Below are 56,857 nucleotides of genomic sequence, written 5' to 3'. Positions count from 1 at the left end.
TGATTCTTTGACGGAATGACCAAGAACCTGCCAAAAAAGAGAAAAAACAAAACAAAACAAAACAAAAAAAAACAAGCTCAGATTTGGGATTCAAAACAAACTGATTAACTCCTCATTCCACCACTGATTAATTTTGGTCACGTCCATGTCTCAGTTTCTTTGCCTTTAAAATGGGGTTTTAGGAGTTCCGTAGAGACACAGTGGAAATGAATCCGATTAGGAACCATGAGGTTTCGGGTTCAATCCCTGGCCTTGCTCAGAGGGTTAAGGATCCAGCGTTGCTGTGAGCTGTGGTTAGGTTGCAGACACGGCTCGGATCTGGCATTGCTCTGGCTGTGGCACAGGCTGGTGGCTACAGCTCCAATTGGACCTCTAGCCTGGGAACCTCCTATGCTGCGTGTGTGGCCCTAAAAAGGCAAAAAGACAAAAAAAAAAGGTATTAAAAATAAATAAATAAATAAATAAATAAATAAATAAATAAAATGGGGTTTTAGGGGTTGTTGTTTAGGATTCTTTGAGCCCATATGAAGTACCAGGTTTTCTCTGGCTGCTAAGAGTACAGACATAAGCATAATTCCTGTCTAAAAGGAGTCCTTGGGTGTGTGCTTTGTAGCACCTATGGTAAGTTAGGAGATTGCTGCTGTTGAGCACGGCAGGGCAAGGCCTTGTCTTCCACCCTCAGGAGAATCTGTATCCTTTATCTGACTCGTGTTTTTCTAGCGTGGTAGACATGAAATGCAGAGTTTTCCTCCACCCCAGGATTGCCTTACAAACTTCCCTTCATCTCTTGCTGCTCTGGCATACCAAGGGGAGCAATGAATGTGACGGCACCTGTTCTACTGCTGTGTAACAGGCATGCAGTCAACGCATGCAATGAATAAAAGCAAGCCATAACAGCAACTTACTTACATGTGCCGTGTACCCTGTGTGTTAGACACTGCCAAGCTGTCCACATGCATGATTTCATTTCTTCCCCTTAAAACCTTGAACTATGTATTCCTACTTTATAAGGAAACTGAGGCTCAGAAAGTTTAGATAAGCAGTTCAAAGTCAAACTGCATTTCACCCAGTTCCAAGGCACTGGCTCTTAAATACGCTTCCTCCCCCCGCCTTTTTTTGGTCTTTTGTCTTTTTAGGGCCACACCTGTGGCATATGGAGGGTCCCAGGCTAGGGGTTGAATCTGAGCTGGCCTACGCCACAGCCACAGCAACACAGGATCTGAGCTGCCACATCTGCAACCCACACCACAGCTGACAGCCATGCAGGATCCTTAACCCATTGAGCGCGGCCAGGGACTGAACCTGTGTCTTCATGGATACTAGTCGGGTTTGTTAACCACTGGGCCATGATGGGCACTCCCTCTTCCTTCCCTTTCGAAAAGAACAACAACAGTGACTGTTAGGACAACCAAACAATAGCACTTCTGTTGTCTCTTCACATCCACTCAAAATTGAATTCTTCATTTTTTTTCACATACAAATGCCGCGGGTCTGTGTTGGGAGGAGAGTGCAATTAGTTGTCTGCAACTTCAGAGAAAAACACTTCACAGCTTCTTTAAAACATTATTCTGGCAAAAAGGGAAAATTTATCCATGCAATAACAAAAACTCAGGGTGATTTTTGTAGATGATTTTTAAACTATCATTTTAATTGAGATGGAATGCAATGCATTATGTTTATGAACAAGGGTGGTGCCAGGTCCTGAGAAAATTGGTGTGGAAGGAACATCCAAGAATTCAGCCGCCGGTAGACCACTGAGATACTGAGAATGGCTGGGAAGAGATGGGCACCGTGTCGCAAGATGTGCCCTTGTGTACCAGGTAAACTTAGAGCTGACCTTCACTGATTTGGAAATTGAATATTTCCCAATCACTGTAGGTTTATCAATCCCTTTTCGTTTAACCTTACAGGGATACAGTTGAGTTAATCATAATCTCTGAGTTCACGGTAAATAATCAAAACTTCAAGGACCCTCTCTTGTTTTATTTATTCCTTCCCTACTGCCAGTCCCTTCCCCCAAAGGCCACATCCTTAGTGTGCTTTAAGATTTAGCCTTGGATTTATTCAATGCAGGGAAATATTGGGGTATGTATTTTTCATGGATAGGAGTGATATCATAGTGTACATTCACAATAGCATGTAAATGTTCTACAGATTCCGTAGCTGCTTTTTCCTTTCTGCTGTGTTCTTTGGTTGTAGCCATGCTGCTGAACATTCTTGTTCTTTGCTCTTTGAACTGGTGCAGACTATCCCACAGTGTGTATCCACCACATTTCTCCGTTCCCCTGGGCTAGCTCTGATTTTCCACCACTCCAAACGACACTGTGATAAGCATCCTCCTTGTTGCTTCATATACCGAAGTGAGAATTTTTCTGGGATAGATGGATGGGATCCTGAATCACAAGGAACATGCATTCTTAATTTCACAAAGTACTGCCAGGATGCCCCCTCTGAATGCCTTGTACTAGTCCACACTCTCACCAGCAGGGCAAAAGAGTTCCCGTTGCTGGGCAGCCTCGATAGTTGGCATTTTCCAAGTGTCCAATTCTTTGCAGTCTGTTCAGTGAGACAAGGCATGTTCTTGCTGTTTTTAATTCACACCCCTCTTCTGACAAGGGAGTTTGAGCATCTCTTTCTACATTGGGTCAGTTAAGACTTCCCAGGCTGTGAAGAGTTCGTTATCAAACACTTTGCCTATTTTTCTGTTAGGATTCCTATTTTTTGTGTGGATTTGCAGGAATAATTTGTATGATTTAGGTATCAGCCCTGTGCCTTTCTCAAGCCACTGATGATACCATCTCCTAATCCGTCACTCTCAGTTGACTGTCAACTGATGTTTTTCCTTGAGAAAAAAATACATAATTCCAATACAATAAAAATTCATCCTAAAATTTTTTTTCTGGTTTATGCTCTTGGGGCCTTTTTAAAAGAAATCCTTTCTCATCCCTAAGTTACTAAGATATCCTCTTCTTTCTTCTGTCTTTCTTATAGTTTTATCTTTCACATTTAGACCATTAATCTTTCTGTATCTCTTGTATATGGAACATGGTAATAACCCAGTGTTTTTCTTCTCTCTTTGTCCATATCTGAGTCCGTTTTTCAATAATATGTGCAAAGACTTTTCCCTACTTTTTTGCCAGAGTTTTTTGAGTGGATGAAAGAATCTCTTCTCAGAGAGGAGTAGCAGAGACATGCCTTTGACTTCTGGGACCACACGAACAGTTTTTTTACATTGCCATTTATAAGCCCAAACCCAGTCTTTCTCTGAAGCGTAATTTTATTCCATTGGTTTATTCCATAATGTCTCCTCTGGTGTCATTATTATCCTACATTCATTATTGCAACATGGTTCGGTAGTATATCTTAATATCTGGGTTGTCAAGTCTTGCTTTTATTTTTGCCCGAAGTTTCTCTATTCACGCACAACTTATTCTTCCATTTTCCAGCTGAAACTTTGATTGGTTTAACTCTGAATGTATTGGATCATCCGAGGACAGTTGTGTTAAACAATAGTAGTGAGTAGACATGCATCCTAGGTCCCAATTTGCTATGAATGCAGACAAAGTTTATCCGTCAATAACATGCTTGAGGAGTTCCCGTTGTGGTGCAGCGGAAGCAAATCCAACTAGTATCCATGAGGAGGTGGGTTCAATCCTTGGCCTCGCTCAATGGGTTAAGGATCCAGCGTTGCCGTGAGCTGGGGTGTAGGTTGCAGTTGCGGCTCAGATCTGGCATTGCTGTGGCTGTGGCATAGGCCAGGAGTGACAGCTCAGATTTGACCCCTAGCCTGGGAACTTGCATATGCCATGGGTGTCGCCCTAAAAAGCAAATACACACACACACACACAGAGAGAGAGAGAGAGAGAAGAGTGAGCTTGATATAGGTTTTTGATGTTATAGGAATCATCAGATTTATGAAATCCTCTCTGCCCCTTGTGTGCTGAAACTTGTTTTTATTTTAAATAGTTCAATTTAACAAATGCTTCTTCTGCATCTACTGAGAAAATTATGTGACGTATTCCTTTAAGTCTATTAATGTGGTGAATCACATTGGTAGATCTTTGTAGACATTACACTCTTCTTACATACTAGGGAAACCTTCTTTTTTGATAATATATTAATTTTTACACACTATTAGATATGGTTAACTTATATTTTATGTAACGTGTTCCCATCTCTGTTTGTTAGTGAAATGGAACTGCAATTTTATGACTTGTACCACTACTATCTTATTTTGAAATCAGTATTATAGTAGCCTTGGAGTTGCTGTTATGGCTCAGTGCTAACAAACCCCACTAGTATCCATGAGGATGCAGGTTCGATCCTTGGCCTAGCTCATTGAGTTAAGGATCCGGCACTACTGTGAGCTGCAGTGTAGGCTGTAGACAAGGCTCAGATCTCACGTTGCTGTGGCTCTGGCGAGCAGCTACAGCTCTGATTTGACACCCTGGCCTGGGAACTTCCCTATGCCATGGGTACAGCCCTAAAAAATAAAACAAAACAAAACAAAACACAAAGATTATAGTGGCCTTACATAAGGAGTTGTACAACTTTCCCTGTTTTTATCATTTCTGGAACAATCTATAGAAAATGGAAATTATTTGTTTCTTGAAGATTTGGTAGAACCTCCTATAAATATACTGGCCCTGAAATTTTTGGAGGCAAGAAAAGTAGGAGACTATATTTTAATTTATTTAACTATTATTGGCATATTTATGTTTTCTCCTTATTTTATATTTTTCCAGAAATTAATTCATTCTGTCAAGGTCTCAACAAAATTAACCTATTACTGTTCATAATATTCTTTTCTTATTTTTTGAAGTTCTATTGTGTCTATGTTTATGTTTCCTTTATCAGTTTGTATTTTGTTTTTTTGAGGCTTCTCTCATCCTGCCAGATGTTTATCCATTAAGAGTCAGCATTTCATAAGACTGCTCTTCCCTAATGTTTGGGTTGTTGTCTATTTTATTGCTTCTCCCCACTTTTCTTATTACGTCTTTGTTTAAGCTTGCTTTGTTGGCCTTTTCCCAACTTCTGGAGTAGAACACTTAGCTCATTTGTCTTCAACCTTCTTTGTTTCCTGATAAATGCGTTTTAAATGAAGTATCTCTTGAGTACTGCTGTAGTTGGGTCTCATTAATACAATAGTGTTTTTAATTATTGTTTGGTTCTAAGCTTTGAATATAATTTTCTCAATAATCCAAGAGTTATTAGTAGTCTGTTATTTAAATTCAAGGTATTTGAGATATTTTTAGCTTTCCTTCTTTTTATTGTCTTTTGTCTTTTTTTTTTTTTAGGGCCGCACCTGCGGCATATGGAGGTTCCCAGGCTAGGGGTCGAATCAGAGCTATAGCTGCCAGCCTACACCACAGCCACAGCAATGCAGGATGCGAGCCACGTCTGTGACCTACGCCACAGCTCAGGGCAACGCCAGATCCTTAACCCACTGAGCAAGGCCAGGGATCGAACCCGCAATCTCATGGTTCCTAGTCGGATTCGTTTCCGCCGCACCACGATGGGAATTCCTAGCTTTCCTTTTTTTTAAATGTTTAACTGTTACATAGTGGTTAGAGAACCCAGTATTTATGATTCTGATTCTTTGGAGTTTATTGATGCTTTTTTGGTGGCCTAGCACATGTGGTCAATTTTTGTAAATGTTTAAGCATGCTAGCAAAGAATAGGTATTCTTTATTTCTTGGCTATAGATGGATAGATATAGATATTTTAACATTCTCATTTCAGAAATTAATAGATCAGACCAAAAAAAGAGAACATAAACATACATTCAAACATTTATATATAAATGACATGCATGTGCACATCCCTATTTTGTACTTTGATCACTTCTGCCTTCTTGTTAGTCAGTTTAACTCACTTATACTTATTAAAACAGCTTTTACGTTCAGACCTATTTCTGCCATTTTATTTCATATTTTCCATTTCTCATACTTTCTACTTATTTCCTTTTCTCCTTTTATACCTTTCAGTGGAAGAACAGCTCCAGGTTTCTTCTTATGATTAAAAAGTTATCCCTTCTTTTTTTATTTCTTGGCTGGTTTGCTGTGGCCCGATATGTTTGTGTCCCCTGCCCCATAATCCATAGGTTGAAGCCTAATCCCCAGTGGGATGGTATTTGGAACTGAGGGCTTTGGGAGGTAATTAGGTCCTAAGCATGGAGCCCTTATGAGTGCGGTTAGTGCCTTTACAAAAAGAGACACAAAAGCGCTTGCTTCTTGTCTCTCTCTTTTCCACTGTGTGTGATACAACAAGAGATGGCCATCTGAAAGCCAGGAAGGGGGCGCTCACCCAACAGTGGACCTGCGGGCACCTTGATCTTGGACTTCCCAGCCTCCAAAACTGAGAGGAAAAAAAAAGTTTGCTCTTTTAGCCACCAGGTCTATGGTATATATGTTTATAGCAGCCCAAATGGACTAAGATACTGGTTATCTCTAAGCTGCTATTGATTTTTTTCCAGTTAGCTGTAATTTCTAATTTCAGTTATCACTCGTGTAGATGAAACATCCAAAAGCACAAGCATAGATACTGAAAATTCTCCCACACGTCCATATTCTTCAGGCACCTGAGTCTCTTCCCCAGACAACCAATGTTACTATTCTCTTCCAGAGACTTTGCAGCAAATGTGAGTTTGTGTTTGTGTGTGTGTGTGTGTGTGTGTGTGTGTGTGTGTGTGTATTCCTTTTTGTCCTTTCAAACAGCCCAGCGTGCATGGTTCTGCACCTTGCCATTCTGAACTTTTAACTTAATAATGCATCTTTTTTTTTTTTTTTTTTTTTTTTTTGCTATTTCTTGGGCCGCTCCCTCGGCATATGGAGGTTCCCAGGCTAGGGGTCGAATCGGAGCTGTAGCCATCAGCCTACGCCAGAGCCATAGCAACTCGGGATCCGAGCTTCGCCTGCAACCTGAACCACAGCTCACGGCAGCACCGGATCCTTAACCCACTGAGCAAGAGCAGGGACCGATCCCGCAACCTCATGGTTCCTAGTCGGATTCGTTAACCACTGTGCCACGACGGGAACTCCCAATAATGTATCTTAAGAACACACTGTACTACCTGAATCTTCTTCATTCTTTTGTTTGTTTGTTTGGTCTTTCTTTTTTTGGATTCGCCTGCAGCATGGGGGAGTTCCTGGGCCAGATTAGAACCTGCAGCACAGCACTGACAATGCCAGATCCTTAATCACTAGGCCACCAGGGAACTCCCCTCATTCTTCTTTCTTAAAATACTTTTCCTGTTGTACTTCTTTGTCTGGATTATCATAATTTAATTAGTCCTCATTAGTTAGTAAACATTGTTACTCTTTGCGATCTTTTGCTATTACAAATAATGCCGGGATGAATAACCGTGTTTGTGCATCATTTCACACCTATGTTAGACTATGTCTGTACGGGCGTTCCCATTGTGGCTCAGCAGATTAAGAAACTGACATCGTGTCTGTGCAGATGCATGTTTGATCCCTGGCCTTGCTCAGTAATCGCAAGCGAGTGATCCAGTGAGTTAATGATCCGGTGTTGCTGCAAGCTGAGGGGTAGGTCCCAGATGCAGCTCAGATCTGGTGTTGCTGTGGCTGTGGTGTAGGCCTATAACTGCAGCCTTCATTTGACCCCTAGCCAGGGAACTTCCATATGCTGCAGGTACAGATGTTAAAAAAAATATATATGTGTGTGTGTGTGTGTGTGTGTATGAAAAAATACTGTAAGTGGAATTTCTGGCTCAAAGGATATGGACATTTGTCATTTCAATAGACACTGACAAATTATCCTCCAAAGAGGTGACCATATCATTTACCATCCAAACTGGAAGATTTTATAATGAAAAGAGTGCTAGTGATAATTACATTGACACAAGTATAAATTGGGACTATCCCAGGCAGATTGTTGCGTGTAGTTTTGCAATCCAAATGGCTTCTACCAATTGCTACACAACCAGGAAAATGTGAGTGTCTATTTCCCTATAATTTTTTCAACCCACTCTGAGGTTTGCTTACCTCAGTCCTGACAAATACTGACAAGTGGGTTCAGATGCACAGAAAGACCAGTGATCCCCTGAGTAAATCAAACAAATCTGCTGAGTTGGGATTCACAGCAGAAAGGTCATCCTTGTTATCTGGGGACAAGTGGGCTATAACCCTCAGCAAGCGTACACACACGTGCATGGTAACAGCTGAGTGAAGGAAAGCTCCACCAGGCCTTATGGAAGCTCAGCACTTCCCCCTTCACACCCTCATGACCAGGAGACTGAAGCAGGTCTGGACAGAGCCCTGCCTGGATCGAACCGAACTCATTAACCTCAACCATGCATTGCATAAGCTGATGAAGGATGCAGCATGAAACCTAGAACCAACTTCCCACTTACCAATCTCGTCACGTGACTATAAACCACTGGAGCCAAGAACATTTATGAATTTATTGCTCTGAGAGCAGAACCAATGTTAGAGGCCCAGACATGTAGCTTTTAGACCAGCCCTGAGGCCTCCTCGGCCCTTATCAAATTTTAAAATCCTTGCCAATCTGGAGGGAAAAACCCACCTCATTATAGTTTTAATTGGAATATCTCTTATCTTGAGCAAGGTTCCTGTTTACTCTTCTGTGAATTATTGATGCCTTGGGTTAGCCCACTGCGCTTTATGTTTTAAACCCCCAGGCAGGTCAAAGGCCTGGGCTTTATCCCTAAACCCTGCCCCCAGCCACAGACACACTGCACCATGGATGATACCTGTTCTTCATGGAAGCATCTATAGTTATAAACTGGTATTGCTGTTCTCTGGTACAAACATAAATTGTCCGATTTCTGTTATCTCTCTAATGGGGAATTTTATATTTCGCTTGGAGATTTCCCACTGGGGGCTTTTTTTTTTCCTTTTTAGGACCATATCTGTGGGATATTGAAGTTCCCAGGCGAGACGTGGAATTGGAGTTGCAGCAGTCAGCATAGACCACAGCCACCACAACACCAGATTGGAGCCACAGCTTCAATTTACGATCCTTAACCCACTGAGTAAGGCCAGGGATTGAACCAGCATCCTCACAGACACTATGTCAGGTTGTTAACCCTCTGAGCCACAACGGGAACTCCCAACCACTGGGGTCCAGCGGATAGCCTCTGACTTAGAGAGGTTCATCCTGCAATATACTGTCTCTTTGGAGTCATCTCACCATGCAGCCTCGTTAAGAAAAAAGCATATCTTTGTCCTGCCAATGGTGTAGTCCAATTTGCTTTTCCTATGGTCATCCATCCATGTTCAACATTCGGATAAGCTAGATAGTTTCTTGCCTTTTTTTTTTTTTTTTTTTTGTCTTTTTTGCCATTTCTTGGGCTGCTCCCGCAGCATATGGAGGTTCCCAGGCTAGGGGTCGAATTGGAGCTATAGCTCCTGGCCTATACCAGAGCCACAGCAACACGGGATCCGAGCCGCGTCTGCAACCTACACCACAGCTCACGGCAACGCCGGATCCTTAACCCACTGAGCAAGGCCAGGGATCGAACCTACAACCTCATGGTTCCTAGTCGGATTCGTTAACCACTGAGCCACAAACGGGAACTCCCAGTTTCTTGCCTTTTATACAAGACTTAGGCACAGTGCCTGCACCCCCCAAGTTCCAGAGGACACAGGCCAAGCTCTCTGATAGTTCTTTTCACCTCCCTCACTTCATATAAGGTGAAGGGGAAAGGTGTCTGGAAAGAAAGGAGAAATATGACAGCACACTAAGCAACGGAAAGAAACATGTCACAGCATACTGCCATCTCTCTCTGATAGAATTCTCTAGTCCAGCCATTTGTGTTAAGTCTCCCAGACTCCCCTTATAAAGCCTTGAAATAAATTTTGAGCTGAAGGCTGCAAAATGTGCTTCATCATCTCTTAGAAGATCCTTATAGAGCCTCAGACCCCAAACAACTATCACAAAACAATCCCTTTTAACATACAACTAGAGTAGTAACAAAACCTATGAGTTTCAAAAAAAATTGAGATATTCCTTTATTTATTTGTTTATCTATTTATTCATTTTTAGGGCTGCACCCACTGCAAATGGAAGTTTCCAGGCTAGGGGTTGAATTAGAGCTACAGCTGCCAGCCCCAATATAGCCACAGCAACTCCAGATCCGAGCCGCATCTGCGACCCACACCACAGCTCACCGCAACGCCAGATCCTTAACCCACTGAGTGAGGTCGAGGATCGAACCCACATCCTCATAGATACTCGTCAGATTCATTTCCGCTGCCCCACAATGGGAACTCCGAAATAGTCCTTTAAATGTGAAAGCAGGGCCATGCATTTATGGAGAACTTAGAGAAGGGAATGTTGGGAGGTAATTTCCCTGGTGTTTCTGCATGTCTTGGACTAGCTTTCCAAGGGTATTTACACAGCCAACAACCTTGGAGGGGAGCGAGCATCTTCCTCCGGGTCAAAGGGCATATTTGTTCCCTGATCAGCATAACAGTTAGAGAACCTCTCTGTCCCCAAAGACATCCCATGATAATAAAGTCCATCTCCTTTTCCTAGAGAAAATTTTCTTATGTTCCAGGGTAAAGATAATGCTTCTCTTTGGAGATGAGGATGGGAACACTGTCATCAACCCCTAAATAAGATCAGAGATTCCTAAGCTCAGTGTCCCTCAGCTGTGATACAGACCCAGGGCGTGCTCAGTATCCCCCCAGACTCACTCTGCATTGATGCCCACGGACCTGAGGGACAAGGGGAGCCACTGTAAACATGAAACTCAAGTTGCCTATTGTGCTTTGAGCAACTAACTGCCTACATTCATTTGGGCTGTTATTTCCTTATGGGCTAATTTCTTGGCGGTTTGGCCTGTCAGCCTAGTAGCTACACTGATATCTGGGAACTGCTTAACCCACTTGATGGAGGAGAAACAAAGATGTGCTACGTATGGCCAGTTGCCCCATTTCCTTTCTCTATCAGGAAATAAATGTCCTGATGTTAGCCCATTGCTTCTCAGAAGAAAAGCTGCATTTCCGAGACTTCCTTATTGCTAGATGTAACTATAGGTCTAATATTGAACCAAGGAAATGCAAAGAGAAGTAGTGTGTGCCAACATCTAAGAGTTAAAAGAAGCACGCATGCCCTTCTCCTTTTTTTTTTTTTTTTTTTTTTTTTTTTTGTCTTTTTGTCTTTTTAGGGCTGCACTCATGGCATATGGAGGTTCCCAGGCTAGGGTGTGAATCAGAGCTCTAGCTGCCAGCCTACACCACAGCCACAGCAACACCAGATCTGAGCCGCATTTGCGACCTACACCACAGCTCACGGCAATGCGGGATCCTTAACCCACTGAGTGAGGCCAGGGATCGAACCCGCAACCTCATGGTTCCTTGTTGGATTCATTTCTGCTGCTCCATGACAGGAACTCCACTTCTCCTTTTATTTTCTCCTTCTTGCAGGTTGGAATGAAGAAATTCTAGCTGGAGATGGAGCAGCTGTATTGGATTATGAGGCAAAGGTAGGAATGGGAGCCATGCTTTTCAGAGCAAATAGAGAAGGATCAGAGTTCCTGCTTCAGTGCAGTGGGCTAAGGATACAGCATTGTCCATTTTGATCCCTGGCCTGGGAACTTCCATATGCTGCAGGCATGGCCAAAAAAAGAAAAGAAAAGAAAGAGAGAGAGAAAGATCAAAGGATCAAGACAGAAAAGAGCCTGGTTCTTGACACCATGGACCATCATGCCAGCACCTTGGACTGATGACTTAAGACTTTGATATAAGAAAAAAATTAACTTCTTATTTTGTTTAAACCCATGTTATTTTGAAATTTCTGCCACTCACAGCCAAATCTACTTCTAACAACCTAAGCGATGTGGGAATGATATTTAATATGGATTTATCTGTCCAAGAACTACTCTTTTCTCATCAGAATTTAAAGAACAGTGATGGGTATTGTTGGAAAAATTTAGGAACCCCCCCACCCGCGCCCTGCAGTCAGCTAACCGTGAACCTGTTAAGAACCTCATTTGGGGGGGGGGGGGCAGCCTTTTTTAGTGTAATTTCTCCCATACAGACAACCTAGAAATCTGACAATCACTATCAGTCAGTGACATAAACTATGATTAATGCATAAAGTGGTTTTCATCAAAATAAAATTTAAAGCAGGCTATTCCAGGAATTCTTTTTTTTTTTCCCCTTGTCTTTTTGCCATTTCTTGGGCCGCTCCCGCGGCATATGGAGGTTCCCAGGCTAGGGGTCCAGTCAGAGCTGTAGCTGCCGGCCTACGCCAGAGCCACAGCAACTCGGGATCCGAGCCATGTCTGCAACCTACACCACAGCTCACGGCAACGCGGCAATGCCAGATCGTTAACCCACTGAGCAAGGGCAGGGACCGAACCTGCAACCTCATGGTTCCTAGTCAGATTCGTTAACCACTGTGCCACGACGGGAACTCCTATTCTGGGAATTCTAACAGAACTTAGGCATTCCTTTGGGTTATAATAAAATCAATTGGTAAACCAAGTGCACTTGATCAAAAGTTTATTAAATAAGTATATTTAATATGTATGTGCTATATATATAACAATATATAAATATATGTTCATGTTTATATATTATATACAACATGTATATCATGGAGCCATTACATTCGCATCCCTTCTTGGCAACATCAGAGTAAAGTCACCAAGTGTTGGAGTTCCCTTCGTGGCGCAGCAGTTAAGGAACCTGACTAGGATCCATGATGATGTGTGTTCGATTCCTGGCCTTGCTCAGTGGGTTAAGGATCCAGTGTTGCCGTGGGTTGTGGTGTAGGTCGCAGACTTGGCTCAGATCCCGAGTTGCTGTGGCTGTGGTGTAGGCCGGGGGGGCTATAGCTCCTATTCGACCCTTAGCCTGGGAACTTCCATATGCTGTGGGTGTGGCCCTAAAAAAATAGGTCACCAAGGATTGTCATTCATATGCTCATTCATTAAACTAATATTTGTTGAGTATATCCTATGTGTCAGGCACTGTTCTAGACCCTGATGAGCAGGACAGTGAATGTTTTCATTGATTTTACATTCTGTCAGGGGACATGACTGGTAAACAGGTAGGAATAAGACAAAGCAAGATATACTCTGTATTGATAAAGGCCAAGATGAAATAAAGTGTTTGAAAAAAGGTATCATAAAGGAGGTAAACTATTTTGAAGAGGCTAACTTAAGCTGGATGCACAAGGGAGACCTATTCAACAAGGTCCTATCTGAACTGAGAACTGGATTATGAGAAGGTTCCACGCCAAATGCGAAGATCTGAGAGAAGAGGGTTCCCACTGGAGGGCATATCTGCACAAGATCTCTAGAATAATGAGCATGTGGCCTTTTTTGAAGAACAGACAGAGAGGCCAGTCGTGGCTGAAGTAGAGAGTGGGCAGGAGCAGTTCATGTGCTTATAACCAGTAAAGTACTAATGCCAGTTCATACTTGGACTTGAGAGAGACGATTGTTCAGTTTTGTGAGTCTTCTGCCAAACACATCCCTGATTAAAAACTAAATTGTAGGACTTCCCGTCGTGGCTCGGCGGTAACGAACCCAACTAGTATCCATGAGGACTCGGGTTCGATCTCTAGCCTCCCTCAGCGGGTTGAAGATCTGGCGTTGCTGTGGCTGTGGCATAGGTCAGCAGCTATAGCTCTGATTCGACCCCTAGCCTGGGAACTTCCATATGTCATGGGTGTGGCCCTAAAAAGACAAATAAAAAAAAAAAAGAAAGAAATTATGTAAACTTCAAATTACATAAATTATCAAAACAAAGGTAACAGATCCTCAAGATTTCATTATTTCACAATTATTTTACCAAATAATGTATTATTTACACTGTTAAGGTTATTTATGACCATTTTACCTGCGTGGTAGAAATTCTACATAATTACATAGGCAACTGCACATCTCACCTTCATGATCACACCGGTAGCTTGAAATCTACCATAGTGGAAATATGGCAAACACCATGAAAATCAGCATGCACTACAAATCAGGGGCAAAGTCAGTGGGTCGTTAAACATTTACCACCATCCTACTGAGTAATAGCCATGGCAGCAAGCCGCAGGGAGGGCAGGATCCAAGTCAGACGCCTCAGAGGCAGGACACCAGTGTCACTCAGGCGTTGACACTTTGGGGACAGAGTAGGCTCAGCTACTGGTCAACAGAGCAATGACATCAAATCCAAGCAGATTAGCGTAAGATTCAGTCTGGGAAAAATCCAAGGTCAAAGCCAGGGGAAGCTCGCAACAGTGAGGCTTCTAAGTAAGGGTTGGTTTTCAATTGGTCAACCCAAAAGCCTTCTCTGACGCATGCCCTCCTGTTGGGAATGGGCACCCCTCCTTGGCTCAGAGAGCATCTTGACCTTTCTTCCATGACTAAACTAATCATCTCTCTTATTGTCTTGTTGTCACTATTCTGTCTCCTTCTTCTAGATTAAAAGCTCTCAGACTAGGGACCAAAAGGAAGAGTGGGAAGAAACAGAGCTTAGGAAAGGAGGTTGCAGAGAGGCGCAGCAGAGGAGTTGGGGGGAGGATGGAAAGCTTAGATCCAAGGTGGAGCTGTTCTGGGTGCAGACAAGACTCAAGATGTAGCCTCAAAAGGGGCAAGCCAAAGGGGAGTGGAGGTTAAATTGCTGGAGTCTCAAAAGTCAAGGAAGCAAGAGGCTCTGTGCTGAGTAGGTTGTTCTCATGGCCCTTTTCTTCCCATTACAAATTTCTCACAATTCTTCAGGGCCAGCATCAAAGACTGTCTCTGAAAGAATTTAACAGTCCTCTCCACCCCCTTCAGAAATCAGTAGGACCCCTCTTTACCCAAATAAAATATACTTATGGGACCAGGGTAACTTCTTTATCAGCAGAGATTAATTCTCCATAGCTCTGAAAAAATGTAGGCAGTGTCTTATCACCTGGAATACATCTAGAATGCTAGTTAGTACAAAAGGACTATTCCAAAGCTTCTTAAAAAGGCCAACTGGCCAGATTAGGACTTGGTGGGTCTGGGATGAAGCTTCATAACCTAAACATTAACAGGCACCTCATTTATTTCTAATGGGGGTATTGTGTGGATGTGATCCAGACAGCAGTGGTGCTCTGTGTGGTTGAACTGAATTGTATGAGGTAGAACTAGCGGTATCAACTTGTAATGAATGGATTGCAATGCAAGATTTTCACTCAATCCTTTCTGTAGTTCAAGAAATGGCCAGCAGGTGGCAAGCGACTCACACAACCCATCCAGGAGGGACTTGAAGCTTCCCTGGACCCCAAATCCCAGATCAAAACCTGCTCAGGCAGTCAAGGAGGAACCTGCTTCCCAAGCAAAGCCGCCTATAGCCAGAGTGGTGAGTTTCTTCTTTCTGTATGTGAATCCCGATGAGCCAGTTGCCCATCTCTTACTCTGGTCCCCAGGGCTGCAGTTATGCTGACCCCATCATTCAGTCTTCCGGCTACTAGGAGCCATAATCCTGGCACTAGATGGACTGGTCTCCAACATGAAGCTGTGAGTGAGGTCATGTACCTGCCAAAGGCTCTTGCAGTAAAGATCTGCAAAAGATGTTTGGTCAAAGAGGGAAGCCCTGGCCAACAGGGAGTCCTGTGGACATGCCTATGTTGCCGGTGTAGTCAGAACTGAAGGGAAGGCATTTTATTTAGTTCTCTCATTTTGTAGATGGACAATAGTCTTAGAAGAGAGTGAGCAATTTTCCCAAAGGCACAGAACAAGGAAGTTCCAGAACCTGAAGTCTGTCATGACTGCAAATGGCTCGCCTTTTCACTGCACTTTACACTATAGGAGTTAAAGGTGTACGTGTGTGTTTACTTCACTAGTGTCCGCTCATGAACTGTCACACGGGAGAAGCTGGGGGTGGACCATCTGCTAGAGGAAGAGGGGCTGGATGTGTTGGCATCAGTAAGTCCACTTTTTTACCTAGATTGTATATTTCTTTAGATAAGGGAGCGTGGGAGTCCACACTAACGGAGCATGAGGGAAAAGGATTCTCCATTGTCGGGGTGGGGGGGTTTGTTTTGGGTTTTGTTTGTTTGTTTGTTTGTTTGCATTTTAGGCCCACACCCACAGCATATGGAAGTTCCCAGGCTAGGGGTTGAATCAGAGCTGCAGCTGCGGCCTATGCCACAGCAACTGAAGATCCAAACAGCATCTGCAACCTACACCACAGCTCGCTGCAAGGTGGGATCCTTAATCCACTGAGTGGAGCCAGGGATCGAACCCAAATCCTCATGGATGCTAATTGGGTTTGTAACTGCTGAGCCATAACGGGAACTCCTGTTTTTTGGTTTTGGGGTTTGTTTGGTTGGTTGGTTTTTTTTTTTTTTTACTGTGTTTTAATTTAAGAGCTTCTTGTCCTATACCCGTCCTTTTGTGTTTACTAAACTAGAAGCTCATTGAAGGCAAACTGTTCTATTTCTCTCTGATTATGTTCAGTAGTTATTTGATGAATCAGTGAGCATATCAACCTGGATCATTTTGGAGGATCGAAGTAGTATTTTCTAACATCTTAGATAATAGCACATACCTCCTGTGATGTATTTCAGGATGCTTAGGTTTATTTAACAAACCCATATACAGTGTTTGTTACATGCAGTGAGTGCCTGGCACTGTTCTCAGCATTTTGCAAGTACTAATTCATTTAATTGTGGGTTTTGTTGCTGTTTATTTAAGGTTCCCCACCAATAAATAACCCTACATCAGAAATCACCCTCTCCCTCCCCTTCCTCCCCTCAAAGAGAGCAAATACTAGGTCTAGGGAAAGTGGTGGAGGAAAGGGTTTACGGACTAACCACGACGTTCCCAGTTTCCCAGGTAGACTCTGGACCCCGGCAGCGGTTGCTTCCTTGCTAACCTGGTGCAGAGCAAACTTTCCCCTCGGCGGCGGGCGCAGCCAGCGGCCAGGTCCACGCAGAAGTGCAGACGGCTAGCAGCCGCCGGCTGATTTACAGGCCAGAGCATTCCCGGGCCGCGCCGCAAGGAGTCGGGCTGAGCTCGGACTTCGGGGAGGTGATGATGGACACAGGACACGTGGCCACACAATGGGGACACACGACTGACCTCAGTCACTTCGGCAAACTGCCCCTGTTTTCTGGAGGCAGCGGGAGCGTTTCAGGAGCTCCAGCTCCAGGGCCCCGGGCGCCTGAGTTCCTCGCCCCAGCAGGTAGCGCCCCTCGCCCGCCGGTTGAGCGCAGAAGGCACCCAGGGGCGTGCTGGGCCCCGGGAACTCTCAGGGACCTCTGACCCCGAGTCTCAAAGTCCTTTCCCGAGGAATGGAGCCATGGTGCGTTCCATCCTTTGTAAAGAAAGACACACGAACCGTCTCCGCTGGGCGCTGAGACTGGCCGGCTCGCACTGGGAGTGAACTTGCCCGGCAGGTCAGACGCAGGCACCCGCGGATTTTGCGATGTCACCCAGCGGCCGGGAGGGGTGAAGACAGAGGAAGGGTCAAAGCGGGTGGAGTGCGTGTGTGCTGTGTGTGGGGTGGAAGGTGGGGGGATGTGAGGAGCGGGAATCCGGGGAACGGGGGCCTGGAGATGCCTGAATTTGAGAAGCAGCAGCCAAGTTAGGGAAAAAATAAACCGGGCTTTTTTCCCCCCTTCCCCGCTATATGCAAACTGTCACTTCGGGTTAGAGAGAGCCCTTATCTGGCTCATTAGCATGAGCTGTGGCTAACGCGCTTAAACCCTCTAATTATTTATTATGCCGTCACGGAGCGGGTCGCCACCCCGGGGCGGACTTGGGCACCCGGACGCAGCGCGCAGTCAGGCTGTGCGCTCCCGAGGACGCACCTTCCGCGCCAGGGCCCCGCGGGGCGCTGCTCCACGAGGCCGCGTTGCAGCGTCCTTGGGGTGCATCAGAAACGTCCTCTCCCCAAAACTCACCCGCAGGGAGGTGGTGGGGCCCTCAGCTCTCGTCTACTCTCCTGTCCGATCCTCTCTCTAGCCTACCGAAGGTGGAGCCACGGGGCACAGGATTTTTGCAAAAATGCAAGATGAACAAGGAGCTGGGAACTTGGGCTGGGTGGTGTGTCTGGTCGGGTGCACCTTTTAGAAGGACCTGGGGGAGACTCCAAAGGTTGTGGGAGTCCTTCTTCCAACTCTCCTCCCTACCCTCGCCTCCCAACGCCCCACTCCCCGCGGAGTTTGAAAAGAGTTCAGAAAGTTGGGGGAGAACGGGGCGCTGGGCTGACAGCCGGCCCCTCACAACCGTGATCCTATTCAGAAAACAGTTTCAAAATAAGTTAACCTCTGTAGGGTGTTTTTTTTTTTTTTCCCTCCCCTCTAATTGTGCCCCCTTCCCCCTCCCTCTCTCCATTCGCGTCTGTTTTATGTTCCTCTGCGTTGTGCCAACTATTTTATCTTTATTCCTTCTCTTTCTCTCTGGCCATTCATTCCTTTTGTTGTGTGTGTGGCTTCTCGGGCTGATGTGCAGCTCGTTACCACCCACTGCACGCTGGCTCCTGTAGCTGAGGTGTTTCTATACAAACTGGAGCGTCCAGTTGTCATATTAATTATTACACCGAGTAATGACTGAAATGGTCAAAATAAGGGGAGAGTCGAGAGCGCTTTCTCTTGCTGCTCAAAGATTCAGCAAAGAAGCCTTGCGACAAAGCACTAATTGGTCCCCAGAAACACTCCGACAAGGCATGGAAGATAGGTTTCATAGAACCCAGCGACTGTGAAGGGGGAAAGCGCTGAATGGACCCCACGCTCCTTTTCTAAACTCTCTTGCTGAGCAAAAAATGGACCTCTGTTTGAATACTGCCCTGAGCCTTGAATACTATACCCAGCAGAGAAAAAAATGCGCCATTTATTGTAAGTTGTTTTTTTTTTCTTCTCCAGCTATTCATAGGTTCTCTGTGAAGAATCAGCTGGTTTTGTTTACCCTGAAAGACCTTTACTTTATTTCCTTTCTTGGAGGAGGTGGGGAAGGGGGGGAGGGAAGGAGAGCCCTGTGCCTAGACGGAGAGGAGCTGGCCTACTGTAACAAAATAGGGTGTAACAAATCCTACAGAAGTTTAGAATGTATTGGTTCTTTGGAGCGCTATATAGATTAACGACTTTCTTTATGCTGCCCCGAGGAAGGTATTTAATCATAATGTAAATGGGGCTTTAGAAAAAATAAAGACTTAGCAGCAGTTACTTCTCCTTATTTGAAGAACTTCAAAAGGATTTTGTGAGGGTGGCTGCAAATGACCCCCTCCCCCTCTCCCTCCCCTCCCCTCCCTAACCAAAAAGCCACAAGAAAATAATAGTTTGTGCTTTTTTTGTTTTGTTTTGTTTTTCCAGCTCCCCCCACCCCACCCCACCCCACCCCCCGCCTTTGTAAAGCGTATTGAAAAAGCAAATAGATTGGTTTGAAGCCTGGATTCCTTAATGCAGGTGCAGGCCTGGCTGCTGGGACTGAGGAGCACAGCCAAATCCCCCCACCCCAACAGCCCATCCCTGGCTGGTCAGATCAACCCAGGCTGGGCAGCAGCCCTTCTGAAGTTAGCTGGGGAAGGGTGTACTTGGAGACAGCAGAGGTCACAGCAATGAACTCCTTTTCCCCGGGTAGGGCAGCGTCAAGCGTAGGCTTGGAGCAGTAGACGCACTGGGACAGGGACCCTGTGTTATAGCTCCTGGACATGTGGTATCTGCGGTGAATTCCCTGCACACTCGTTTTTCTCGAACCTCCGCTTTATGGGGCTTAGCGCTCACCAACACTGAAGGTTGTACCCAGAAATCGGGTCAAGCCAACTCGAAGGCCTGTGTTCCCCTTTGTGCTCTCTGTACCCCTTATTCAGCATCCGCTATAAATAAAATTTTGTAAAGGGATTCATTCCATAGGAAACCTAGTTTTGCTTTTAATATGAAAGCCCCTCCCTCTGAAGAAAAAGCACGGAGGCACTTTTATAAAGAGACGAGGCCCATCTCCTTGCCACACGAGAAGGTGCATAGTTACAGAGCATGAGGGGAGTGTGGGAGCAGAGGGGGCCTGGCCTTCAACTCTGAGTAGAGAGAAATGGCAGGAGACCGGGTCACCAGTGCTTCAGATCTTCGGGGCGGCTGCTTCCTCTCCATCACTAGGAAAGGCAGGTCCCCACGAAGATCCTAGTGTTGAATGCAGATAAGTTTTAAACTAAGGTGTGGTCCAGCTCCAGGAGTCTCTAACATAGAGGCGGGGTCCAAAGGCAGAAATTAAGGCCTTTTTTGTATTGGAGGAGAAAGAGGAACCTCGCCATTTTCTGGGATGTCTCTATTCTGGGTATACACACTGGGGCGGGGGGGGGGGGCGGTGGTCAGTGTCCTGTCTCCCCATCAGAGGAATGGCAATCTCTGATATGTGTGGAGGGATTTGCAAAGTGAATTCACAAACAGTATCAGATTTAATTCTCCTGACAGTCTTGACAGAGAAGCAAAGGGACTGTCACTGCTCCCGACATGGAGGAAAGTACTGAACACGCCTTTTGTAAGGTGTTTTCTTCGTCCTCCACTTGTAGAGAAATGGGACCTTGAATGTCCCAGTCAGGTAAGGCCTGGTCAGGTCAATGTGCTCAGAGGCAGGTCCACTGGGTGTCAAGGAAGCCACAGAGAGCTGGAGGTCAGAGCCACTGGCTCTGCTAGAGACCTTTTCCATGCCAGCCATGAACTTGTCTGTATCTGATCTGACTTGGTACTATTTATGTTAAAAACAACAACAACAACCATTCCTCAAGAAGGGCAGGGATTACCCTCTCCTGGCTGCTCGGACAGTGGGACAGGGTGGCTTTGGATCAACAATGGCTGGAGCAATTAGCACAGTGTGGTTCTAGAAAGAGAGCTATGCAGCCTCTTCCCATAAACACCTTCCCAGATGGGCTGTGTGGGCAGTGCCTTCTTCCTTGTTTCAGAAAGGCTATTCCTATTCCTCTCCGTCTATGTGACCTAGCTCTGAGGTCTAGAATCACATGCATTTCTTTGAACTTGGAAGACCCTGGGCAGTAGGTGCTATAATCACAGGCATGCTGTTGAGGAAACCAAGTGCAGCGTGTAGGCTATTTGCTCAGCATCACAGCTCTTCGGTCACAAAGTCTGAGTACCAAATCAGGTCCATCTGCTTTACCCCCACCCCCACCCCCCAGTCTGGGAGAGTATGTGGCAGCTCTCTTAGGTGTATAATGGCATGTGTTGGGGGGGGAGGTCAAATCTAGGTCACAGAATTGAGGCTCTTGATCCTCCGTCCTTTACTCCAAATTGGTGAAACGTCCAGAAAGGCAACTTTAGCGGAAGAGCATCTTAAACTTTCCATGATAGTGAGTGCACAGTCCCTAAGGGCAGAGGCCAAGCCCCTTAAAAAAAGATTCTAGACTGTTCTACCTTAGAGGTGGAGAAGGTGGAGAGGATGGTGATGGGCAGGGAGGATCCTTTGTGTTTACTTGAGCCAGAGGGAGCGAAAGCGTTGGTTCTTGGAGAGTCTGCAAAGCATGTAAGGAAGGAAGCAGGCTGAGGATGTGGCAGTGGGGAGGGTGAGGACGGGATTTTGGCTCAGGGCTGGCACGGGAAGAATAGGGACAAATGTTCCCTGGCTTGGGCCGGAAGGATCCCAGCGCCCGCTGTCTTTTCTCCTGGGCGGAGGCCAATGCACAGGGCCACGACAATGCACAGCCTCACTAGTTGGCGCTTCTATTGGAGTGCCCATGGCATGGCGTGTGTGTGTGTGTGTGTGTGTGTGTGTGTGTGTGTGTGTGTGTGTGTGGTTGTGTGGTTGGGAGTATGCTTTGGCCTTGAAGTCGCTGATAATGAGGATCTCTGTGCCCCCCCGAGAAGCAAACCAAGGACATACGCGGGCTATGGGCAGATTTTCCCCGCACCTAGTTACGCCTTGAAATGAGCAGGAGGATGCTTGTCCCATGGTTGGGAAACTGAGGGCTGCAGCCGTTAAGGTTAATGCAAAATGAATGGTGGTAGAGCCAGAAGTGTGGGCCTTGTCAGGTGTGGAATAAGATCGAGTCTGAATTGGAAAGAAGCTCAGGGCACATGATACAACCTGATGTGAAAGAAAAGGCACTTAGATGTGTCCATACTGGCCGCCTGCCCTGTGCCCCCTCCCCCAGCCTCTGACTGTTTTGCTAAAGACACCTCGGTTGGGCCAGAGGAGGCCTTTCCTAGATGCCTCCTAGCTGCCTGGAACCCAGGGCTCACAGCAGCGGCAAGTGGGTGGCAGGATGGGCCTGAACGGCCCTCCTCTTCTGCCAGGTGCTCCAAGGCTTCCTTCTGTTGGAAAGTGCATGGTGCTCCCCCACTGGTTTAGGCCTCAAGGCCTCCTATATTTCCTGGAAGAGGAGACAGATCTAATCTGGGGCTGCTCAGCTCCTCCCTGGGGTGGGGGTGGGAGGAGAGACCAGAGGTGTACATCCCAAGGAGTTCAGCCCTGTCCTGTGGGGTTGGCAGGCCGCAGGTCACGTGGGGAAGGGGGCTGTGTGCTTAGGGAGGTTTACAGAACTGATCTCGGTTGGCACCCTTCAGTCCTATGCTTGCCAAAACCACCTGTTTTCAAAGAAGATACTGAGGCAGAGAAGAGGGGAGATTTGCCTGGGGAGCCCCCTCTTACTGCTATCACCAGCACCACTGCACTCAGAGTCAGTCACATATACCAAAGGGGGCTCCCTGGGTCACCCCAGCAATCTTTTAGAAAGTCCTCTCTCCCCAGAGGGAAGTTGAATGAGAAGCAATTAGCCTGATAATTTCCCGCAGGCATCCTTGCACCCAGGTCTCTCACCAAAACTGCTTATTTCTAGTGGACACACCAACCGGACGGTAACCCTCTGCTTCTATCTATGCAGACTCGAGATGCGATGTGCGCCAGCCTTCTTCCTCTGCCTCCGCCAGAGCCGTACAGAGGTGGGACCGGCTGCTCCGTCCTTCTCCCCCACAGCACCGCGTCCCAAGGAGAGTCCGAAGCTGGACCAGGCTCGGCCAGAGAGCGCCAGGGCCCAGGGCCCAGGGCCCAGGAAGGGCGCCTGGGTGGGCGCTGTCCAAGAGGCCGAGCGAAGGCTGCAAGCGCCTCCTCCTCCCTCGCGGCGCCAGCACGCGGCCCCGCCGGGCTCGGCTCCCAGTCGCCTGCCATCGGCCTGCCGGGCACACGCCTGGGGCGGGATGGAGGCTGCGCCAAGGCCGCCGAGGTGCCTGCGGCGGTGTCTAACAACCCGCACCCCCCAAAGCTCCACCACCCTCCCATCTTTTTTCTCACATCAGCCCCGGGAAGACCCGAAAGCGCTCCCCTTGGTATTCACCCCCCTAAGCGGGTCTGGAAAGAATGTATCCTTGCCACACACACCTCTCTACAGCCAGGATCACAACGAATTCGCAACGCAATCGCTTCCCTTCCTCTCGACCTCCTCCACACTTGGTCACTTATAGGGAGCATCTCCTAGTTTTTAACACCTGGGTGGGACATCAGGCCATCTAACCCAAACTCCTTCTGTTACAGAGGAGGAAACTGAGGCTCGGAGAGGATGACGCTTGCCAAGAACCACAGAGCTAGTGAGAGGATGTGCTGGGACTAGAACCCAGGTCTTATCGTACTTAGTTCCACGGGGGTTCTCTCCACCTTTCTGAATTTCATTAGCACATTTACTTCCGCTCTCCAGAACATCGAAAACCCCCAAGAGAGAGGCAATGGGGGAGAAGAAAAGAGAGAAAATGGAGCCCCACGGTTCCCAGCCTCCACACCGCCCCGTGTCACTTTTTCTGCGCAAACCCTTCCCAGTGCTTTTCTTCAAGTTCTCAGGAGAATCCCGGGTCCCTTCACCCCAAACCTTTCCAACCGTACACCCCCAATTTCCAGAGTTATTCGCCCCTCCAGCGACGCTGGCCCCCCCTTTCTAGAACCACCCCCGGCTGCAGCCCGCCCTGAGCGCGCCGCCTGTTTATTCAGCCGGGAGTCCGGCACGCGCCAGGCGCACGCACTGCAACAACAAACCCGGCTGAATGGGGAGTTTGCAAGGAACGGGCGCAGGGAACGGGCGGGGGGAAGGGAGAGGAGGAGGGGGAGTTTAGGGAGTGGGTGGGAGGAGGAGGTAAGGGAGGGGGAGTGGGGGCTGCAGCCGCTCGCCGCAGCAGCGGGGAGTGGGGGGCGAGGCGGGGCCAGGGCTGCGCGTGGGGCTGGGTGTCCCATTGAAAAGGCGGCCGCACTCCGGCCGTCCGCACTCTCTCACTTCTGGCCAGGGAACGTGGAAGGCGCACCGACCAGGAGCCGGCCAGGGAGGGCAAGGGAAAGAAGGAAATTAGAAAGAAAGAGGGTTAACAAAATAATACAAACAGCGCGAGCCGCGGCTGGAGAGACCGAGACCCGGCGCAAGAGAGCGCAGCCCTAGGGGCAGTGGGACAGAAGACTCAGCAGAGCGCGCTCACCACTGACTTTTGCTTCTTCTGCGTTTTGGTTTTTTTGGTTTTGTTTTGTTTGTTTTTTTTTTTTAAACAAGAAGGCGCTAGCGGCAGCCACACACGCGAGCGCCACGCGAGGCTCCCGAAGCCAACCCGCGAAGGGAGGAGGGGAGGGAGGAGGAGTGGAGGGAGGAGGAAAGGCATTTGCACCTTCTTTGCTCCCACCCTAAGAAGTCTCCCGAGGATTTTGTATTTTTGCAACTTCCCTCCGGGCTCCCTCTCCATCTCTCCCCTTGTCTGCCACTCCGTTCGTGCCCCCCTCCCCCTCCCCCCTGTCCTGTCTGTGTCCCCTCGCGCGCCCTGCGCCTCGCGTCCCCGCTCGCTCCCATCCCGCGACTCCTTGGCCGTCGCCGCGCATGGAGAGCTCTGCCAAGATGGAGAGCGGCGGCGGCGCCGGCCAGCAGCCCCAGCCGCAGCCCCAGCAGCCTTTCCTGCCGCCCGCAGCCTGCTTCTTTGCCACGGCCGCCGCGGCGGCTGCGGCGGCTGCGGCCGCGGCGGCGCAGAGCGCTCAGCAGCCGCCGCCGCAGGCGCCGCAGCTTAGCCCCGCGGGCGACGGCCAGCCCTCAGGGGGCGGTCACAAGTCAGGGCCCAAGCAAGTCAAGCGACAGCGCTCGTCCTCGCCCGAACTGATGCGCTGCAAACGCCGGCTCAACTTCAGCGGCTTCGGCTACAGCCTGCCGCAGCAGCAGCCGGCCGCCGTGGCGCGCCGCAACGAGCGCGAGCGCAACCGCGTCAAGCTGGTCAACCTGGGCTTCGCCACCCTGCGGGAGCACGTCCCCAACGGCGCGGCCAACAAGAAGATGAGCAAGGTGGAGACGCTGCGCTCGGCGGTCGAGTACATCCGCGCGCTGCAGCAGCTGCTGGATGAGCATGACGCGGTGAGCGCCGCCTTCCAGGCGGGCGTCCTGTCGCCCACCATCTCCCCCAACTACTCCAACGACATGAACTCCATGGCCGGCTCGCCGGTCTCATCCTACTCGTCGGACGAGGGCTCTTACGACCCGCTCAGCCCAGAGGAACAAGAACTGCTCGACTTCACCAACTGGTTCTGAGGGGCTCGGCCTGGTCAGGCCCTGGTGCGAATGGACTTTGGAAGCGGGTAGGTTGCACTTTGGAGTGAACAGGGGGTGGGGGTGGGGTGTGGGGGGGTGGTTGTTCCTGCCTTCATCCTTTTTCTTCTGGAGGAGGGGGACTGTCTCCACGGAGACGAGGGAGGGGGCTGGATCTAAAGGATTGGTTAAAGTTTGTCGGTTTCAAATCCTGGTGTGTTAATTTCAGTCTTGGCTACTGAGAGTGGCTTTGCCCAGGTCTCCAAAGACCAGAGGGTAGAGGTGAGGTGGGGACATGCTGGGGACCCGAGTACTAGGACTTGTCAAAAGAGGCACTCTACCTTGACAGATCTTCCCCTAATCCTCCATTTCCTCCCAGCACCAGCCTCCGGGTTCACAACTAACGGCTCCTGCTCTTCTTACCGTTATAGGGCCATCGCACAACCTGCATCTTTAGTGCTTTCTCGTCAGCGATGTTGGGAGAAAAGCAGAAAAAAGAAGAGAAGAAGAAAGCAAACAAATTCCAGGCAACCAACCTCTATGCCAACTAAGCGTCACATGCGAAGCAAGGCTCTGGCAAAACAAGGATGCGCTCAGAACAGTATCTCTGCACTTCAACCATTCACGGAGACAGAAAGAGTGACTAGGGCCTGAGTCAATGCACAAAACGCCACTTGTGTGCAAAACTAGTGGGCTCCTGGCAGAAAGGAGCAGCACACGCCCTCTAGGAACTCCCACCCACCACTAACAGGCAGAGCTGACCTTCCTGCCCTCCCTGAAAGCGCAGTTCATAGCCCTCTAGAAATGGGTTGGTGTCTTTCGTCTCTGTTTGCCCCCACCCTGATAAGCTTTGGACACTTTTCTTCAGTGAAATTGTGCTATACTCAGTCCTTTAAAGCCCCAATTGGTGGGGGGGGGTCCCCAAGCTCCACTCCCTCACACCACCTTTTCTACCATTTTCATCATAGAATGCTTCCAATCTTTTGTGAATTTTTTTTATTATAAGAAGAATCTATTTGTATCTATCCTAACCAGTTTGGGGATATATTAAGATATTTTTGTACATAAGAGAGAGAGAAAAATTTATAGAGTTTTGTACAAATGGTTTAAAATGTGTATATCTTGATACTTTAACATGTAATGCTATTACCTCTGCATATTTTAGATGTGTAGTTCACCTGACAACTGCCATGTTCCCTATGTGGTTTTGTAAAGACCTGTCCTCATAGGTGAGATCAAAAGGCCACCAGATGTACTTCAGCACCAATGTGTCTTACTTTATAGAAACTTTGTTAATGTATTAATGACATTATTAAATACTGTTCAAGAAGAACAAAGTTTATGCAGCTACTGTCCAAACGCAAAGTGGCAGCCAGTTGGTTTTGATGGGTTGCCTTTTGGGAAATTTCTATCACTGCCCCCCCTTTTTTTCTTACTGTTTTATTACAAACTTACAAAAAAAAAAACCCATGTATAACCCTGTTTTATACAAACTAGTTTCGTAATAAAACTTTTTTCTTTTTTTACAAATGAAAATAATCAGCGGTCTCCAAGTTTTCTTTGACGCCACTGCCTTTGTCCAAGTTTTATCAAAATGCCAAAAGAAAGGGAAGGGGGAGGAAAGGGTGGTGTGAAACACGCTAAGTGGCAGAAATGACAAAGATAAGTGCTATGACCAGTCCTACTTGAGGTGACTTTATGATGAATGTACAGGGAAAAGATATATATATATATATATATATATATATAGAGAGAGAGAGAGAGAGAGAGAGAGAGAGAGAGAGAGAGATTCCCTCACCTTTATGCCACAAATGTACACATATACCTAAAGAATAGGCAGTGATTAGTGGCTGCATCATCTTTTGATAAAATGACTGTACATTGAAAAAAAATCCCCCCAAAGTAAGCTGGAAAGAGGGGGTCCTCCCCCTACTTTCTAACCCTTACCCCCTTTCTGAGTTCCTCACCGTGACACCGTGCAAGGGCTGGATGAGGTAATGGACACTGGGGGGCTTGGGGGTGGGGTGCGAGGAAGGATGGTGGTACTGAGGTTGGGCTTGGGGAAAGTAGCCCTCTCCACACTTCCAGGGGTGGGTGTGTGGTGTGTTCTTCTTTCCCTGGCAGGCATGCATCTTCTACTCCCCCCCCCCCCCGCACACATTTTCCACATTGGTTTTAAGAAAAAGGCACGTATGATATGAGTTCCTTACAGGAGTGAGATTTAAATAAATAGAAGCCTTAGAAATGTGTGGTCGCTTTGAGACACTGGCCTATCTAAGCTTGTGACTCTATCCGAATGCCGTGAGCTGCGTGTAAAAGTACCCAATTACCAAGATTCAAAAAGAAATTGGTGGGTTTTTGGCTGGCTTGCTTCTTGTCAGTTAGCAAGGACGTGATCAGAATCCTACTCCGCCTCTTGCCTGGCTCCTCGCTCGCCGCCTGCATTACTTGCAGATTCAGTTAGCGTGTCTCCAGCCAAGCGGAAAGCCGAGCGCAAAATGCATCTTACAAAACCCAACAAAGAGCGGGGAGCCAGCACGTCTTCCAGAGTTAAAAATCTAGTCTGTGTTGGTACATCTATACCATTTAGTGGCACAGAATAATCATTTTTTAAAGCCGCGATGCGCGGAGCACGCCACAGCGTCTGATGTCATTTTGCTAAATGACCCTCTATAGAATGCACATGGAGGCTCCGGTCCCTTTCAAAGAGATGAGCGTAATTAAGGGGGAAAAAAATCAGTAAATTCCTCATCGCCATAAATAATCGGACTTTCTGCCAGCAGTGGGCCAATTTAGAGCTTACTTGAAGGAAGTAATGCTTTTGTGATGCCTGCTTTATTTTTATCTTCTCCTTTGGAGGACCAGAGCTGGGTCCCCCCACCTCCATCCATTTCTGTTGCTTTTAATTTAGCTCCTTTGCAAGTTTCCAGATAAGGTAGGCAAAGAAAGTGTAGCAAGTCATTTATGGCTATGAATATAACATTAGGATAATGTTTCAGCCTCTACAAAGGGGATTTCTCCCCCCCTTCTCCTTGTGAAGACAGGTGTTCTTTTACTCACTTCTGAATGGGAAATATCCAGTCTCGTTAAACTCGGGGCAAAGTTAGCCGTTGTTTGCCACAATGCGGAGGCAAACTCTAAAAATTCACAAAAACACACACAATTTTGCCGAAGCTAGGAAAGGGCAAAGCGGGGATTGGGCAAAATCTCATTACATCTGCTCTAATCGCTTAGCAACACAAAGCCGGGGCTTGTGCGGCGAAGGGAAGCCATTCACTGCGCTCTGACAGGCCGCATTCAGCCAGCATTAGTCAGCTCCATAAATCACCGCTGCCCATTGGCTGCGCGGCGGGCTTTGGAGCGGCCCTAGGCTGTCAGCGAAATACAAAATGTAGACCCCGGCGGCGGCTAGCAATCGCGGCCTTCCCCCGGCCTAGCCAACCCACCCCCCCCTTTTTTTTGGTGGTGGTGGTGGGGGGGGGGAGACGGGGGTACTGAGGAAGAAAACTGCCTTGACTTTATTGACTGAGAAATCTTACCTATTAAAAAAAAAAAAATGGCCTGGAGACCACCAAGTTAAGTCTGAAGACGCCTGAAATTGACCAGGAGGAGCGCAGCGTGCAAGAGAAAAAAAAAAAAAAAAAAAAAAAAAAAACAGATCCGCCGCTGGCTGTGAAACTGTTGAATGCGGGTATTATCAGAGGTCGGGCAGGACCTATGGGACGCATATCTCAGGTCCCCACACAGGCTTTCAAGTTTTAAATTGAGAGTTGGAGGATGTGCGGGGGGGGGGGGGAACGGACGTGGGGGAAATACCTATCTTAAGTTTATATCATAGGGGGCCCCCCAAAGAAGAGGGAAGAAATCAGTCTGCTTTCTGCAGAGAGCATCAAAGACTAGGACCAAGATGTAGTAAGGAAGAGAGACTAAATGTGCATTTCCACTTCACTGCTCTTGCAGGGCTGAGGCTGTCAGAGCAGAGAATCCACACCCCCATTCCTCCTAAACTTCAGTATTCTTGTTTGAAGTATAGGATTGATGGTACCCAGAACAGTAAAAGGAGACCACGGCCTTGTGGGGGGTGAGGACAAGCTATATGTCAGTATGAGCAGAGCCTGCTATCCTTGTCTCTCATGTTCATGGCACTGGTCAGTGGATGCATCTAAATCACAGCCTAGATTTGAGGCTTACCCACAAAACCACATAAAAAGAGGTCTGGGAGTAGGTGAGGAGTTGAGGTAGGCTTTCCTGGGAAGCCCAGGTCCCCCTACCTCCAACCCCACCTCCTCTGAAAAGTTTTCCCGATCACTCTTTATTATTCAGATCATCCTCCACCAGCCATCACTCTGTATCTATTACTCAGTTTCTCCTTCTTGGCGTCTCTTACTACATTAAAAGAAATCTGCATTTGTGTTTGTTTATATAATTGCTATCAATTACCCCTACTAGATGGTCAGCTCCATGAGGACAGAGACCTTACTTGTAAAGCTCCCTGGAATCTTTCCACCTCCTGCCCTCTGCTGCATCTCAGACGCTGTTTCTGTGGACATCCTCAATGCGCGCTCTTGCGCTCTGGCTTCCTGTTGGGTTTGGCCACTAGGAGGCATCAATAGGAGTTTGTGAGTTAGGACGGGAGGTAGTTCAGGTCATTTTCTACTCCTGCTCCTCCTCATCTTTGCTTTGGCAGTGGCTCTGCTCCTTGGTACCAGGCCACAGCTCTTGTCAGGAAACGTCTCTCCATGGCAAGAGCTCTTGCTGAGAAGACGCAAACATTTCCCCCTCTGTTTCCTGCAACCCAGAGGTGGTAAGGAGCCCTCTCCTTGCTAGTCTCTGGGTGCTGCATCCTTTGGTTCCCTTAGTTTCACCCACATCCGACTCTTCATGAAACTCCTTTCATTTGCCTTTTCAGTGTGCCACTGGCTTCCTCTGACCCTGGCTGGTACTCAGGCTATCCCCTCACAGGGTCTCAGAGATAGACTCATTTTGTGTAAGATTTTCAGGGACTTATCGGACTGTCAGTAAGAAACCTCCTAGGGCTGAGGTGAACTTAACTCTGTTCAAAACCAAACTCTGGAAGATCACTTCATCTTTTGGAGCTAGAAATGATTTATTGGAAAGTTTGCCAAAATAAAAAAAAAAAGTCAGTTACAGTTTTCTCTTCTGGAAAATGAGGATGGCAGCTTCCCTTGCCTACGTCACCGGAACAGCAGCTTTCTTCTACTCTTTAGAAGTAGGGCTTTCGAGCTGTCCATGACTATACCAGAGATACCCGTTTCTCCCATCTCCCTGAACCAAGTAGGGAGAGGGTACCAAGATGAACAAAGACCCTGCTGCTGTGGGGAGGTCATTCCTGCACCCATTCATTCATTTGTTTATGCACTCATTTAGTCAAGGAGGGACAAATGAGACTTAATTGTCTTAATCTGTATCGTTTAGAGCGAGCTCTCCGAGAAACTTGCTTTATTGCAAATTGTTTTTAATGTGGCTGCTTCTCTGATGTACTAAATCCCTTCAAACCTGTATCCCTTTCCTATGATGGCAAATCTCTGCACTTTTTTCTCCTTCGCTCCATTCTTGGGCCAAGAAATGCTCTGTGTTCGCATTTCCCCAGAAACTCCAGATCATTCGGGGTCAGGGGTAGGGAGGAAAGGGGACTGGTTGACACTAAAGTTCTTTTCCCCTCCAAGGCAAATGCTGGGCTTCAGCGCAGGTCGAAGTCATATTCTTACCTCCTTCTCCTTTGTATGTAAGATTAGGTTGTTACAAAAGAGGGTGTGTAGGTTAATGGCAGGAAGCAAGTTACCGCGCAGAGCGCGGCCCAAAGCGCGTGTCAGGCTTAATGATTTATTCAAGCTGCAGCGCATCCGGGCGCTGATTGGCTGCAGGCATGCGTCCCCTGTCAGCTGCGCGCGCCGGGGCCTCGCCCCGCTACCTGACTGCAGGAGTAGGGGTAGGGGTGGGGTGGGGCGGAGTAGGGAGTCGGGGAGGGGAGCTTGGGTGACCCGCCCGGAGTGGAGAGGTGGGAAAAAGGAAGAGAACGGATGCGAGAGAAGAGAGGAAGTGAGAGAGAACCAAGAGATGGGGAGAAAGAGAGAGCGAGAGATTTGGAGAGGGGGAGAGAGGAGAGGAAGGAGAGGGAGGGGGCAGAGAAGAGGAAGGAAAAATATCAAAGAAAAGCGGGGGTGTTGGAAGGAGAGAGGGAGAGATGGAGACAGAGAAAGAGACAAAGCAAGAGAGCAGAGGAGAGGAATGAATGAAAGAATAGAGATCGGAGAGGGGAGTGGGACGCGCTCCCAGAACGTCCCACGTGCGCCCCCCTCCAGGCAGCCTGCAGGCGGCCGCACACAAAGCCGCCTTTGATGCGCTGGCGACCAGGGCTATTTTGGGGACCAGCTGGGGGAAAGGTGCCAACCCACACTCCTTGAAGGGAGTCACTTTCTACAAAGTACGTTGGAGAGGACTGGTCTCTGGGTCCCCGGCTGTCCCGGCAGGAAGTGCATGCAGGGGACAAAAGCTTGGCACCTGCCAAAGGCAAGAGCACTTGGAGAGCACCTCGCCCTCACCCTCCTCCTGGCTCCCCTGCGGCGGGGAAGCTGCCTGCTCAGGACTGCGGGCACCGCCACCTCTGGGCCAAGCACTGAGCCCTGAGCTCCTAAATCCTCTCGGGACCGCAGCCCTTTTGCCTGCCTTTCCTTGTGTCTCTCTAACCATCGTCCAAGTCACTTCCTCCCTCTCCTTTCTTCACTTCTTTGCTCTCTCCCACCTTTGCCATCATTATGTACAATTAAAACAAAACTAAAACACCACCAACCCAAATGCTTGTAGACTGGAGCCTTACTCCAGCTAACCGGGCCCCAATGGGCAAGGAAGGATGCGGTGAGGAGGAGAAGCAGAAGAAAGATATTCGAGCCAAAGGGAGCATGGCATTTGAACACCAAATGGGAGAGCCAGCTGCTGTGTGCATTCTCCTGGATAAAGCTGTTGAACCTGGAAAGTCAGCAGTCAGAGGGTGGCTGACTGTGTGAGGAGCTGGAAATTCTATCAATAAGCACCCCTCTGCCCCAAACCAGGACAGAAGTAAAGCTGACCCTCCCCCGCTCCACCTCCAGGACACACAGCCCTGGCCCTCCCCCAGTTCTGCTCTTTACTAGGAAACCAGTCTGCCTCCATTGTCCAGGTGCCAGCAGGGCCTTTGGCGAAAGGGAGGCCGGCCAGCCCTCTGATCAAACTCAAAGGTTAGTTAAAAGACAAAAACAGCTGAAAGTCTTCATGAATAATGCTGGGCCAGCACCCCCCCCCCATCCCCACCACCCCATCCCCAACTTAGTGTAGTGCAAGCCCCGCACAGTGTCCTACCATTTTGTTATGCTGCTCGCCTAAGTCAGAATTTCACAGAAAGGCCAAGAAGAAAAGCTCCCACAATTAGGGGTCGCCTGTCAGAAAACATTAACGCCTTCCTCTCCCAGCCTGTCAGGCCGGCTGCAGATACAAACCGCCATGGCGAATTGGCCCTCCACCCCCATGAAGCCCCTGCCAGCCAAAGGAGCAGGAATTTCAAAGCCAAAGAAGCTGGAGGCCGCCTGAGTGTGGTTTCTGCCGTGTGGGGATGTGCGGACATGCTCCCAGCTTCTCCTTTGGAAGAGTCAGCACAAGGTGCCATGGACAGGTCACAAGAGATAGGCTTCAAGATGGGCACATGAGCATCCCTCTCAGCCCAGGGCAGGAGCACAGGACCTTTCCCTGCAGCAGGTATGGGTGAAACATATGCCCATGGCTACAGCCCCCTCTCCTCTTTACAAAGCATTTTCCAAGCACCAGGCATCTTACTTTGCTCATAATCAAAGCAGTCCTACAGGGTGGTATATTCTTATATTTGCCTTACAGATGAAAACACTGAGGGGCTGAGGGAGGCTACAAGATCGTCTGTGATCACAAAACCAGGTAGTGGCAGAGCCAGGATTTGAATTCAAGTTTGTCTGAGTCCAAATTCTACATTCCTTCTACCATAATCCAGCCCATTGTATCTCCCATAAGATCCAAAGACCAATTTGATGTTTGCCTGCTTCTGAACACACTACCAATAGGTGAGTGTGTTCATTGGCATCTTCGTTGTATTACCAAGAATATTCCCTGCTTCCAGAACAGTATCTGGCACATGCTTAACACTCAAAAACATGTGGAAAGAAGGGCAGAGGGAGGAAAGGGAGGGATGAAAGGGAGAAATGAAAGAGGGAGGAAGGGAGGGATTAGAAAGATCCTTTTGATTTTCTTTGAACATGATGTTGTCCTGGAAGATATTTGATTTGGGGATCAAGAGACCTGAACTTGGGGTTCCCATTGTGGCGCAGTGGTTAACAAATCCGACTAGAAACCATGAGGTTGTGGGTTCGATCCCTGCCCTCGCCCTGTAGGTTAAGGATCCAGTGTTGCCATGGGCTGTGGTGTAGGCCGCAGATGCGGGCTCGGATCTGGCATTGCTGTGGCTCTGGCGTAAGCCAGCCACTACAGCTCTGATTCGACCTCCATATGCCACAGGTGTGGCCCAAGAAAAGACAAAAAAAAAAAACCAAAACAAACAAACAAAAAAAAAAACAAGAGACCTGAACGTGGGGTTTCTCCATGCATCATCAGGAATCTTTGTTTCCTCATCTGCATACGTAGAGATGATAACACCTACATGCAAGGGGAATGATCAAGTTAGAATGACAGTCTATGCAGGGGTGCCTAGCATGGTATCTAGCACATAGTAAGTGCTCATAAAAATTCAGTTAAAAATGAAACAGAATTTAGTCTTTGATTTTTGTGTTATCGGGAAATTAGATGCCACATGTGCAACTCCCTCCATCCGTGAAACATACATAGCGAAGACATCAGGGAATTTTATCGTCAGTTGTTCTACAGTGTTCATGCCACAGGATGGTGTGAACTAGAGCAGGGTCCATGCTCATGGGCGTTAGGGAACCTGCCTGGTGGTGTGGGAGTGTTTCAGTGCCTCTGAGAAGTGAGCGGTCATCCTCAGGTGGGAACAGAACAGTTTTGTTGTTATTTACTGCCCTGGCGAGGCGGGTAGGGTATCATCAGCCCAGTTTGTGGAAGACAAAAATGGAGCTCGAAGGAGTGATTGCTTTCCTAGGAGCGAATGAGCACCAGAAGTGACAACTGGCCACTGGCCTCCCCCAGAAGCCTTGTCCTCTTGGTATTCTGAGGTGATTCAGAACTCTGGCCTCTTCCCAGGTCTCAGAAGGAAACTTTTCAGGAAACCATTCATAGAAATTCAAGGGATAGCCATCACTCCCATTGCATCTGTCACTGGTGAGATTATTTATTTAGATTTGCATCAGCTCCCACACTTCCAGGATTGCTGTCACAATCCCCCAGTCAGCTCTTCCAAGTTCCAAGACACCAATTTAAAAAGAAAAGAAACTGGAGTTCCCGTCATGGCTCAGTGGTAACAAACTTGACTCGTAGCCATGAGGATGCAGGTTCCATCCCCTGCCTTGCTCAGTGGGTTAAGGATCTGGTGTTGGGGTGTAATGTAGATTGCAGATGTGGCTCAGATTCTGCATTGCTGTGGCTGTGGTGCAGGTGGCAGCTGTAGCCTGGGAACTTCCACAGGCCATGGATGTGGCCCTAAAACAAACAAACAAAAAAACCAAAACCAAACCAAACCAAACCAAAACAAAACAAGAAAGAAAAGAAAAAAGAAGAAACCACGTATGTAAAGTTTATAATCCCAGGAATGTTTGATACTCCTGCACCAGGCAGGCAATGTCTCAGGGACGGTTTTTCCACCGATTCCTGGTGTTAATATTTTGGTTTCCAGAGAGTACGGGTCATCTGCAGGGTCTTCTCCATTTTCCCTTTTTCCTTTTCTGAGCAACCTTCCTCTTCCAGAAGACAGATCCTGTCCTTGATAGATAATCAATATCTCACGGATGGCTGGCCCCAAATAATGGAGGGGTGTAAACACAAGGTCTACTTTTTTTTTTTTGTCTTTTTGTCTTTTCTAGGGCCGCTCACATGGCATGTGGAGGTTCCCAGGCTAGGGGTCGAATCGGAGCTGTGGCCACCGGCCTACACCAGAGCCACAGCAACGCAGGATCCGAGCCGCGTCTGCGACCTACACCACAGCTCACGGCAACACCGGATCCTTAACCCACTAAGCGAAGCCAGGGATCGAACCCGCAACCTCATGGTTCCTAGACAGATTCGTTAACCACTGCGCCATGACGGGAACTCCACAAGGTCTACCTTTGAGATACGTTCTGAAAACATTCCTCCCCGCTGAAGACATTCAGAATGCAGGCATCTTCGAAGTGCAGGCCAACTGAAGGCCCCCATCCCCAAGCACGTGCGCTAAGGTGGCTCAGCTGAAACCTGCAGAGTTTGTATAACCACAGTGTAGTCCATGGTGGTCTACATAAACTATGATGGCATCTTTTCCATGGAAAAAAACCCAAACAAACCAGCGTGAGCAAACACTGCAGCCCTGGGAGGGGGCGAGGCTGGACGAATAGTATTCTGAGAGTTCCTAATAGCTCTCCTTCCTGAAGACAAGAGGCTAAGCTTGGGAGAAGCAGCAGTACCTGCAGTGAGCAGGCGCTTTCCTAGCCTTTTCCTATTGGCGTGACCAAAAAAGAGGTCTGCTCGACATCCATCTCCCCATTCTTAGGAATATGACTCTGTTTCCTTGGGACACAGAGATGAAGGGGATTTATTCTGCGGTGTCTACGTAAGGGATATATTTCAATGAACAGCTATTTTGTTATTAGAGAATAGACATGCTCATTCTAATTCTAGGTATTTTTCCTGAGGGAAAAAGCTAGGCGTGCTCAAAAGACACATAACAGAGTATATTATTATTATTATTACTATTATTATTATTGTCTTTTTAGGCATATGGAGGTTCCCAGGCTAGGGGTCTAATCGGAGCTGTAGCCACTGACCTCCACCACAGCCACAGCCATGCCAGATCTGAGCTGTGTCTGCGACCTACACCACAGCTCACAGCAATGCCAGATCCTTTACCCACTGAGCGAGGCCAGGGATCAAATCTGCATCCTAATGGATACTAGTCAGATTCGCTTCCGTTGAGCTACAAGGGGAACTCCTGTTATTTTCTAATAGTGTGGAAGATCATGACACAACACGAAGCTTCAAGGTGCAGTACTGGTTCGAGCATATATTGGCAGGCTCATCGGACAGTATATGGTGCAGTAAATGGGACATAGTTTTATACTCACTACCATGGAAATACACCTGTGATATAACAAGTATCATCATAAGTGAAAAGAAGAGAATAGCCATCACCTATAATTCTACCAGCCAAAGGAAACCAGTCAATATCTATTTGATGTTTTGGCAAAGTAGAATCACATAATTCTCCTTAAAATGTGCCCGCTAATCACGTTAGTCATCAATTCAACAATTATTTTCCCAGGCCCTCTTCTAGGCCCTCAGGAGACAGCAGTGGAAATGACCAACACGACCCCAGCCCATACCATTTATGGGGAAAGACACTAAAAAAATCTGGTAGTTACACATTTTGGAATCCTCAACTCATCTTCTAGAACATAATTTTTAAAGGCTGACTGAATGTACAATAATATCTTAACCAATCTAGTTTTACACAGAGAGGTGTCTTTCTCTTGATTTTATTTTTATTTTTTATTTTTTTGCTATTGGTGAATAAGTCCTGTGATGAAAAACCTTATAACCAAACAAGTACACATGATTGTGTCCCCAGGACACATCCGAAGAAGGAGAACGCTGCTTTTCCTGTTAAAGGAAATGTGCTTTCTGAAGGCTTCTGGATTCCCATCACCTATAAGTGCCTTCAGACAGGTAGAATCAGCTACCATGTCACCAGCAGGGCTGAGTACCCGCTAGGTCTTACTGTATTTTAAACAAACAAATAACTCGACCAATATAAGTGGTGTCACATTCTTTCATTCTGCTTGTCCTACAGCCCCAGTGACATTCAATTACTCTTTCATATCTATTCACATCAGTGATTCTCAAACACTGGACCAAGACGAACTGCTTTATAATGAACGCAGGAGGATATGTGCTTAAAATACATACTCTTGGAGATTCGGAATAACTACATGCTCTGGACAGTGATTTTAATTTTAGCCCTTCGGTGGTGGGGTGGATTTGCCAACTAACTTTAAAAGCAGCAACAGCAGATAAGATAAAACCACCAAGTGCATAAAGGTGACACCTATTCCAAATGTGCTTTTCCCAAGTGCCAGGCGTCGAATGTCCCCCTTGGTAATCCGTGGGTGGGGAATGCAGAGGATTACTCTGGGCTCTGCCTCCCCAAGCCTTCCTACCTCTCCTTTCCAGCCTCTTCCCATTCATGCTGACCTCCCAGCCCTGCCCCCCACCTGCTGCTGGCCCAGAGAAGAAAGCCATTTCCATTGGCCTTGGCTGCCTGGGGAGATCTATATTACCCTGGGGAAGACAAGAGCTGTCCCCATCTTGGTAAAGTGTGAAATTCGGTTTTGATTGCAAAGGGAAGCCATTGCAACGGGATTACACCGTGACCATGTAGATTAAACTCGGCCATATGGCCTGGGGACGCGTCTTCCTACTGTCAGGTAACAGTGCTTTGCTAATGACGCGGTGAGGATATTTTCAGATGAAAAAATAAAGCCACCTGGACTGGAAAAAGAGAGGTGCAAAATGACAGGATGCTGGTAAGCAGGAACAGAGCGCTCCACCCTCTGTGGGCTTTGAAGAAGAGAGAGCATGTGTTTTATTTACAAGTAAAACCAACCAGTATGTGCCCGATGTTGTAAGTGGAGTTCTATGAGACTTGGCACGGCAGGAAGGACTCCAGTGCTGATTCAAAGAGAGCGCCTGGCCTCACTGAGCCTCAGTTTCTTCATCTGTTAAGTGGGCATAACAACACACTTCACAAGGTTGTTGATGGTGATGTGTAAATCTGTTAGTTGCCCTATAAATGTAAATTAAAAAGTAGATGTTGCACGCATCAGTGCTCGCAGTTGCAAGCAACAGAAATCAATTCTGGCTGATTTAAACTGAAAGGAGTTATCTAAAGGCCTTGAGTCATTCCTAGAATTACTGACAAGTCTGATTCCAGGGTCAGAAAGTGGGCTAGGAAAGGTGAGGCCGAGCAGCCTTCAAAATTATGGGTGAAACCATTCCTCACATTAGTTGGGTGAGGTGGCAGCCACTCTGCCTCCAGACTCTGGACACCACTGTTTATACTGACACCCTCTCTAGGACTGGTCACTCAATGTCCTGCTGACACGGATGGTGGTGCTGCTTGGCAACTGGTTGGCTGGAGCCACAGCCCCGCTGCCACTGTGACAAAGATGGATCCTCTGCTGTCATTGCTTCTTTGTGCCACAAGCTATCAAGTCTACACCTGGGCAGGGAGCTTCTGATTAGCTGAGACATAGACACAAAGGAGGCCAGGAACGTGGTGTCTGGCCTTGCCCACTTTTCCAGTAGGAGATGGACTCTGGTTTCGGCCAAAATGCTTAAGAACATCCAATACAAGGGAGCTCAGATGCTGGGCAGCCCCAAACAAAACAAAAGAAAACAAAACAAACAACAACAAAAAGACACGCGACTTTCAGAGCAGAGGTCAGCAAACTATTTCCGTGAAGGGTAACAAGTGTTTTTTGCCATTGCAGTAAAAGAACAGCAGGAATAATACGTAAATCAAAAAGTCTGATTGTGTTCCAATACATTTTTTTTTTTTTTTTTGACAAAACAGGCTTTGGCTTTCAGGTCATAGATAGCACACCCTTGCTCTTGAGTGATGATGATGGTGACAACTTAGGACAACGTGAGAAACCGGCTTTTGAGTCCTGGCTGCAGATGGAAGCAGGTGGGGACAGGAGCAGGTTTGTGCTCTGGCAAGGCCTCTTCTCTCATCCAGTCGTCGTGCCCCCTGGTAACGACTGGTTTCACCGTGAAAACTGTTTCCAAGATGGGGGTTCAGAGCATGTATTTATTTGTTTATTTTATTTTATTTTATTTGTCTTTTTGCTATTTCTTGGGCCGCTCCGGCGGCATATGGACGTTCCCAGGCTAGGGGTCCAATCGGAGCTGTAGTCTCGGGCCTACGCCAGAGCCACAGCAACGCGAGATCCGAGCCGCGTCTGCAACCTACACCACAGCTCACGGCAACGCCGGATCGTTAACCCACTGAGCAGGGGCAGGGACCGAACCCGCAACCTCATGGTTCCTAGTCGGATTCGTTAACCACTGTGCCACAATGGGAACTCCGGTTCAGAGCATGTAAACTATCTGCATTCAAAGAGAAGGCAGTTCAGAGCTGAGCATTAGTTAACCCCTTAACTCCACGTGAAGAGTGTGGTGGAGGAGAGGGAGGAGGAGCCATCTTCATCTTCCACCCTCCTGTGTGGCCACTCCAGGTCACCCCTGTGTCTCCTGTGCTCCTCTCCTCTGCTCGGATGCAGTGTCACGCATTTTAGGCAAGTGTCATCACTGCCGGCCATGTGTGGTATCTTCAGAGCATACAGTTCACTCCCGGAGCCTGGGTATTAGTTTCTTCCTAAGGGCATGTCAGCCACACTGGTGTATTCATCAGCGGCTTCTTCCATGAATCGTCAGTCCGCAGACTGGTTTTATGTGACCTCTGGAGGGAGGAGAGTCTGTCCACAGGACCTAATGGCAGATCATCAGATGGGAATGTTTTCCTATTGCAGAGGTAAAATAACTCCCTGATGGAAAAAGATTGGTTCCTTCCTTTCATCACTTAAGTCATAGACATTGTGACCTTGAAGTATGCCACGTATACACTGGGCTCTAAAGAGGAATAAAACATGGCTCTGTCCTGGAGGACACTCAATTACTTTTATCTTTATAAGCAAGTTTTTTTTGTTTTTGGAAAGCACCCATTTCTTGTATCTGTTCCTAGCACATGAAATGCGGCAGGGCAATGGGCTTATTCAGCACTCTGTGAAGGAGGTCGGCCGTCACTTTGATGGTCTGGTGTGAGCAGGAAACCCAGCCAGTGATGGCGACACCAAATATGAGAGATCTTCCTTACCCCTCCCAAGGAGGGAGTCTGGATGTAGCAATTCAGGTGAGTATGGTGGCTCGCAAAGCTCTCAGGCCACAGGTGCTGACTGGCTTTCCATCCTTACTCAGCGTGTGGCTCGGTGGCTCATGGTCCCAGAATGACGCCATCTCCAGATCACCTGTGCTTTCTAATCATGAAGAAAGAGCTGAAGGGTTGTGCCAGCTAACGGTGCTCTCCTTTAAAAGGCTTTCCTGTAAGTCTCCTCGGTAAGTCCCAATTAGACCTCTTAATCACACCTACAGTGGGAGGTCCTGTTGTGGCCCAGCAGCAAAGAATCCGACTAGTATCCATGAGGATTCAGGTTTAATTCCTGGCCTCACTCAGTGGGTCGAGGATCTGGTGTTGCTGTGAGCTGTAGTGTAGGTCGCAGATGCGGCTCAGACCCTGTTGGCTGTGGCTGTAGTGTATAGGCCAGCAGCTGTAGCTCTGATTTGACTCCTAGCCAAGGAACTTCCATATGCCAAGGGTGTGACCCTAAAAAGACCAAAAAAAAGAGGAGGAGGAAGAAGAGGAGGAAAAGGAAGAACTATATCCAATGGGCTAATGGCAGGGGCCAAAAGAGCCAGGAGTGGATTTTTAAAGCCAGGAAGGAGTTCCTGCTGTGGTGCACTGCATTAGGAATCTGACTGCAGTGGCCTAGCACAGTGGGTAAAAGGATCCAGGATTGCTGTAGAAGCTGCAGCATAGGTAAGCAGCTGTGGCTCCAATTCAATCCCTGGCCTGGGAACTTCCCTATACTGCAAATGCAGCCATTAAAAAACCAACCAACCAAACAAACAAAAAAAAGCAAAAACAGCTATGTTGGAATGTCACTGCTTCAAACACAGTGGGATTCTGTTAATAAGGAAGAAGAGGAGGGCTATTGGGTCTCAAAGAGACTTCCCATCACTCTACAATAGATTTTACCCCAAGAGTTGCTTTGCACCATATAAATGATAGTGTATCATACTTGTCTTTGTTTGACTTACCTCTCTTAGTATGATAACCTCATCCATGTTGCTGCAAATGGCATTATTTCCTTCCTTTTATGGCTGAGTAGCATTCCATTGTATATATGTAACCACATCTTCTTTATCCATTCATCTGCTGGTGGACATTTAGGCTGCTTCCATATCTTGGCTATTGTGAATAGTGCTCCTGTGAACACTGGGGTGCATGCATCTTTTTTTTTGTATCAGAGTCATATATGCCCAGGAGTGGGATTACTGGGTCATATGGTAAATATATTTTTAGTTTTAAAGGCACCTCCTTATTGTTCTCCATAGTGGCTGCACTAATTTACATTCCCACCAACAGTGGAGGAGAGTTCCTTTTTCTCCATACCCTCTCCAGAATTTATTGTTTGTAGACTTTTTAATGATGGCCATTGTGGCTAGTGTGAGGTGATACCTCATGGTGATTTGCATTTCTGTGATAATTAGTGATGTTGAGCATATTTTCATGTCCCTGTTGGCCATCTGTATGTCTTTAGAGAAATGCCTATTTACATCTTCGGCCCATTTTTTGATTGGGTTGTTTTTTGATATTAAGCTGTATGGGCTGTTGGCGTATTTTTGAAATTATACCCTGTTGGTAGCATCCTTTACAAATATCTTCTCTCATTCCATGGGTGGTCTTTTCACTTTGTTTATGGTTTCTTTTTCTGTGCAAAACCTATTAAGTTTAATTAGTTCCCATTTGTTTATTTTTGCTTTTATTTCCATTACTCTAGAAGATGGATCAAAAAATAGTTCTGTGATTTATGTCAAAGAATGTTCTGCCTACCTTTTCCTCTAAAAGTTTTATAGTTTTGACCTTACATTTAGGTCTGTAATCCATTTTGAGTTTATTTTTGTGCATGGCAAAAGAGAATGTTCTAATTTCATTCTTTTACAGCTGTCCAGCTTTCCCAGCACCATTTATTGAAGAGACTGTCTTTTCTCTTCATTGTATATTCTTGCCTCCTTTGTTGTAGATTAATGGACCACAGGTATGTGGGTTTATTTCTGGGATTTCTATCCTGTTCCAGCGATCTATATGTCTGTTTTGGGGCTAGTACCATACTATTTTGGTGACTGTAGCTTTGTAGTAGTAGAGTAGGAAGTCAGGGAAGGTGATTCCTTCAGCTCTGTTCTTCTTTCTCAAGATTTGGGGTCTTTCATATTTCCATACAAATTAAAAATTTTTTTTGTTCTAGTTCTGTGAAAAATGTCATTGATAATTTGATATGGATTACACTGAATCTGCAGCTTGCCTTGCATAGTATGGTCATTTTAACAATACTGATTCTTCCAAGCCAGGAACATGGTATATCTTTCCATTTATTTGTGTCATCTTCAATTTCTTTCATCAGCATCTTACGGTTTTTGGAGTACAGGTCTTTTGCCTCCTTAGGTTTATTCCTAGATATATTTATTCATTTTGATGAAATGGTAAATGGGATTGTTTTCTAAATGTCTCTTTATGATATTTCATTATTAGTGTATAGAAATGCAACAAATTTATATAAGACCAGGTGAATCTTTTCTAACTAGTTTCTTTCATTACCAGAATCTGCATTTAAGCCCATGGCATTGGCATTGGTGTTTGAACTATATTTTCAGTCTTCCCTGTTTTTTTCCATTCATGGAGTCTCTAAGTGTCTCAATCCAGCCCTCATTAGGTGTTTAGTATGCTCTGAATAGGCTGATTGAAATAATGTGCCAAAATTGCCTATAAATCTGGGTGGCTGATATTGCCACCCACTCAATATATTCAACCGGAAACCCAAGGGCCACTCCTGACCCTCTCTTTCCTCCTCTCCAATGGGCACCCAGTGAGCAACATTAAATCCAAAAGATTCTATATAATGTCTGAAAAATCTACAAAAACAGGGAAAATATTCCAATCACTTATTGAATGTACCCCCCACCCAGATTAATGATTACACTCACTAGGCTTTACACTTAGATATTTTGCCTATAAAGATATCAAGAAGTTAAAGAAAACATAGGAGGCATATTATTTAAAAATGTAACCAGTATACTTATTAAAACTTTTTTTCTGTTTCCAGTCTTTTTAGATACCTTATATTTATCTCTTAGATTCAGCTCCTGTTTTCTCAACCCATTGTTTCTGTCTTTGTTCGGGACCTTATCATTTCTCCCTGAATCTCTGACCCTCAGTCTCCTTGTTCTTGTCACTCTGACCCATCCTCTATATTGCGGCCCCCCGACTACTTTAAAAACAATATGCAGACAAGTGATCTTTCCAACGTGATGGGTGATCACTTATATTTCTTATTTAAAACATTCCTGTGGTTTCCCCACTGCTCATAATAATAGTTACCTTAGTCACTCTACAGATGTTTGTGAAGCTTCCTACTACATGTTAGTATTATACTAGTCAATGCCCAATGGTCCTGAATAAGACTAACATGGCAGATAATCTCCTGGAGCTTCTGTTCTAATGAGTGGTTGATAAGGGCACAGACAACCTGGCTTCTGCCTGGAGTCCCATCCAAATCTCCACCATCCCTGTTGATCTTTATATCCTGGCAGCATTAAACAGCTTACAGTCCCATGCACACACCCTGCTTTTTCTCCTCATACGTTTGCACACATCCTCCTTGTTGGTCTGGTGTATTCATTTAACCTTTAAGTTCCAGCTCGAACATCACTTCCTTCAGGAAGCCTTCCTTGACCTCACCTTAAACAGATTAATCATTTTTTCTCTGGAACTTTTACACATTCTCTTGTTATTTAGTTGCCCATATCACAAGGTCCCCTAACTTATTTGATTATAGTCCTTCCTTTTTTTCTTACAGTGAAGAGATGAGCAAAACAAAGATTTGAATTGGACGGAAAATTCAGAAAAGTTGCCAGAATTACTTTTTTTTTTTTTTAAAGTAGACTCTGCTGTATGAAGAAGAGAAAGGGTGACAATTTTCATATCGACCACCAGGAGTTACAAGGAGCATTTTGCAGCTCTGAGAACAACTGCTCTTAAGAAGAGGAGCCAGGAAACTCCATGATGCCTCATCTCACTAAACTATAACAATCTGCGAATTCTCATTAGTTGTCGAACAATGTTTAGTGAGTCTTAGAAGTAACTGAAATAAAAGGGGTCATTAGCATGTGCTTCATAACACAAGCAGAGAACTATTTTTTTTTTTCCTTTAGGTGTCGGAACAGAAAGAACAGTCTCTAGCAAAACACAAACCGACTTGGGACTTTTCTTAGCTTAAAAAAATCCAGGTAGCAAGAAAAAAGGGGTGTGGAGAGAAAACTTAAGGAAAGGTGATTCATATAAAGGAGAAATTCATATTTTTGTTCTCATGTATATATTTTCCTGTAAGAAGGGTCTTTTATATTTTGTTTTCACACTAGATTGTTAGGTATTTGGGAGAGGGACTGTGGTTTACACACTCAAAGCCTAGTGCAGACACTTAGTAGGTGCTCAACAAATGCAGATTTTCATTCAATAACATATTGCTGGTGACTGGTTTTGATGCAAAAAGATCTAAAATCTAAGAAAAGTGATAGATATGACATGAAAAAAACATTAGCTATGTACAGCCGTAGGTCACAGGGGACTGCCTAGTTCTATATTTTGGGGCAGGCAGGTCCTGGGCCCAGCACTGTATGTGCACACAAACAGCACACTGCAGATGGGTCACATATATTACGTACCTTTACACATAACTTAAGACCAATTTATCTGACAGTCTCTGTACCCCGCCCCCTACTTTTGTTCCCTTTGCTAGTGACGTGGACCTATATTCCCACATTTTGTTTTCAACTTTTCCGACAACTTCAGGCAGTTCGGGTGTGGAACAGGTGGGGACGTCCTGGGAGCTGTGCTGGCCCACTGGGAGTGGGGTTTCGGGTTCCGTTTGTTCTGTCCCTAATTCATACCTTTTTATTTTGTTCTTGGAGCACTCTTCTTTATAAACGCATTCAGCGATCTTAAAAACGTTTTTATACAAAGCCAATGTGCATGTGGGTTTTGGGTGGGCTGCGGAAATTGATTTACGAGCCAACCACTTTTTTCTTGCTATCTCCCGCTTGAGTGGCTTGTCGGCTCTGGGCCTTTCTTTCACTGGCGGAGAATACGGTTGTCTGTGGAAGAGGTCAGCATTTCAAATAGGTGGAGTTCAACTGCACAAATGACATAGAACTGACAAGAAGAGACAGGGGGTTTGGAGGTCACAGGCTGCACGGGGCTGGCTTAGGGGTTTTGCCTTGTGATGAACCCTGGCACCAAACTGAATTAAATAACAGGCTTAAGGACTATTGAGGGAGGACTGAATGCAAATCAAAGATAAGTAGAAGTTTTCTTTCCTAAAAGGAGAGTGATTTTTTTTTTTTCCCTCCCCTCTCCCCCTGCCATATCTACGCCGGCAAGAGCTGCATGTTCAACGTGATTTTGCTGGCATTATGTTGGGCGCTTTCACCGCACTGTGGCTGCGATGGTCTATCTTGGCCTATGATTAATGACCTGCTAGGCAATTTGGAAGCCATAATAACTCCGTGGTCCACACACAAACTATATAGTCGCATTCCTTTTGCGGATTTGCCAAGCTGTTACCAAGGGGCCCGTGTAGGAGCCGGATTGCTCTAGAGATAGCGGGGCATTTCTGCAAATGCCATTTGGGCCTTATCTTGCTGGAAAGTGCGATGAGCAGCGGGCTCATTTACAAAATCCAAAGAGCAGATCTCAGGGCTTTTTAATTTCAGCCGAGATTAAAGAAAACAAAAAAACAAAAATCGTTCAAAAAAAAAAAGAAAGAAAAAAAAGCCTGGTAAAAGCTGATCTCTCTACGGTCTCTCGGTTCTGAGGGATTGGAGACAGCAGGCAGTGGTGTTCCCCATTTTGAATCAGATTCATCAAGGACTAATGCTGATAATGCCCTCCAAAAGCGAAAAGTGGATTTTTCTCTAGGTGGAAACAAAGGCTCTTCTACAAGGTGTACTTTTTGGGAGTGTTGGTGCACACACATTGAAACAGTAAACCTAAGTGCTGGAGTGAACGGGGAGGGAGCCTGGCATGGGTTCAGCTACCACCTCGCTCTGTGACCCTCGATGCATTCCTTCTCCTCTCTGGGCTGCAATTTCCTCATCAGTTCAATGAGCAGGCTGAGTTTAGCAAATAAGCTAGTGTGCCTTTTCTGGCTCTAATTTTTATTCATTTAGCAGATATGTACTGAGTGTCCACCATGTATTTGGCATTCTTCCAGGCTTCTGAGACATTTAAGGAAGAAAGAAGACAAAGAACGCTGTACCCAAGAAGCTTACATTCTAGGAGGTTGAGACAAACATTAATAATAAAGATCATTAATATGTAAATTGTATATGTAGAGGATAATGAATACTAGGAAAAAGAAAAAAACTAGGGCAGGAAAGGAGGGAACAGGGGCACCCTGGGGTGGGCGCTGGCGGCAGACTGCATTATGAAATACGGTGGTCAGGGTAGGCCTTGGGGAGAAAGTAGAATCTGGCCATGATCTGTAGGAGATGAGGGAGTCAGCCAAACATATACCCAAGGGGGAAGCATTCCTGCAGAAAGAACACTTTAGAACAAAGTCTACAATAGTCTGAGTCTACCGATGCTGTCATTTTCTTTGAGATTGACTGGCTTTCAGTTACTTAGCTAGTAGGTGACATATTTATCATCAAGCTCCATGGTTTTCAATTTTGGCTGCATGTTGAAAGTACCTTGGGAACTAGGAAAATATAGAAGCCTGGGTCCCTCTTCCAGACATTGTGATTTAACCGGTCTGGGCTTGAGCCTGGGCATCAAGAATTTACAAAGCTCCTCAGCTGTCAGAGTCAAGAGCCGCAGATCTAGAGCAAGCAAGTCAACTCTACCATAACCTTTCCGGGGCTGTCTGTCATTGAGGAAAGCCATCTTACAAATCACAGGGTCAGAACAATCGTCACTCAGTCCCAGGCAATATCTCATTAAGGTTTTCTATGCACAAGCCTTATGCAGAGCACTGGCCATGCAAAGGAGAGCAAGAGGGCCTATACCTTTGGAGAGTTCACGGAGCATGGAGAAGACAGACCTAAAAATAATTCCTTAGACACTGTGGTTGGTACAGAGCAATAAAGCCTATTGTGCAAAGCTGAATGTCAGTTTATCACAAATGTAACTCATTCAGTATGACTTCAATACATTTGTCATATTCATGTAAAACTATATCATGCTTTTCATTAAGATTTTTACCTTATCATAGTTCTAATCAGTAATATCTGTGAAACCCCTTATTTGTTGGACTAATTATATGTTATAGGTCAGTATAAATATATCATCTCATCAAAAGATAGCCACGCAAAGTTGCGAAGTATACAGGTATATCTTTTTTTTTTTTTTTTTTTTTTTGGTCTTTTGTGTTTTTAGGGCTGCACCCATGGCACATGGAAGTTCTGAGGCTAGGGATTGAATCGGAGCTACAGCTGCTGGCCTACGCCACAGCTCATGGCAACATGGCATCCTTAACCCACTGAGTGAGGCCAGGGATCGAACCCGCAACCTCATGTTCTTAGTCGGATTTGTTTCTGCTGCACCATGATGTGAACTCCTGCACGTACACCTTAAAGACAGCCATTGTTTGTCCATGTTACCTGACTATCCATGCAAATGCTCTCCTCAGCACACCACCTAAGTGTGCTAAGGAGTCTGTCTTGATGAGTTTGCCTCTAGCATAGATACTGACAAATAAAAGGCATTCGCATTTTTAACATTAATTGGCCTCTAAAATAACCTAACCAACCTACATGAGGCTGCAGGTGTCATGTACCATTTCTGAGTTGTGTATTTCATGCCATACCACTGTTTCTAAGTAGTGCATTCATTGAAATCTTCTCACCTACCATAGTAGGAATGTATTTCCCCAAATCTATCCATGTTCTCGTTTGCCACCAAAGGTGTTTGCTAAAGGTGGTTGGAAATAGTGTAGAATTACCTAGCCCAGGCAGGGATCGTGCTCCGCACCTATGCACTGTGCTTTGACCGAGTTCAGCAGTGGTCTAGCATCTTCGAGTAAGGGGCTGAAAACCACATTAATCATGACACCTTCTTGGCATATGCATGTTGCACTAATTAAGATATAACATGTTAGGACATAGAACAGAAACCCAAAATAAAAGTGGTTGGCACTGAAGATCCACTTCTCTTAAGGCATTGTCCAGATCCATCTGGTCCAGGATGATGCATGTAAGCCACCTCTACATTCCAACTAGGGTGAAGAAGAGGATACATCCAGAAGTCACATTCAATCAGCTGTTACACAAAATTCAGTCACATGGCCACAGCTATCTACAAAGAGGTCTGGAAAAAAAATTATTTTTTCTTTTTAAGGCTGCACCTGTGGCATATGGAAATTCCCACACTAGAGTTGAATCGGAGCTGCTGAGGCAGGCCTGCACTGCAGCTTGGGGGTAATGCCAGATCCTTAACCATTGAGCAAGGCCAGGGATTGAACCAGAATCCTCACGGACACTATGTTTTGTTCTCAACCCATTGAGCCACAGTGGGAACTCCTGTTTTTTTTTTTTTTTTTTTTTTTTTTTAATAGTCATACACTCAGCTAAAAAAATTGAGTGGTTCAAGAATAATGAAAAAGAAAGTGAGAACAGATATTGGGAGACAGTAACCATCTTGCTGCATATGTCAAAAGGGCCATTATGTGGTATCTCAGCAATGGGAACAGAACACTGCATAGCTAGAATCATTTACATTTTACAAAGCATTTTCATATATGTGGTCTTATTTTGCTCTCACATAATCCTGTGAATTAGAAAATCAAAGAGGGAAGAACTCAAGAACCAGCAGAATGGATGGTTCAGAAAATCACACTATGAACAGCCATCATCAGCCACTGTACTTAACTCATAAGCCTCATTCCACCATTAATGAAACATTCTCCATTTGGCCAAATACTGGCAGCAAAAGATAATGTTTTTGAGAGTAGTGGAGATCTTTCTTTTTAGGATGTAGATGTGAAATCTAGTTGGAAATACCTAAAGAAGATGCAGGGAGCATGCTTTGAGGAGCTCAGTAGACAGCTACGACCACAGGGATGAATGGCTTTGTGAAGAGGCGCACTCAGTGTGTCCTGTAATTTGTGGAAGGCAGAGGGACTGAACAGAACTTGCTGGAGATCCCTCTTGCAGCAGATAGTGGCTTTCTGAACCTTTTGAGGTGGATTCTTGGTAAAGAATCCCTGTGTCCAAGTCCCTCTGCCATATGACTTTGCTGATCTTCCCATCAAATGACGGCATTTTACTTTTTCCAGTTTGAATCTGGACTGGCCTTGTGACTTATTTGGCCAATACGGCAAAAATGCCTTGCCAATTCCAAGTCTAGATCTCATAAGACTTTTTTGTGTTCCTGCTCTGGGTGCCTCTGGAAGTCTGTCCTTCTGCCATCAGAAATAAGTCTGGCAACAATCAATAGATTCAGTATAATTCCTATTGAGCTACCAATGGCATTTTTCATGGAACTAGAACAAAAAAAAAATTTAAATTTGTATGGAAACACAAAAGACCCCCTAATAGCCAAAATAGCCAAAGCAATTTTTTTTTTTTTGGTCTTTTTTAGGGCTGCACCCACTGCATGTGGAGGTTCCCAGGCTAGGGGTCAAATCGGAGCTGTAGCTGCTGGCTTACACCACAACCACAGGAACGCCAGATCCGAGCCAAGCCTGCCATCTACACCACAGCTAATGGCAATGCCAGATTGTTAACCCACTGAGCGAGGACAGGGATCAAAACTGTGTCCTCATGGATGCTACTCAGATTCATTTCTACTGAGCCATGATGGGAACTCCCAAAGCAATCTTGAGAAAGAATAACAAAGCTGGAAGAATCACTTCCCCAACTTCCGACTATACTACAAAGCTACAGTCATCAAAACAGTATAGCACTGACATAAAAACAGAAACAGAGATTAGTTTCTGAACAACATAGAAAGCCCAGAAATAAACCCATACACCTATGGTCAATTTATCTATGACAAAAGAGGCAAGAATATACAATGGAGAAAAAACAGTCTCTTCAATAAGTAGTGCTAGGAAAACTGGACAGCTACATGTAAAAGAATTAAATCAGAACATTCTTTTACACTATGCACAAAAATAAGCTCAAAATAGATTAAAGACCTAAACTTTAGTAAGGCCACAGACTATAAAACCGTTAGAGGAAAATACAGGCAGAACATTCTTTGACATAAATTGTAGCAATATGTTTTTGGATCCACCTCGCAGAGTAATGAAAATAACAACAAAAATAAGCAAATGGGACCTAATTAAACTTAAAAGGTTTTGCATAGTGAAGGAAACCATTAAGAAAATGAAAAGACAACCCACAGAATGGGAGAAAATCTTTGCAAACGAAGTGACTGAGAAGGGATTGGTCTCCAAAATACACAAGTATCTCATATAGCTTTATATTTAAAAAACAATAAAAAATGGTCAGAAATCCAAATAGACATTTCTCCAAAGAAACATACAGATGGCTGAATAACATATGAAAAGATGCTCAAAATCACTAATTATTAGAGAAATGCAAATCAAAACTACATTGAGGTATCACCTCACACGAGCCAGAATGGCTATCATCAAAAAGTCTACAAACAATAAATGCTGGAGAAGGTGCAGAGAAAAAGGAACCCTCCTCCACTATTGGTAGGACTGTAAATTGGTGCAACCACTATGGAGAACAATATGAAGCTCCTTAAAAAACTAAAAATATGTAACTACCATGTGATCCAGTAATCTCACTCCTGGACATATATGACTAATTTAAAAAGGTACATGCACTCTTATGTTCATAGAAGCACTATATCCAATAGCCAAGACATGGGAGCATCAACAGAGGATTGGATAAAGATGTGGTACATATATACAATGGAATATTGCTTGGCCACAAAATAATGAAATAGTGCCATTTATAGCAATATGGATGGACGTAGAGGTTATCATATAAAGTGAAGTAAGTCAGACAGAGAAATAACAAATACCACATGAGATATAGTATATGGAATCTAATAAAACGATACAAATGAACTTATTCACCAAACAGAAACAGACTCAAAGATTTTAAAACCAAACTAAAGGTTACCAAAGGAGAAATGTTGTAGGGAGGTTGGAGTTGGCATATATGCACTATTATATAAAAAATTGATCAATAACAAGGACCTACTCTATAGCTCAAGGAAATTATTCAATACTTGGTGATAGCCTATATGAGTAAAGAATCTGAAAAAGAATGAATATATAGGTATATGCATGGCTTATTCGCTTTGTGTATACCTGAAACACAACATTGTAAGTCATCTATACTCCAATAAAGTTTATATTAAAAGGAAGTATTCAAGCAAGCCTTCTGGAGGATAAAAGATTCAAGTGATGCAGAGACCAGCTATTCCAGTGGTGGCCTCCACAGAGATCAACTACTTCCTGGCTGACTTAGCAGCTACTGCAGATGCATGAATGAGTCTAGCCAGGACCAGAAGAACGACTCCGTGGAGCCCAGCGCAAATTGCTGATCCATATAATAGCCACTGTCTCCACCCCCTAACCTTTGTGCTAGTTTCATTTTTTAGGCAGCAAATACTGACACTCCGCTAACATAGTATGTTAGTTTCCTAGGATTTCTGTATCAAAAGTACCACATACACAAGGCAGCTTAAAATAACATAAGTTTATTTCCTCAGAGTTTGGGAGACAACAAATCTGGAATCAAGGTGTTGGCAGGGGTGGTTTCATCTGGAGACTCTGAGGGAGAACCTGGTCTACGCTTCTCTCCTCATTTCTCATGGTTGCTGGCAATCATTGACATTCCTTGGATTATAGATGCGTGGTTTCTATGTCTGTATCTGTCATCACGTTTACTTCCCTATGTGTCTACATCCAAATTCCCCTCATCTTATAAGAACATCAGTCATTGGATCAAGGTCCACCTAAATCCAGTACGACCTCAATTGATTACATCTTCGAAGACTATTTCCACACAAAGTCACATCCACAGGTTCAAGAGGTTAGAATTTTAATCTATCTATGTTGAGAGACACAAGTCGACCCACAACACACACTCTAAAATTACTTGTATCAGAAAAGTAACTCAGAGTTCTCAATAATACCTGCTAAAGGAGTCTTTGGGACCCCATTCATTGGTAAAGTTGGACCTTTTCCCTTTATGTACATATCTGTGCATTTAAGCTCGTGCCATTTTATCTAGATTGGTGCAAAGAACAGAGAGTTTGTGTAGGTATAAAAACCCCATTTGATAGCTCGGTGATGTTAAGAAATTCGCCTAAATCACACGGTAAATACACGCTGCAGCAGGTACTTGAATGCAAATCTGTCTGATTTCAAAGACACAATCTTTCTACTCTACCCTGTCCATCTCCTTTTGTGTCAGAAGTTCTGGGTCTGAGTTCCAGTCCTGGTCCCTTTTCTGCTAAGTGATATGACTTGGAGTAAGTCTCATGATCTCTTAATTTTGCTAAAATCCCTCCTCTTTAAAAATGGATTTAGTAACTCTCACCTTCATTTATTTATTTATTTTCTTTTTAGGGCCACATCTGTGGCATATGGAAGTTCCCAGGCTAGGGGTTGAATCAGAGTTGCAGCTGCCAGCCTACGCCACAGCCACAGCAACTTGGGATCCGAGGTGCCTATGACCTACGCCACAGCTCACGGCAATGCCAGATCCTTAACTCACGAATCGAGGCCAGGGATCGAACCCGCATCCTCATGGATACTAGTCAGATTTGTTTCCACTGCCCCACAACAGGAACTCCATGATTTTTTTTAAATGAGTATGGAAAGATGAACTAGAATGTGGTGGTAAGGGCTGAGATTTGGAGCTTAAACAGCCTTAGGGTGGAGTCTTGAATTTGTGTGCCTTTGGGCATGTCCTATAAGCTTTCTAAGCCTTAATTTCTTTATCTGTAAAATGGAGATAGTATCTTCTATTTTTAAGGTTTATTGCAAAGATTAAATAAGATTTATATACATAACACACTTAGCTCAGTATCTGGTCATAGGAAACCCTCAAAGATGATCTATAGTTCGGCATTTAAAAGTATCTTGCAAAGATCTAACACATTTTATTTTGGGTTTGATGGAATCATATGCTCTCTGAAGCTAGAGCAATTGCTTTCTGGGTTCTTTCCTAACTGAACATCACCCAGGTTTGACCACCGATCATAACTCAACCCCAAAGGCAGAGCCACTCTTTTGGTTGGAGACTAGCAGCAGGGGAGGACGAAAGCTCCTGCCATGAAGTTCTTCTATGCTGCACTCCTGTGGGGGGGTGGGGAGGTAGGGGAAGGTGCCAGCCCATCTTAGCCTCTGCAAGGTCTCAGGGTCTCTGATGCATCCCTCATCAGCTCCTCCTTACTGGAACACTCCCTGCCATTAGTCTGGGATTGTTTCAAGGTACCATGTGGCTGGCTTCCCTAGACAACTCAGGGCAAGAAAAAGAGTCTATCACCATATTCTCCAGGGTGCTCTAATCAGCCTGCAAACATTTGCCTGGCTGATACCCCAGGGGATCCTTCATTTGTAAATTTAGCCTTTTAGCTTCTTTCCTCATCTCCTCCCCGTCTCATCCTCACTTCTTCCTCACTCAGACAAAGGCTGGTTCAAGTGCAGTGCTTGGGGAGCCTGCTGGACCCATAAATCTTGATGCTTTCTGTCCACATAAATGTGCCCACAGCTATCGAGATAGAGGATCAGCGCTGCCCCCAAGGAAGCTATCTGCAGGCAGTCTGAGAAGCAGCATGGCTCAAGACTGCTGACCAGCAAGGGAGCTCTATACCTTATGGTGACCTCAGCACCCAGAGAACTCTTGTCTCCTGAGGAGGTCAGACTGCAGCCACTCCCAAAGGAAGCATGGATAATGAAGGGCATCCGCTGAGGGAAAGCAGTGAACAGAAGCCAGTAAGAAGTAAACTAAGAAACAGAGGGAAGTCCTATCGCGAGAGACGAGGCGTGGAAGCAGGCAGCAAGGGCATGAGTCCTGAGCATGGGGAAGTTGTGAGTAGCACCACGTAAGGGATGGTAGGTCATGCAGCTCTTGAGTCGCCTGAAACTTTTCCAGAGAGTAACGTAGAGGTCCATCATTTCGTTCTTCGATGGCATGCAACAAAAACCAACTCTGGTAACTTGAGAAAAAAGGAGCTGTGTTGGAAAGATAGGGGAAAGGTTTTAGAACCGAAGAGTGGTGGAAGAAATAGGCTTGGTGAAGAGCAAAAGGCAGATGTCTCCAGGAATCCAGGAAGAAAGACCCTCCTGAGTTCTGCCTCTGTGATGAGTCAAGTTCAACTTCAACTTTGCTCCACCCAAGTGTTAAAATGACCGAGATTGTCTGATGGATCCATCTCTCTCACAACTGGTTTTAAGCAATGTGATAATGATGCACCTCGGTATCTTTTTTTCATGTTTCTTTATTTAGGATGTGTTGAGATGCTCTAAACTTTGTGCTTACAGTTTTCTTTAAATTTGGAAAAATTCTGGCCATCATTTCTTTAATTTTTTTTTTTAAAGATATTTCCGTCACCAAACCCCTGCAATTTTGGGACTTCATTTATGCACGTACATGGCCCCACATCTTGTCTCATAGCCTACTGGTGTTCTATTTATTTTTCCAGGCTTCCTTTCCTCTCGTTTGATTTTAGCTTCTATTGTTAGGTCTTCAAGTTCAGCTGTCTTCAATATCTTCAATGTTGTTAATCTACCAGTGTTTTTTTGTTTTTTTTGTTTTTTTCATCCGAGGCATTATTATTTTCATCTCTAAAAGTTCAATTTAGGCAAAATGTTAAATTTAGGCTAGACCTTTTCTATTCATATACTTGAGTCCTCCCTCACAGCTTAAATTCCTATAGATCAAGAGTCAAATATAATTTGTGTCTCCCCTTGTAACTAAAAGCCGCATATGGCTGAACGACTTTGGAAGCATTAAAAACTTTTCTGAGTCTCAATTTCCATGTTTATAAAAATAGTGATAATATTATCAGGTTATTATAATGATCACTAAATGCCATAGTTTATCTAAAGTATGTCTAGTGCCTTCACACACGATGTCCTTAACAAATATGAGTCCCCTCTTGGCTTGTTTATAGGAAATATTCCAGTAAAAATTTTACAGCCCTGGAGTCAGTAGCGATGTTCTGGAAAATGTTTAACAACTGGCTCTATAGTAGGGGAAACAGCTGCCTGATTTGTAGTATTTCCCGTTATCTGGAAATCCTCCTGTTGCAGCTGATTTCAAGTAATCAACATGACATCACCGAACACAGAGCTGGGAAGAGATGACTCGTAACGAAGAATGATGTAACATTTCCATTGCACAGATTCAGATGCAATAGATGTAAATAACCTCAAGAGCACAGATAATAATACGGAGTAAAATAGAAAGTGGTGAGTTTTAAATAGAACTTATTTCGATATAATTTATGTTGGTGTGAGCTAATTTAACTTTTAATCATGGCTGTATTTAAAAATTGGCTCACAGATTCAGGAAAATTTAGCAATTGGCTCTTGTAAGGCAGTACCAGCCAACAAACCCATTGTGTTTCATCTCCCACTTTCCCAATCTACCTTTCTAGGGGTTCTTCCTTGAGGACAGAGTTGGAAAAGTGGGAGTTTTCCTCTGATATTTCTGTGGAACTGAGCTTTGGAATCTTCGGCTCAGTGTCCTGTATCCTCTATCACTCCCACTTCTACCCTGGGTCACTGCTTGATTTACTGCAGAACAGAGAGAAATGGATGAGGGCAGCCCACCCTCTTCTTTTACTGTCCTGCCCCGTTAACCTCCCAGCACCACTCCACACAAAGCTGCAGGAGTGATTATGGCTTCCTGTGACGAAGAGTTGAAGAGTAATTAGAGAAAATTAGAATGTTGGAAGAGAAAAATCTAACAGCTGTAGGATAACTGTGACTTTTCCAGAGTCCAAGGGAAACATACAAAACACTTCACTTTTTAAATTCAAGAACTATTTATTTGATATTTAGGTTTACCCTGTACTAAGCAGAGAGCATGTTTAACAAGAGGGAGGCATTCTAAGAATTTAATTTGGTATCTTATTGTCTGTTTTTATTGTTTCCCAAAGAATCCATTTTTTTTCCTAACCTGCCCAAGGCGAACTGGAGAACAACAGTTCTTTCAAATTTGGTGTCAAGTTGTCTCAGTCTCACACTAGATGAGGTATGGGGGGTGGGGATGAAGGATTTTCAGAATATATATTGATGACTTCTCACATCCTGGATTCCAACAAAGACATTGGGCTGAGGAAGGTTTGGGGCTCCACGTTTTATAGAAATTGCAAAACCTTCCAGGTGTAGTCTCTCTGGAGATCTTCTTGCTGG

The 56,857-nt window shown here is 45.7% G+C and overlaps 1 protein-coding gene across 1 annotated transcript; it reads left to right on the top strand.

The window, feature by feature from the left end:
• Positions 1-24,148: 24,148 nt before the first annotated feature.
• On the top strand, positions 24,149-26,975 carry ASCL1 (achaete-scute family bHLH transcription factor 1). The gene is made up of 2 exons (XM_021092654.2): positions 24,149-25,486; positions 25,868-26,975. The coding sequence occupies exon 1, from the start codon at positions 24,744-24,746 to the stop codon at positions 25,437-25,439; it is 696 nt and encodes a 231-aa protein (XP_020948313.2). The 5' UTR covers positions 24,149-24,743; the 3' UTR covers positions 25,440-25,486; positions 25,868-26,975.
• Positions 26,976-56,857: the final 29,882 nt, after the last annotated feature.

Source organism: Sus scrofa, chromosome 5 (genome assembly GCF_054392235.1).
Source record: "Sus scrofa isolate SSC_HxYL_T2T_F1_AM1 chromosome 5, Sscrofa_HxYL_maternal_Yorkshire_Landrace_v2.0, whole genome shotgun sequence".
Lineage (NCBI taxonomy): Eukaryota > Metazoa > Chordata > Mammalia > Artiodactyla > Suidae > Sus > Sus scrofa.
The sequence above is the reverse complement of the archived record's forward strand: the minus strand, read 5'-3'. Positions and strand labels throughout refer to the sequence as shown.

Excerpts from the sequence above, each read along its gene's own strand:
- ASCL1 (XM_021092654.2), top strand. The coding sequence starts at position 24,744 with ATGGAGAGCTCTGCCAAGATGGAGAGCGGCGGCGGCGCCGGCCAGCAG.